The following is a 72,089-nucleotide window of genomic DNA, read 5'->3' on the forward strand; positions in this document are numbered from 1 at the left end:
GTTTAGAAAACTACACTTCCAAGCACATAGAGCAAGGGGTTTGAATGAAGTGAGTGAGAGGGAGTCTTCCCAAACCATGGAAGCACCAATTAGGGCCCCTCTTGCACAATCTTCACAAATAGGAGATAACTCTCAACAAGAGGTTTTACAAAGGCTAACTCAACAGCTTCAGATTCTCACTCTGAATCTAGTACAAGGCCTACCTCAACAACGAGAACCAAGAGAAGGGAATCGCAATCAACGAAGACAAGCTCAAGAGTTGCGATGTTGGAATTTCAATGAAATGGGCCATGGCATGTACAATTGTCCACATCCAAGGCGACTTTCGGGAGACATATATCCCCCCAGACCGCCTCCTCTCACTGTGCAGCAAGAACAAGCTCAAGGCCCACAAATCCTTGGTCGACCACCACCAGCAGCAAATATACCTCCCGTCCCACATGAGGAGGAAGAAAGAGGAGTCAACATCATCAAGCTAGAAGAGGTAATAGATGAGCATACTCTAAACTTTGATGTTATGCCGGCAAAAAAACTCACAAGAGCACATGATAAGGATGAAGACATGAGAAGTGAGGGAACAAATTCAGCCAGAAGGGACAAGAAGAAGAATTCAAAGATGGAAGAAGTTGAAAGTAGCAAGAAAAAAAGATCAAGGCGAAGGGAAATTGGTATCAACGACTCCCCATTGGGAAAGGAGCTAGAGCCCTACAACATCCTGGAGGATTTACAAACCCAAAAGCCAAACATTTCATGGCCTCAACTTCTACACCTATCAGCCAAAGTAAGAAGGCAATGGCCAAAGTTGGTAAGTACAAGAATTCCAAAAAAGAAAGCAAATCTTTCCATTAAGGTTGTGGCCTCAAAGCTACAAAAATATGTGCAACCCATTGTGGATGCTTACATAAGGGGTAAAAATGTGTCTAATGTATATGTTGATGGTGGAGCTCAAATGTGTGTGATCACGGAAAAATCAATGAACAGGTTAGGGCTTGAAATTACAAAGTCCTCTAATTGTCAAGCTAGGCTAGCCAACAACTCAAGTGTGAAGTGTTTGGGGATCATTGAAAATGTAAAAGTCTCTGTATGTAACATAGATGCACGAGTGGATATGTATGTCATGCCAGCTAAGGGGGAGGGCTATCCCATCATCCTAGGGAGGCCTTGGCTCATTGCTGTGAATGCACATCAAAAATGGGGAAGTGGTCGTTTGATTCTTAAGAAGGGTCAACCGGTGGTGTATGATTAGCGAGAAGGAAAGCAACTAGATATCAACTATGAAACCACGGCAGATGAAGAGAGCGAGGAGGAGAGTCCTTACTCAAGTGATGAGGAAGCATCAACAAGTGCATCAACCAGTGAAGAGGAGTCTTCTTTGGAGGTAATGGGAATTGTATTCAACGCCAACACTCAAGATGTTCCAGTAGAAGAAAAGCCAACAGACAATCACACACGAGGGGATGAAAGATGCCACCACCTTGAAGAAGGATTTGAGAAGATGCTTGTAAAAGATCTTACTTGTGAGGAGAAGAGGTCCTACATCAATATGTTAAGGAGGTATCCCAATTTGTTTATCACTGACTACTCACAAATAAGAGGTGTAGATGTAATAGAGCATCGAATTGAATTGAAACCAGGGACCAAACCCGTGGCTCAAAAGTTAAGGCGACTAGGATCTGTGCAACAAAAGGCTCTCCTACAAGAAGTGAATCGACTCTTGAAGGCTGTCTTCATCTATCCAGTATCCAACTCCGAATGGGTATCACCTATTGTAGTCACTCCCAAGAAGAATGGTAAGTGGAGGGTCTGCGTGGATTACAAACCCCTCAACACTGCGACAAAGAGGGACCACTTTCCTCTCCCTTTCCAAGATGAAATTTTGAATGAAGTAGCAGGTCACGAATGCTACACTGTGTGTGATGGGTATTCAGGATATTTTCAAATTAGAATAGCAGAAGAGGACCAACCAAAAACCACCTTCATCACACCTTAGGGATGTTTTGCATTCAGAGTAATGCCTTTTGGGCTCACCAATGCTCCTAGCACCTTCATGAGATTCACAATATTTGTATTTCAGCCATTCTTTGGAAAATCCATAAGAGTCTTTATGGATGATTTCTGTATTTATAGTTGTAGATCACTTCATTGCCAAAAGGTTGAAGAGGGGCTCCATCAATTTGGGGGACAACTCAACCCAGAGAAGTGTCATATCGGTGAATCTCAGGTGGTTTTGCTAGGCCATGTGGTTTCTTCACAAGGAATTCAAGTGGATTCCTCTAAAGTAGAGTCCCTTTTGTCATTATCTCCACCAACAACAACTAAGGAGCTAATGACCTTCAACCACAAAGTGAGGTACATGTCTCGCTTCATCCATCTCCTAGCAGAAGCCATCGCCCCTTTGCATAGGTTGGCAAGCCAATCTACATTTGAATGGGGGAGGGAACATGCAAAATGTTTTGAGGAAGTGAAGGGCATTCTTAGCTCTCTCCCAATCCTAATGCCACCAGATCCAAAGGAGACCTACTATGTCACTCCAAGTGTAGGTTTCGAAGCAATTGGTGTTGTTTTGATGCAAAAAGATCCTAAAACATCATACATGAGGCCGATTTATTTTGCAAGCAAGGTGATGACTCCAGCCGAGAAGGGATACACTGAAATGGAGAAAGTGGTCTTTGCAATCTTGTTTGCGGTAAGGAAGTTTCGATCGTATCTTCTCCCTGTGCCATTTGTTTTTCTCACCTTAGAGCACAATCTACCATATGTAGTACAACACATGAGCCTCTCATCTAGAATAGCAAAGTGGGTGCTTGAACTCCAAGAATTTGAATACACTTTCCTTGTAGAAGATAGCACAAGATCAGGACTTGCAGACATTCTCACCTACAAAGTGAGAGAAAGGGAAGGATCACGACTACAAAGAGAGGAAGGCTCAAAACAGTTCAAAGTAAAGGAGATTGATAATGCCCATACTTTATGCTTTGACGGAGCTTATCAACGCCCACAAGACAAAGCAGCAGGGGGAATCATCATTTTGAACCCACAAAAGGAGGTAATGGTTAGAAAAGGTATCACTCTACCCAGTGTTCACTCTAACAATGAGGCTGAGTATGCTGCTCTAACCCTTGGGTTAGAAGAATGCAAAGAATTAGGCATACAAAGACTTATTATAAAAGGTGATTCTTTACTAGTGGTCAGGCAAATCCAAGGGACTTGGAGGTGCAAGAATCGTACATTGTTTGAGTGGCTTAGTAGTGTAAGAGATTTGATGAAGGGTTTTAAAGCAACACAGGTACAACACATTGTGAGAACTCATAACAAGGAAGCAGACTTACTCGCAAATGAAAAGCTTCAAATGGAGGTAGGAGGTGTGAAACTATATGAACCCAAATATCAAGGTCAAGAGGAGCTAAAAGACATTATCTTCTTTCTACAAGCAGGTGAGTGTCCCAAACACTTAGACAAGGTGCAAAGACATAGACTAGTTAAGAAGGCCACACCTTACCAGTTGATCGGGGATGATTTATATCACAAAGGGAAAGATTTGGTCTTGAGGAGAGTACCAGGTGTGCAAGAGATAGAGAAAATTCTTCTTTCATGTCATGATGATGTCTGTGGTGGTCACTTTTCTCAAGATATTACAAGTAGGAAGATTTTACAAGCAGGGTTTATTTAGCCAAGCTTACATCGTGATGTCCAATATTGGTGTAAGGCATATAAGCCATGCCAAATTGCTGGGGATAGACGACTAACATATGAGTCTCGAGTCCCAATAATATCTTATGGCCCTTTTGAAAAGTGGGGTGTGGATGCAATAGGTCCCCTACCTCGTACTTCTACAGGGAAGGTTTTCATCATCATGGGTGTTGACTACATGACACGATGAGCGGAAGCAACAAGCACAACCCGAATCACAGCTGAAGAGGTATCAAAGTTTATTTTTGATCATATTTGTAGTAGGTTTGGAACACCCCTAGAAATCTTATCAGATCGAGGCCCAGGTTTTAGGGCTGACCTTCTGAATGATCTCTTGAGGAGGTTAAAAGTGAAACACCTGCATTCCACATTCCAAAAGAGGTTCTACATGAAAGGATCTTAGATCTCCAATGACTTGAGCTAGATAGAGAAGAGTCCATTGATCACTACATCACCAAAGCGACAAGCCAAAGGGATAAAATCAACAAGAAGCTCAAGGGGAAAGGATTGAAGGAAGGTATGTTGGTTCTTCGCTATGATAACCGACTTGATACTCGACTTGACAAAAAGTTTTTTCAAAGATGGGAGGGACCTTTCATGATAAAAACAAAGTTTGGGAATGGTAGTTACAGATTAGCAGATTTATCAGGAAAACTCCACAAGACCAGAGTCAATGGATGGAGATTAAAGCCCTACTCTCAACGTATCAATCCGTTGATAGGCAGTCATTTGCCTACATCGTCTAAGCTCCAAATTGACATGGCTCCCTTCGGCTTGGTAAATGCTCCACCTATTTTTAAAGCTTTGATGTGCAAAGAAGAACCAGCCTTGGAATCTAAACATACCCAAGGCAACCCTCCCATCTCCGATTTATGGGATTGAGGTAATGAAAAGCAGGTCTAATGGAGTAAAAGAGTGCATGACACTCCTCCTATTGAAAATAAAAAAGTGGAAAAGGAAAAATGACAAAAAAAAGAGAAGAAAAAGAAGCAATACCGTCCTCCTAAAGATATGAATATCTCTAGGCTTGGGGGAGGGCTAATATGAGTGGCATAAAATGGTAACCATCTTTTTGCAACATTTGTCAGCCTACTCAACGTCCTCTTCCTCATATGTGTATATATTTTTCTACGCTATTAAGTTATCTAGAGTAAATTCCCCCTCTTCGTTTAACCTTTGTGGCGACACATACATTATACTCTTCCCAAAAATGTCACCTTAGTCATATATTTATATTACCACCCTTTTCGTTTTTGCTTTGTAAATAGAATAAGCATACAATAACCAACTATATACCCCCAAACTTTCTTACCTCTTGTGAATTAGTAGTAGAAAAATAATATATCCATCTTCCACCCCATATAGATAAATTCCCATGGAAATCAACTCTCCACTTGTCTTTACCAAAGATTATGGTCCCTCTCTACAAGTCTTCTATGCCCCCTACATAGGTGGCCCAATATCTCTTAAGAATATACATATAGTTTCTCTCCTTTCAAAAAGACTCCAATTGTATATTCTTTTCACAAGAAAATAATATTGGGCCCTCCTCTATTTGTTTAAGCATCATAGCCTTTTGAAAAAGCATGATTCCCCTTGGATGCATACAAGCAAAGGGCCCATACAAGAAGACTTGGCAGCAAAAGGTTCCCTAGCCTAGTGTGGACCTTCCAAACAGAATTCCTTGGTGCATGGGCGTGAAGAATAGTCCAAATTCATATCAAACATGTTGAGAAGGTCAATTTTACCTTTTGAAGCATGTCATTCCGAGCTACAGGTAAAAAGTTATGGTCAAAATAGTGTAAATCTGTCAGATTCGCAGCAAAAGGGAATTGTAAATCAAGTAAATCAAGAGGGTGAGATCTTATTTTTCCCCTACTCATCTTCTAGAAGAGCAATGAGTGTTCAAGGTCACTTGCATGTGATGGGACCAACCTAAAGATGCTTTCTAAATGCCAAGACAGACAAGTTGAGATACCCCGCAGGAGCCACCCGTAGGGCCTCATGGTGGGGCCCACCTACATTATGCACCCCTATGGAGCCTTCACGGTCTAAAATGATATTTTTGGTGAATAAATAGTCCCTTTTATGTCCAATATTCAATGAGTGGTCAAAGGACACTTAATTAGGTCTAATCACTTACTCTAATTAAGTGTAGCATAATCCCACTCCTACACAACTATAAATAGCCCCCCTTGGAGAGACTCAAGGACACACACCTTAAAAGGTGTGCGAGAAATCAAGTAAGTGTTCTATTCTCAATTTACCATTGGTTTGTTTCTCCACACTTATTCAATTGGTCTAAAGAAATTTCTCACTCCAACTCTCTTTTGCTTCATTACATATGCATGTGGCTACCTCTCATGGTGATTTTATTTGTGTCACGGCATTGCATAGATGGAGATGAGCTCTCTATGCAAAGTGTGTTAGTTTGATGTAAGTGATTCTCTTGTGTGTTTGAGAGGCAAGTCTTGTGCGCATGATTTTTTGATGAGTGCTTGAGAGAGGAAGAGTTTGGATGTATTATGGGTATTCTTATGGGGAGAAGGTGAATGCTATTCCACAAATTGCATATTTCATTTTGATGCACGGAATTGGGTTGCATAATCGTTGATGGTGTTTAAGTGTCCAAAGTGTATATAGAGTAAGGGGGTTTTCAAAGTGTGTTGCTTGAGTGGGTGAGTGAAAGTGTTATTTTGATTGGTTTCCTTCTCCACTCCTAAAAGAAGGTGGTGCCCCAAGTAGTGTGCGTACCTCTTTACGAACATTTTGTGAGGGTAGGCCCATTGGTTTGGGTTTAGAGGCCCCATTTCAAAAAGCTCACCCTCAGCAGTTAGAGGATGAATACAAGACCAAGTAAAGGAGACTGATGCATGTATTAAGAGTTGTTTTATGAGGTCGATTACTTTTCTTTTTTATGAGCTCAATGAAAGAGATATTCAAAAGATCTCTTTTCCAGGTGAAATGGTAGTCATAGACGCCATTATAGGGGTTATGTAACATAATAGTAAAGTTTAGGAATGGAGCATAGGTGGAAAAGAAACCAGAGGATGTAGTGAAGCCTTTACCATGAGTTGGTTGAATTTTAAGGCACTTAGTGTAAAGAAGGTTAATCTCCTATGAAAAAGATCTACCTTCTAGGCTTAGAATGTCGTCTATGTACCTATAAGTATGCTTAAATAGGGAGATTTTATGACAATTTGCGTCACCTTTCATGGTTTTGAGAAACCATTTGTATTCAAAGAAGGCTAAATATAAATTTTACAAAAGGGGTGAGCATGAAAAACCCATAGGGATTCCTAGGAGGTGGTTAAACATTGGCCTCCGAAGATGATACAACAATTGTCAAGAATCCAGGTAATGCAATACACCAGCTTTTCTTCATTTTAGTGGAAGAGGTGAGATGAGTGGGACTTCTTAATCCATATTGTTTTATGTGCGCTCCTTGCCGCACTGTCGAAGCAAGGGACTTGCCAATACACCGTATGCGAGCCACAAACGGCTCCAAGCACACAACAAGCCTAAACTAGCAAGCTCAAGAAAACAAAGGGTGTGTCACTCACCGCTCTACGCTCGCCTTCGTGGTGGATTCCTCGCCGCGATGAAGAAGAAGCTGCAGTCGTGCCGCGCTCAACCGCTTCGCCGCCGTCGTGCCTTCGCAATGCTCGATCGCACACACACTCTCCCTCTCTCTCTCTCTCTCACACACACACACAAGGAGGTGAAGAAGAAGAAGATGGAGATGGAGCAAGAGCACTCTTCAATTGCACAAATGAGAGAATGAGTAAAAATTAGGTTTAGTTGGCTTTTATAGGAGCTCACCCCATTCACACTTGGGCGCCCATGCTTAACCAACTAATCCCTTGAATGTCCAAGTTAAAGTGCGCCTCTCATTGGCGATCACTCTACCTTTCCCTATTGGTCCGACAAGCCCGGTACCTGACTCTATCGAATACATAATACGCGTCCATCGTAGGTGATGGGTGTCCGTGTGCCGTGAGGGTTAACATGCCCCCCTTCCTGATGTAGATTCCGTCCTCGGAAGCTATTGAGTTGAAGCTGGTTCGTCGAGGTGGAAGAGCATTTGAGATGAATGTCCTTAGCCTTCTTCAGTCACTGCAAAATCAAACAACATTGGCACAGTAATTGCATTCTCTTAAAAAGCATATGCAGTTTTAGGTAGACACATTGATTGGTAAAAGAATTTCAAACAATTTGTTAGCAATGAACATTAAATTGCAATGTAATCAAATGCATAAACAGATGTAAAGGTAGAAAATTAAACAAGTCTGGGGTCGCTAATTTGACGGTCGAAAAGCACTAGAGATCGAATATTAATACCATGGGTAAGCTTCTTAATTTTCAGTGGTCAATTAAGTTGTTTAATCGCGAGAGCCAAGTATTCATGTTCAAGGGCTGACTAGAGGCTATATCTAGAAAACCTTGTAGTTAAGCTACCATAAAAGGAATTTCTCATGAAATCATCGCCTGGCTGATTACTTTTTCTTTGACCCCCCAAGGTCTTTTCACAGTGATTCAATTATGATGTGTGTGCTTATTTTGTATGCCTTGGGTTTTTTGCTTTTCAAGGAAAAGCGCCCACACTGGGAACCTCTAGGGCTCTAGTACCATAGGCAATACATGTGAGTGAAGTACCAATTCAAGCCAGGATTTCTCTTCCAGCTTAAAATTTACATTGTGGCACTTTGATTTTTTTCTTGTTCATTTTCAGCATTTTAATTTTGTAACTTTGGGGGGTCATATAACACTGTTACCCTCCCCAGGCTCATCACATTAGTAAACTCCCTTTATAATACTTAAGCTAAAGGTCAATAGGGTCAAGCCCACTAGAAAGCCCTAGTACATTTCATACAATGCTGCCTAAATCGGATTAAGAACCTAAGTAACCATTGCTTATTAGGAAGGCATTCCCCATGGTATTAAGAGAAGATTTCTAATACCTAGCTTGGTCAAACTAGCTTAGTCGGACTGCTTGATTTTTACCTCTAAACAAGTGATTATGACAAAACATTACATTGAATTAAATGTTTGATACTAAGCCAATGCGCTGAATAGTATGCTACCAATCACAATCAAAGCAGACAAACATGGATGCAAAAAAGATAAGGGCAATGCTAATGGACAAGAAACACCTGTTTGTGTTGATGGTCGCGCTTGATTTGAAGGTTCCATGAAGGTCCAAATCCTATCAATAGCAACACGCTCCTGTACACACTATGAAACACAAACAATACCTCTAGGAGGCACATCAGTGGGAAAAGAGAACTTTGCTAATCACTCAACTCTAAAACAGAAACACTCCTATCGTACTAATCTTACCTACCCTCCATCACTCAAGTGATGAGGATCAAAGGTGTTTTATGGCATAGGTTTCTGTTTCACTGTACCAGATGTGACATGTGTAGGTCTGAGTCAATGTTTTGACTTTAATGTGCATACTCGTTTGCTAATTGCTCTTGCTCTTTTTTTCTTTTTTTGTGAGTATAAGGCTATATATATATACATTCCCTAAGATTGGAATTGAGAGGTCAGGGAAAAAGGTTGAGAGGGAAACAAGTGAATGATGACTGTCAGCAAACACTCCCCCCTTCCTTGGGTAGATCATACCGTTTGAAATGAGCTTGTCACCCTTTGAAACCAATTGTTCCAGTTGGTAATAGGTGAGGATTTTTGCCAGTAATTTTCTATTACCCTAGGTACCTTGTTGAGTTGCAACGGTGGTAAGGTACTCTCCCAGGATCGAACTTGAAGTGGTTCATCAGGTGATTCTTGAACACTGGGAGGTGTGGATTCTTTTGTAGCTTCATGGAGGTCCACTACTGTAGATGGAGGCTGTGTAGAAGCTTTTACCTCTATGGATGTATTGCATGATGAGCTAGAATCTTCATGGGACTCCCCCCTTCTTGAGCTAGGTGGAACAAATCGTTCTTTCTTTGGTACCCAAACTAGCTCGGGAGCGGGTGTGTAGCATTCTGTGATTTTTTCCTTTCCGCGATCATTGATTCGTTTTGGAACTACGGGATTGGGCTCACTTGGGTCAGGTGATAGGTAAGAGCACAATCTACGTTTTGGCACCCAGATTTGATCATTTCCTTGATAGTAGCCTTGGGCTTCCAATAGTCGTTTAGGGATCCATCGCAACATTTTCTTACTTTTCTTGGAGCGAGTGGTACATTTCTTACAAGGCTTCTGTTTTTTAGCACTAGCTATGGTCACTAAAGAAGCTTTAGGGACCCACTTGTATGTTTTCTTTGTTACCTTAGGATGAGTCTTGTCGGAAGCGATATGCATTGCTTGTAGCATATTTAAGGGTATAGGCATTTCATCCCCCTCAGGTGTTACCCAGGTCGTCCCCCTATTTCCCCAAGTGTCTATGGTTGATGCTAGGTGGACCCAATCCACATTGTCTGATTCAGTCATCCCAGGTAGGATATCCATATAAGGAGAATCTTGGCCAATGTCTGTATCCTTCTTACAAGTGTAACAATATTGTAGTGGGGCCGAGTGAACTGTGGTGTCAGAGCGATGATCAATAATGGTTTTACTCCCTAAGGGGTGTACCTTACCAGTCACCAAATCCACTCTAAGGTCAGAGTCTTGGAATTGCAAATAGACATGATTTTTAGACCAATCGTGAACCATTTGTGCTTCCCTCATGAATGGTCGTCCTAAAATCATTTCATATGACATAAGGTGTTTAGAGAAATCCATTACAATGAACGTATGTCGCACCTTGTATCCTAGAACTTTGATCTTAAGATCCTTGAGCATCCCCATAGGTTTGGCTATGGTACCATTTGCCATCTTTACCACAATGTTAGTAACACTGAGGCGGGGTTTTCCCATGGATTACCAACAATCTTTTGTAACGATGCTAACTCCCGCACCACCATCAAGAATTCCCTTTATAGTTAATCCCTTGGTAGTGATGGGTAGGGTCGCATTAGACTCGTCGCCTTCAAAATACTGCCCTAATTCGTTAATGGGTACCTCAATCACAGACTCGTGTCCATCTAAGTCAAGTGATTGCACATGATTTTCCTCATCAATCATAATCGAGTCAGGCCTATTTGGTTGCGCAAACTGCGGTAATCCCGTTCGTAGCTCTCCGTTAAGGAATGCTCGAAGTGCAAGGAATAACTCAGGATCTCCATACAGCTTTGCTATGATCGTGGTTCGGACCTCAGAAGACATGAAGTCCACTAGTTTGGCAACATTCATTGGCGTTTTGCAGGGTGTAGGTCCTTGACTAGGAACTAGTGAGGATGGAATCTCATATTCCTCAATGGGATCAGGTATTCCTTCGTTAAACATCCTTTCCAACAAGAAGGGTGTATGCTCACTTTCTGATGTCCTGTCCTCACTCCCTTCTTGGATGATACTAGATATGGCTAACGGTCTATGGTTCATGTGGGGTGGATGAACTTGCGTGGGAAACACTGTGTCATGAAGTTTGACCTGCATGGGTTCTGGTTCTAGTTTCCTTTGAGTCTCCTCCACTAAACCTCTTAGATGTTTCACCTGCTCAATCTCGTCTACTGGGTTTGGATACGTCCCAATCTTCTTTTTATGATTTTTTCCTTTTTGCCCCTGCGGTTTATCTTGGGGGTCTTGGATTGGATTTGGAAACACTTGTGGTGTTTTCAGAGGCTCTTTATGGTTTTCTCTCATTCGGTTTTCATTTGGTTCCATGTTACGGTTTTCTTTGTCGGTCTTTCCCTTTGTGGTATTGGTTCTAGTCTCCATTGTCTCGACTGAATCTGAATCATCCTCGAGGTCATTCATATACACGGGGTCATCTCCTGTTCCTATGTTTGTTTTGGAACTTGGCTTTGAATTTTCCGTATTCTGCGACTTCTTCCTTCGTGTCTTCTTTTTCTTTGCTTGGATAATTGACGCGGTATCTCTCTCTTCGAGGATATGTCCTGGCCCTTGAAGCATGGACCGTGTAATCGCATAAGCGGGTGCGACGGGTGGTATTGGCGATGTCACACTAGCAATTTCGACCAAATTCAGGGGTGTGATTTTAGGCGCATTTGGGTTATAGGGGCATTGGGCAATCAAGTGATCTATGCCACAACGATTACATGTGAGTATTGGCATTGCAGACGTGCTCCCTTGATTCACTTGCATCTGTGCAGCATTCTTTTGCAGCCTAATAGGGCACTCCGCTACTCGATGTGATCCACCACACTCGTAGCATTGAAGAGGTGGCCTCCTAGCCTGGGTGTTGATATTTTGACCTCTGGATGCGAGAGCAGCAGCTTGATAAACCGGTTGACTTGTCCCCAACAATCTTCCATGTAGTATATAGGACACTCTTCCAATGTATCAAGTCCGTAGGCAATACTAGTGTCTATTTCCTCCTCACAACCATCTGCATAAGCATTTGATGGCTCGCAACCCACTTGGTTCATAGGGGCGACTCTTGGATGTGGGGGCTGCGGTCCTAGCACAGGAGGTGGTAACGGTGTAGCTTGTACAACATTTTGAGATCTAGGGACCATGTGTTGCGGTAGTTGCTCAACAGGTGGAGCAGGCATCAATACAGGAGCTCGAGGCGCATCCGTGTAGGCTACAGGTGGTCTATTTGCCATCATACGTTTGATCATTAAACAATCCTTAGCTTGGTGACCATACCTACCACATGCGTTGCAAGTTCCATTAAATTTTACTCTAAACGTAGGGCACTCACTAGTGCTATGTGGACCTAAGCAAATGGAACACCATTGTTGCTCCCTTCTTGGATACATGTGACTATTTTGAGGGGGTCGATTATCCTTAAGAGACTCTTGGATTGCCTTGGTGAGGTCTGTCAAGAATGTCTCAAATACCTTTGGCTCATTGGCAATGGGCTTTGCAGTCATGGGTTCATACTCAATGGCTTGTGAGCTAGTGGATCTCGTGTCAGTAGACACCCTCATGCCTGCTATCATCAAGTTGTCCTCTAATTGGATTGCATTGGCAGTGACATCTTCCCAGGTTGTGATACCTCTAATCACTAGTCCATTATAGATTCCTTCATTCCTCAACCCTCGAATGAATCAATCAAGCAGTTGGTTATTGTTGAAGCGCTCATTTACAGGGCAGCGAGAGTTTAAGTGCTTTAGACGACTAATGAAGTCCCTTGCTGACTCTCCTTCCTTACGTTCGGCCTTCTGTAGCTGAGATGCTACACCCCAAAGCACACCTTCTCGTATGTACTCCTTTAGAAACAACCTTCGAAGGGTAGGGTAGATTGTTTTCTCGTCCACCCTTAGGGTCCTATACCAATCTCCAGCCTTCCCACTTAATGTCAAGCTTAAGGCATTGCACTTATGTAGTTCGTTGCGTTCCCCTAAGGAATCACATACTTGTTCAAACACTTCAATGTGTTTTCTAGCATCTTCGTCCCCATTGAATTTTTGCGTGAGTTTGGCAATTTGTACTGCCTTACTTCTAGGCTCTCTATCAGATGCATGATGCATATTTTCCGCAATAGATCGACCTATGGTTTGAGCAAACGCTGCCAAGTCACCTATGTGAGGAGGCAGGGCCGGTGGAGGTACTCTTGGAATCATATGTGGGAGAGGAACGGGTACCGGTCTTGGCATATGTGTGGATGATGCAGGATATGGAACATAACCGGGCATAGGTCCACTCGGATAAGAGCTAGGGAGCGGCACTCGAGGAGCGTAAGCAAGTGGTACAATTGGAGGTGTGGGGGCCATGTGTGCATAAGGGGCTAAAGGCACATATGGTCGAGGCCCCATATTAGGTACTACAACACTAGGTAGTGGCACTGCGCTAACCGTAGATGTCATCGGTACATTCTCTGTTAGGCTTATCCCTGGAGTGAGCACTGTGTTTTCCTTGATAGAGGGTTGAGCCAAGTTAGGGAAGCTAAAGTTTTCTCTCGGAGGCTCAGATTGCATAGAGACCCCAGGTGAAATGACGTAAGATGGGTCCATGGGGCTCATTAGAGGAGTCTCCATTTGAGATAGAGTAGGCTGTTGAGCCTTGCTCGTATCCAGAAATCTCATGGGGCCAGTTGAGAGTATATTTACCCCTCGATTTTGCCTTTCTGATTGAATAATGCCATGGATAACATTACAGATCATTTTCTGTTGATCTTCGATGCTCGTGGCACTAGAGGTGGATTGTACAATCTCTATCCATCCTACATGGTAGGCGTGGCCAGAGTGTAGATCCGTCAACACCTCAGTGTGGAGGTCGTATGTCCAATGATCATTAATGAACAATCCTTCTAGAGTCGACGTGTTAACGGTTTCTTGTGAGGTAGAAGCAATGTTGCTCCCCGTGGTTTTACTTGCCACCAACGGTACTCTAGAGGGAACTTCTGAAGGAGGCAGCTCAACAGGGCCTTCTTGGTAAGAAGTTGGTAGGATATCCACATGGACACTCTTTGGGGGTGTGGGGTCCACGTGCGATGTGAAAGGAGAGTCCACTTCCCCACCCCCTTCGTGTGCTTCATTTGCATCAGGTTCCGAGCGAGTACCTCTACCTAATGTTTCCATGAAACGGCTAAACATACTAGTACTAGGCTGTGGAGCTTCGGGAGGTGCATGGCCTTCTCTCTCAGTGTTTTGGTTAGGGTATGCTTCCATGATTTCTGAGTCGGAGGAGGAATCACTAGCGGCTATTTTAGGGTCTTGGGTGGTGCTACCTTGTGTCCCCGCTGAGGGTCTAGAGCTTATCGTGGATGGGTAATGGGTGTCCGTATGAACAGAGGCACTCTCAATATGCTCGTGTTCTAGCACCCGCCCAGAGCGTAAGTGCATGTGCTTTTGATACCCTAAGGTGTCAAAAAACTGCTCTAGGAGGCCTTGTGACTAGTTTTTAGCGTGTTTTTTGTTTGTTTTTTTGCTAGATTTTTTAGAGCGTGTCGTGGAATGGGCCGTGTGATGGCTCGAAACGAGCGTATCGGTCAGAGGGTCGTGCCGTGATTTACAGCCCTCCGTTTGGTCACTCTATGCCCTCGGAATCCCTAAAACTGTCAATTTTCAGTAGGGAACTAGGCCCAAACTAGAAAGTCTAAGGGTGCAAGTGGGAAGAGAAAGGAGGAGAGTGGAGGACTTGTCCCACATGCCCTCATTCTCTCTTGAGGGAGTAGGGTATATATATAAGAGTGAGTCTAGTATATATCATAAGACTGAGGACTGAGGCCTGGGCCTGGGCTTGGGCTTGGGCTTGGGCTTGGGCTTGGGCTTGGGCTTGGGAAAACGCAGAAATAGAAAAAAACGCAGAAATTGCAGCGAGTTGACAGAAATGCAGAAAATTGCAGAATTGACAGAAAATGCAGAAAAAACGCAGAAATTGCAGCAAATTGACAGAAATGCAGAAAATTGCATAATTTGAAAACGCCGAACTTGAAAATGCAGAAATTGCGGAAATTGAAAAACGCAGACAATAGCAGAAATTGGAACTTGACAGCAATTGCAGAAAACGCAAAAAACAGAAATCTCCACACACTCCTTCCCTGCTTTTCCTATGATAGAAATTGCACCACAAGGAAGCGTAAAGTGCTAACCGAGCTTAGTGTAAGGCATATCCCCGGCAGCGGCGCCAAAAATGTGCGCTCCTTGCCGCACTGTCGAAGCAAGGGACTTGCCAATACACCGTATGCGAGCCACAAACGGCTCCAAGCACACAACAAGCCTAAACTAGCAAGCTCAAGAAAACAAAGGGTGTGTCACTCACCGCTCTACGCTCGCCTTCGTGGTGGATTCCTCGCCGCGATGAAGAAGAAGCTGCAGTCGTGCCGCGCTCAACCGCTTCGCCGCCGTCGTGCCTTCGCAATGCTCGATCGCACACACACTCTCCCTCTCTCTCTCTCTCACACACACACACACAAGGAGGTGAAGAAGAAGAAGATGGAGATGGAGCAAGAGCACTCTTCAATTGCACAAATGAGAGAATGAGTAAAAATTAGGTTTAGTTGGCTTTTATAGGAGCTCACCCCATTCACACTTGGGCGCCCATGCTTAACCAACTAATCCCTTGAATGTCCAAGTTAAAGTGCGCCTCTCATCGGCGATCACTCTACCTTTCCCTATTGGTCCGACAAGCCCGGTACCTGACTCTATCGAATACATAATACGCGTCCATCGTAGGTGATGGGTGTCCGTGTGTCGTGAGGGTTAACAGTTTATTGGTGAGGGAGATGTAAAAAAATTCTTTTTACCCCGTATGCTTAAAAGCTATCTCGATCATCTTAATTAAATTATTCTTCAGCCTCGATTCACCATTCAGGGGTATATTCTCAAAGCATTGAGTAATATCTGCAGTAAAGAGATGAAATATTTGTCTAGGTAAGTTGAGAGAGACTGCAGTGAAGTTTTTTGCTAGCCAAAAAGGGGTTATAATGTATCTTGAGGAGGTTTGAACAAATTTTTTGCTTAGTTGCACACACAGATTCAAACTCAGAAAGTATAAGGTCAAGGCAAAAGGTGATATCTTTAGTAATGTCAATGAATATTCCATTTGAGGCATCAGATATCCATCTAAATTTATGTTTATGATGTTTATATGTGGAAAATAGCACAGGAAGCTTGACTATCTTAACAGAATATACAATATTATTAAGATTGTTAGTGATCTTATCAGTAATCATACTAGGGGTATGGCTAAGCAACGTGCCCTTCCAAAAATACTAAAGTGTGCTGCTTTCCAAGCCAAGTTTTTACACATAAGAGTAGGCACTTGGTGCTTTTATCAAGCCCTATGACGAACCAATTATGTGTGAGTTTTTGAAATTGAAGTCCCAAGGTGTGGTGTGATCCAAGTACTGTTAGTGGACAACCATTTGTATGGTAGAAAAGAGATCTTTTGAAAAAAACATTGTTGAACTAATGTAGTTAAGTCGAGTCAAAGAGAAATGACAAGGTTAGTTAAGTTGCTAAGTAAAGCTGATAAGGCAAGATATGAGTTTTTTTAGAAAGCAAGGGATGTGATGTAGTCCTTTAGCAAGGATTTTTAGGACCGTGGTGTCATCAACAATGGTAAGATCACAAGTGCAGACATGTTTTCCCAAATCACCAAAATCTTTGCAAAAAGAGGTATATTTATACAAGCGCATTCTGGAATAGTGTTGTGACGTGAAAAATCATTACTATAGACAAGATTCTTGATAGGTTGCTGATACCTCCAGGTAATAAGGACATTATCAAGCATCTTATGGTTTCCAAAAAGTAAGTCAAATCACTCACAGAATATTGTTTTGGGGGGAAACCAATCCAGAAGTCCATTTTGGAAAAGACAATGTAAATAGATAGACTCCAAATCTCGGGGAGTCTGCTGTGTAAAAATTGCATATAGCACGTGCAAACAAGAGATTTAAATAATCCCTTACTTGTATATTTTTAAATATTATATGTACCATTATGTATGCATTTTTTTAAAAAAAAGATAGCCCTTATATATTGAAATTTTCACTTTCTCAATTTAAAAACCCTTTATGTAAGTACATTTTTTTATAAATGTACTTAATTATAAATCCCTTATTTTGTGCGCATGTACTATCTTACATATTTCCTAGTGGATGCCCCAGGCTCCAAAGTAGTAGTATTTTTTGTAAGATGCATCCTTCTACAAGGGCCAAAAGCAACCTAATAAATCACACTTTATCCATTGAGCATGAAAGTATTGTGAAAGTAGGCTCCTAGTAGGATCTTTCAAGCTTTGATTGTTTAGGGTCATGACGTTTAGTGTTTGGGACACAATAGCATGTTTCAAGTTCTTTCATAGCAAGGTTGGAATTATCCCCTCCATATGAGTTAGGCTTTGCCATGGGGTGTACTTTGGCATAGGTTTTGTGTCGCTTTCATGATACTAACCGCATTTCTTCTTGAAACAAGGTGAAAGTTCACTATGGTTTACAGAAGGCTATGAGAAGAATTTAATGATAAAAGGTTTCTTTGTGAGAGAAGATAAAAAAGTGACACTAATTTTTTAAAACATTTGTTATCACAATAAAATATTATGTTTCTTGAAAAAAAAAACGATTTAAACTATTCTATATTTCAAAAACATAAAAAGTAATGTTTGAAAAATCACTTGGAAGCACAAATATGAGAGGAAAAAAGAGAGAGGTGCACAAATGTCAACACCTCTCTAAAAAATATTAAGAAAGAAAGTTTTTTGTCATGTAGCACAAATATGCAAGCTTTATCCAATGGTCTACAATTGCACCGAGAATCCAATGCTTTAATAAACACACCTTATGTAGTCCAAAACATGGTGAAAGCTCACTATGGCTTACATGAGGCTACGAGGAGAGTAAACAAGAAAGTGATAGTAATTTTTTAAACATTTGTTATCATAATGTTTCTTGAAAAGAGTGTAGCAATAAACTATTTAGGATATAGTATAATTTAAAACATAAAAACATAATGTCTGAAAAACCACTTGGAAGTATTATAGTAAATTGAGAAAAAAAAAAAAGGAAAGAGGACAAGAAAGATTGTGGGTGACCCAATATTCAATGGCCCTCTTTAAAGATGGCACAAATGTCAAGACATCTCACAAAGACCTAAAAGAAATATTTATAAAAAAAGATTCTTACCATGTGGCACTAATCTGTAAGCTTTATCCAATGGTCCACAATTGTACCAAAAATCTAATGCATTACCAAGGACTCCTTATGTAGTCTAAAAACAAGGTGAGAAGTCATGAAGGCTTGTTAAAGTTAAGGGGGGATGAGAGTTATGGAGAGTAGGTTTGAATGATACTTATAATCATATGCCATTTTTGTTATGTTTTAATATAAAATTATATTATCTATTATACACATAATCACAAATGCTTTATATATTGGGAAGGACTCCACTTAAACAACAAGGTGGAAGGCTATATCAGCATTCTAAAACAAATTAAAATGAAAAGTAAAAAAAAGAAAAACAATCAAACAAAAGGATCCATCGACAAACTAAAGCAAAATAATATTTTATTTCTTTATAAGAAAAGATAGGTCTAATAAGCATAGGCTCACTATAGCTTACATAAGGCTATTAAGAGGAATTTAATAATAAGAAGATTCTTTGTGATAATAGAAAAGGAGAAAGTGATAGTAGCATTTTGAAACCTTTGTTGTATCGTATATTTCAAAAGCATAAAAAATAATGATTGAAAAAAATGAAGAAATTGAGAAAAAAACAAAGTAAAACAAGGTGAAAGTTCACTATGGCTTGCATAAGGCTATTGAGACAAACTTAATGATAGAAGGCTTCTTTGTGAGAGAGAGAGAGAGAGAGAGAGAGAGAGAGTCACTAATATTTAACATTTTTTATCACAATAAAATAATATGTTTTTTGAAAACAAGTGTAACAATGCACTATTTAGATTACAACATATTTCAAAAGCATATAAATGGAAATAGAGAGTAAAAATAAGGGAAGAAGGAAAAATTCACAAATTGATTAAAGAGATTGCATTCAACATGGCAACTCATTTTGAGTGACCAAGTTGAGGTTTTGAGCTAGCTTTTGGAGGGAGCTTCAAAGAGAGATGTTTCTAGATATTGAACTTGTTGCTAAACTACTCAAAAAATCTCTCTCCAAAAAGCTCTTTCAAACAATTATCCACCAAAGCTCTCTTGAGTAGCTCTCCCCATAACAAAGCCATGCTTGTGTTCCATACCTCTTTCAAAATCAAACATACTCAAATAAAGTAGTAAAACTATCTATATGTACCTATCATATGTAGCACGATTTTTATCTATCCATCTTTCTCTCTCACCCTAACTTTTTTAGTAGGTAGCCTCTCTCTCTCTCTCTCTCTCTCTCTCTCTCTCTCTCTCTCACACACACACACACACACACACACACACACGATTGTGCACATTATGCTCACTACAAGTTTGAGAGTCTGAGTACTACACACTACTAGAGTGCTCATCTTTTGGTCACATCCGAACTTGCACATTTTCAGCCATGACTTAGACCTACACACTTTCCTCTCCCATGCAGAGTGTGGGCTCTCCATTGCGACTCTCATCACCACAATTTTGGAGCATCAAGAGTAATTTATCATCCATACGCATACTACATAACATGTAACTTTGATCCCATAGGTCATATTTGACCTCCTAGGACAATAATAAAATCTATCTATATATCTATGTGTGTGTATGTGTGTGTGTGTGTGTGTGTGTATTGAGAACCATCTCTATTTATACATCTCCATATCTCTCCATGATTTCTCATCTAACCTCCCCCCCCCCCGTATCTCTCCCTCTCTCTCTCTCTCTCTCTCTCTCTCTCTCTCTCTCTCTCTTCTTTTCCTACTTCTCTCCCCCTTCTCTCTCTCTCTCTCTCTCTCTCTGGGTGATAGCATAAAAAGGTGGTCAGTTTTTGAGGAAAATTTGGTGGATCAATTTGGTACTTTCACGTTGGGTGAGGGTCTAGATTAACTTGATTAAGTGTACCAAGATTTGGGAGGTTCATTTCAAGAATTCATCATTTTTTGAAATGCAAGCATACTAGCACTTGGGAAGTCTAGTGACCGTCGAGGAGCCTTCCATGTAAAGAGGCCCATGAGCTTCGTACGACTTGTTGGAGAAAATTCAGTGCTACTCTCTGCTGTGCGACATTGCCACGATCTCCTTCATCCAGCAGGCAAGTCATTTACTACTCAAGGCTGGTTAGAAGTGTGTGTGTGTGTGTGTGTGTGAGAGAGAGAGAGAGAGAGAGATGTTGCTTGATGGCTGCCCAAGTTTATTTGTGCATGCCTCTCTCCCTAGTCCTTGTGTGTGTGTGTGTGTGTGTGAGATAGAGAGAGAGAGAGAGAGAGAGAGAGAGAGAGAGAGAGAGAGAAATGTTGCTTATCCACTGCCCAGGTTTCTTTGTGCATGCCTCTTTCCCTAGTCCTTGTGTGTGTGTGTGTGTGTGTGTGTGTGTGTGTGTAAGATAGAGAGAGAGAGAGAGAAATGTTGCTTATCCACTGCCCAATGCTGGGCCATATTTCTCTGTGTGTGTGTGTGAAATGTTGCTTGATGGTGGCTGCCCACGTTTCTATGCGCATGCCTCTCTCCCTCCTTGTGTGTGTGTGTGTGTGTTTGAGAGAGAGAGAGAGAGAGAGAGAGAGAGAGAGAGAGAGAGAGAGAGAGAGAGAGAGAGAGCAACAATGCTGCGTCATGTCTTTGCAAATTATGCTCTCTCTCTCTCTCTCTCTCTCTCTCTCTCTCTCTCATGGTGTTGCATACATTTTTGAAGATTTGATGTTTTTTAATGGGTACACCAAAAATGAAGACGCCCCCACGAAAGTGCACCTTACCAAACAAATCGCCCGCTGAGGTGTCATCCGCCAGCTTGCATTCTAGCATCAGCAAGCCCAAGAGTGGGGCAAGTATGTCGTCAAAGGACGCCTTTCTTGGTAATCACCCGTTTCCTTCTCATAAATGGCTCACCCTGTCATGATAGTACTTTGTGGTAAAATTTGTGCCTGGTTGTTTTACAAGCACGTTTGCTGTTTTTCTAATCCAATGGTAGCATCTCGGAAGGTGCAATATCCCAAGCAGACCAAATTCTGCTTTACACGACATGACCTACATGAGGAGTATTGTTTGAGCTTGGAAGGCAAGCTATACAAGCATTTTTCTGATGAGGATGTGACAGATGAGGATTGGCTGTCAGTCTTCACAAAGAAAAGGGAAAAAGGTGGCAGACTCTTCTTGCATCAAGTGCGGCCAGAATATGCAAAAGAATGCAGGTTATTGTTTCACAAAGTGTATCAAGCCATGCCAACCAACAAAGAAATCACGCTTAAGTTTTCAACCCTTTTTGTATATGAGAGATGTCCAGCTTCCATGCAAAGTCCAAAGGGTCAGCGGAAGCCTTTGCATGGGCTGTTTTTGGTGAGCATGTCCTAGACCATTGCAAGAAGCTCCCGGGTGGGATGGAAAAAAAGCTCAAGAATTGGGCTGATTGCAATGAGGGTAGTGAGCAGGTGACTCATACCACACAGTTAACGCCAAAGTCTTGCATTGACCATGGGAGGATGATAGGGAAAGGCTCTATTTCTTGCAGTTTGGGCGCTCAGTCTAATCTGAATTGCAGCTTTGTTAACCTCCAGATTTTGGCAGAAGTGGAGCAGATGTTGGCTGCAAGAAAGACAGAACTAGAGTGTGTGAAAAGCACACTAGGTGCCGCCCAAGTCCAACTACAAGAGAAAAGCCAAAGCATGTAGAAGATAGAGGGAACATCATCAACTGCAATCGTGCTTCAAGGGCAATTGAGTGAGCTGCAAACACTACAAGCCAGCATGAAGGGAGCAGGTGGTGCCTCTGATTCTGAAGTTTTGGTGATTGATGCAAAGATCGTTGCTCTCGCAAGTGCGTTGACTGCCCTTGGGGCTGATGCAAACCACTCCCAGATTAGAGCCGATGTTGATCGTATAGAGATACGCGTCAAGACTGATACATTGTGTATTAAAAGTAAACCTTGTATTTAGGTTTTACATTATGTCTAAGCACCATAGGTATTTTAAAGGATAGTGTAAGTGCCATGTTGACAAGATCAACTCTCAATATCCACCACTTGACTAGGATTGTGTTTCACATGGTACTTTCTACAAGTGCCAATGGAGTCTTATCGGTACTTAACAAGGCACTGTAAGTAGATAGAACTACTTAAACTCCACCATTTCACAAGGGTTAAATATGACATGGTACTTTATATAAGTACCAATGGATCCTTATAGGTGTTTCACTCAAGCTCAGGGATGGTAGAAACGAGGTAGAACTATCAAATTTCACCACGTGAATGCGATAATATACACCATGGTGCTTTTTGTAGTACCCAATGAGACATTATTGGTGCTTTGTAGAGCTTAGGTGCAGTAGCAAATAGGTCATGCTCTGAAAATTTACCATTTGACAATGATTGAATAGATCATGGTACTTTTTGTAAGCACCAATGGAAGTTTAATGTCCACTGCTTCACAAAGCTGAGGGATACTGGTGGAAATCACAAAGTCCATGTATGTGACTATGATTTAAGGTACTTTTTGGAGCTAATTAATACAGAAGCTTTTTGTATGGTAGTTCAAATTGAAGGTGCAACCATGAGTAACACATAGGCACTTGTACATATTGTTGTATTACTTGGTGGAATTTACAGTACCTGTCATAGGTTTATTTAAGAAATCATATGCATTTATCTTTCGAAGTACATATTTCTTGGGCCCAAAGTACATATGCCTCTTTTTCAAAGTACCATGCATGTGTTTGTACATTGTGAAATTACATATGCCTTTTTTCAAAGTACCATCCATGTGTCTGTACATTGTGAAAGTACATATATGCCTTTTTGCAAAGCACCATGCATGTGTTTGTACACTGTCAAAGTACCTATTCCTTTTTTTCAAGTTCCATGAGTTCCACATAGGTTCTATGTACATAATGTTGTATTACTTGGTAGATTTTAAATTACTTGTCATAGTTTTATTGATAAATCATATGCATTTATCTTTCAAAGTACATAATTTTGTTTCCAAAGTACCATGCATGTGGTTGTACATTGTGAAAGTACATATGCCTTTTTCCAAAGTACCATGCATGTTTTTGTACATTGTGAAAGTATATTCCTTTTTTCCAAAGTACCATGGATGTGTTTGTACATTGTAAAAGTACCTATTTGCCTTTTTTGCAAAGCACCATGCATGTGTTTGTACATTGTGAAAGTACCTATTCCTTTTTTGCAAAGTACCTTCAATAGTAAGTTCTTTTGATTGGTACTCTGAGCCTATCCTTGGTACTGTCATAAGTCCCTACAGTGTATCCTTGCTACTTTTTTGACAATACTTGCAATTGGTGGTTTCAACATACCCTTGTTATCCCTTGGTACTATATGTATAAGTAATCATGATAGTTCATTTAATCTTGGACAAATGGACTAATATTTACTTCCCCTTTGTGGTGCAGAAAAAACTGCTTGACCTGGTAGCATCAGAAGCTACATGTGCTGCTCAAGTCAAATTTTGTGAGAGCTTGCTAGTGCAAGTGAAGAGAGGTGATTCAATGTTGCTATGTCCCACAGTTGGCGTGCATGGGAGTCAACTGCGAGCCAAAGTGATTGTTCCAGGAGCTTGTACTGCATGTGGTTTAGGTTTTGTGGGTTACGACGTCGTGTGTGTGTGTGTATACACTAGCATGTGGTGATACATACCATGCTTTGTGTTTTGCTGGATGGACTGCGTCAGAGAAAGTATGTGACAACCCCTCCTGTAAGCAGAGTGTTCCGGAATCGGCAAAGTCAATGCTTGTGCATAATGGTTGGTTTTTTATTCTCCATGTCTGCCTTGATTACTAGAGTTTGTTAAGAATGCTTTTAACTTATTTTGCACACTTTTGTGGTGTAGTGGTAGGTTCCAGTCATATGCCTTATGCAACAACATTACGAGCTGAGGTGCCAATACAGAATGTTGATGCAACTCCCGATGCCCCCACTGTGGACGTAGACATGCAGTCTGTTGATCAGTCAACTCCAGCTGGTAGGGAAGGCTCATCCTTGGCACGTGACAAAACTCTGGCTGTCGAGGAAGGCTCGCATGTGCCAGGTGAGAAGACGCCAGTTTTGGATCCCTGTAGGCATTGAATAATTTTTTATTGTCCCCTCTTTATGGTTCAGCTGGACAGTCCAAAAAGGCGCGAGCAGCAGGTATCACCCGTTCATAGCAGGAATCTAACAAACCAGAGGATGAGAGTGATGGTGAGACCTCCTTTACGCTTGAATTGTTCAGGAAAAGAATCTTAGCACATAGAGGAAGTTTGTAGGCTCAAGCTCATTGATAGTGTCATTTCTGTAATTTATGTTCATGCTCAACTGCGTGTAAGTCGAGTGGGTCTTGGTTTAAGGTGGAGATGGAAAAGCGACGAGCAAGGAAGTTCTGGAGTCACTGCCTCCCCCAAAGAATTCGCCCATGAAAAGTACTCCCCTCCGACATCCCAGTAATATTTCCCACCCCCCAAAGCCTCGTGTTTGCAAGAAACTGTGACATTTGTCACTTAGTGTCTTCACTCTCTTGTAATGTCAAGAATCTTTGATTCTTGCTTTTGGAATACAAATGAGAATGTTATGTTGGCCTCCATTTGTCTTTTTTGCTTTATTGCAACGGTCACGTTAGTACAGTGTTCGAAAGGTGCTTAGTCTATTCCTTTTCAATTTGCAACCATGTCTTTTACAGAGATATCAAAAGAAAAGGGGACTCTCAAACTGCCTGTCGAGGAAATAACAATCATCAGAGTTCCACCGCCCTATGTTCCAAGCACAATCACATCGTTGCCATTCGATAACCCTACATGACCAGCATTAGTGTTTGATCTTAATGGTGTTCTCTGTGCTTCATGGTTTAAATCTAACCCTCCTGATCTGGAAACTACTGCATTCGACCTCCTCCAAGAGGCGAGGGACAGGCTGATTGAGCCTTTTTCAGAATTTTTGCTATATGTATGATTTATGCATGCCCACCGAGTGGGAATTGTTGTAGTTTTCAGGTACCTCTTCGTTCCCAAGGATGCAAAACAATTCTTAGCTTGGGCTGTGGGCTGGGAAAATATTTACATCTGAAGCTCAGCAATGCTGGAAAGAGTGGACAGACTAGCCTCTACAAGTTTTAAGGGGATTTGTGACTACTTCAACGGATGGTCAAGACAACAGCTATGTGATGTAGCCACATTCTCCGTGGCAGGTGAAAAACCAGTTTTTTTCAAGAATTTGAAAAATTTTCTGAAGGTGGTTCGACGATACGATGCGAGCAATGTGCTATTGATTGACAACAGTTTTTATAAATGCCATTATAATCCTCCCGGTTCCTACATCATTGTAGCTAGTGATAGCCGTTTTTCGGCTTTCCATAATTGCCATAGTAAACTACCTCACCCTATCAAATCACTCAAACATTTTGGTTATCCCTACCATTTCACTATACATAGGCGTGTCTGAGTTAGGGGACTTTCTCCATATTTTCTTAAAAACCCTCAATTAGCTAGTCACTGGGCTAGTTGAGCCAAAAAACTAAATAAAATCAAAAAAATAAAATATATTATGGTCCATTTGTGTGTAAATATTTCATTGTATATAAGGCCTAAATAAAAGGATTTTTCATAATTATTTTGGTATTTATTTAAATATTTCTACCTATGGTGTGTTATTTATGCTATGTACATTGACTCACCATTACCATATTTTTTCTTACCATTTTGCATACTCTTTATTCCATATAAAAATAATTTCATGCAAGCTTCTCTTATTTTTGGTGTAACTCCATCCCAATAAAAATCCAAAAAAACTAGTTTTATTTATGTGTATATTTTTTCACTATTGTGATTTTTTCCTTCCTACATCTATTCTCTATTACTCTCATAAATTAGCCACCAAAAATATTCATCTTTTTATGGTAAACTTATAATGAGAGATATTTATTTTGACCCCTTTATATTTTTTCCACCTATATTATTTATATTTGACATGTACATATTTTTTTTAGACCCCTCAATATTTGATTTTCTTAGTTGTACTATTCACTTATACCTTGTGCAGTGGAAAAAACAGTCGGTTTTGCTGAATTTTTAAAGATCACATGCTCCTAGAATTTGAAAAGGTGATACAAGCAAAAGTTGTAGCTCGTGAGCTGAACTTTCACCTCAAATTTTTTCATATTTTTTTGAGCTATGAGCTGTGAGCTATGATTTTATTGGTGGATCCCAGTTTGCCCATGCTATGCAGCCACACTCCCTCTTCCACTTTATCATTTTCCTCTTTCACACACACTCCTCCCTCTCCTTCCCACTCCCAAACCTACAACTCCCATGTCCTAATTCACCCTCTTCACCATTGCCACATCTCTCACACCTCCATAGCCTTCATCCTCCATTTCTACACCCTATGTGTCCCCCTTTCTCTCTACATATATGTCAATATTACCATACTCTCTTCAACTTTGTAAAGAACTTCAAAAAAATCAGCAAAAATCCAAAGATAACCTCTGCAAATGAAGGGCTTTATCATGAATTTTCCAAGGTTTGAAATAACATAGCTTCATCGACACGCGCTGCTTCGCCATGCTGACCGCTTCTTCTTCCGGTGCTGTAAAGAGGTGAATGTCAACTTCTCCGAAGCTTCAACCTCTCTTTACAAGCTCATCCCTTCTCTAACTTTTCTCATCATATATCTCACCATTTGGTGAATGATTTTATAAATATTTTGTAGTGATAATTACTAACTACTAACCACTAACCTTATTGTAAAATGCACCCTCTACTAGAGTAGGCACTCCCAAATTATTCACTCAATCCTCTCTCCTTTCATCCTCAATAATTCTCTTCCCTTGAGCCCACATCCATGTGAGTCAAAGGATAAGAGAGACCCACCCTCATTCAAAAAATAAAATATGCATAATATTTGATTCCTTCAAATAAACTTGATTAGACATAATCCAAATCGGGGCTTCTAAACCTATAAATAGAGCCCTTCTCTCCCTTGAAAATCATCACATGATCACACTACACCACACCATTCTCAACATATAACACACCACTCTTCAAGCCTAGTTGTGTAGAGTGTGTGCATCGTGAGTGCTCTATTCCATCATTACACATAGGTGCATGGAGAAGCTTGAAGTTAGTTATGCCATCTAGAGGAGTGGAGTGTATGCCATACTCTTCACCACACTTGTAGCCTACTCTTGTGCATAAATAAGATTTATAGTTTTGGGTGCAATTGTATGCTGCAACTACGACTCTTCTCTCCAAATTGACTTGATAAGTTGGCTCATCAGGTGGTTGAAGGTATATTGTCCTTGAAGTTTGTTGTGCCATTTCATGCTTGGTGGTTTGAGGGCTTGTTGAATTGTTTGCCTAAAAGGTCAATTGTAAGAGGGTGCTCGGTGAGAGGGCTCCCGTGACCCTAAGACAATTTGTGTATTGGCAACAAGGTCAAGTTTTGTGTTGTCTCTCTATTTCTCATCAAGCTTTGTGTGCATCTAGTCTTTAAGGCTAAGACTGAGTTGCTCAAGTTGATTTGTGCTCTTTACCTCTCTCTGGCGTGGTGAATGTTTGTGTTTGGTGTGTGTGGATATCTTGCATTCCCCTCTCTTTGTGTGTTTGAGTACAAGGAGATATCACGTGCGTCCTAGTTCGCATCTACAACTAGGTGGTGCCCCTTTTCTTGTTTGGTTTCTGGCTGTGGGTTGTTTTTATCTCTGATTGTGCTTGCTCCAGCCCCAATTGAGCTGCATGGGAGCCTCGAAGGGTGTTTAGTGGCCTCTCTTCTTGTTGCCCGCCCCGGACCGCCTCACTAGCCTAGAGGAGCGGCGTAGTGACTTCTTGTCCAGGGTCATGAAGGAGGTCTTGTGAAATGGAGTGATACTACAGATCAGTCAGCCAAAGCTGTCACCTTCAATAATGCGAAGCCTACATTGGAGGACGACTATGTTAAAGCTACACTTTGGCATGGTGGAAAGATGACCAGTTATGAATAATACTTGAAAGGGCCACAATTGATGCCAATGCTCTTTAAGCGCTAGTGTCTCTACATTCTCATGTAGTGGTGTATTTGTAAAGAACGTATGTAGTTTTGTAAAGCCATGTTTTGTAGCAACCCCTTGTATAACAAGACTTGTCATTACAGGTACCTATTTGTAAGCTAACACTCTCCACAAAGCCATGTATATGCCTACTTCCCATGAGGATTTTTTTTATGGCAACATTTAGAATGCCTTTGTACTGACTGCCTAACGTGTAACTAGTCGGCAACACGAAAATTGAATTTATTATTATTCCATTATATCACCATTGTCGTTTTGGACTCAATTTATTTTGTGGGTAGTGTGTGCTTGGTTGTGGCTGTGGATGGTGTGTGAGACAGGAAAATGAAGGCTTCTACTACCTTGCTATGTTTCAAGATCGGAGGCCTCTTGTCATTACAATCATGCTCTTTTAGCATTTTACCACTGGAAAGTAGCACTACAAGTACCAACCATGGTACTTGGTGTACCCAATGTGCAAACAGGTATTTTAAAAAGGGACTGTGTAACCACCCACAATGGTACACTATCTTCAGACAAATACTTGTGATAATGTTGGGAGACTACAACCAATGGTACTTAGAGTACCAAATTTACAGATATGGTGCATTCATGATACTTAAAGTACCTAATCTGCACACTTCTACAATGAAGAACATGCACTTAGAACCTGTGATTGGTACTTTAAGACTACCTAGATTACCCCTATAAGTACCTGAACAAGCAGTAAAGTGCTTGAAGCCTGAACTATAGTACTTAAAGTACCAAATGTAATGATATGTTGCAAAAAGATAAAAGTAAGAATCAGGAGGCTACATTTGTGATTATGTGTTTTTGGAGGACTCCAATACAATGAACAGTAATTGCAGCAAAACAATTGTTTATCAGGCTCCAATATAGAAAGACCTACAAGACCATTGGCATGCTGTTGTACACATTTTCATAAACTTCTGCAGATAATCTGAACTTATGTGGCTCACCATGTAAGGGTTCCAAGGGTATCTTGATGGATCGAACCACGTGCAATGCTAACAACACTTTTGGCTGTTCAGGAGGGATGTAATAAACATCCTCGGTACCATCAACAAGCTCATAGTAGTATCCCTCAACCAGATATGAATTAGGAAAAATGCAATTGTCCCAAGAATCTCTTAGCGCTCGTGTTGTTTTGTATTTCTCCTTTGAGCACCTCAAGAGGTAGAAGTCTGCTCCATCTTCGTTCGCATTTGTGGCAAAGTTGTCACCTACACGCAGAGCGTCGCTAATTGCATCGTGATGTCCACCATACATAGGCAAATCTGATCCTTCATCCTCACTTGATTGATCGCTTTCTCGATCACTGCCATCCAAGGGTTCGATGATGATGTACTTCCAGTTCTCGACGTGTGTGTTGTTAAGGCATCGCCTCCAGCGTTGTGACATACAAAACAAACAAAAACATGAGAGAGCTTTGTAGTGCAGTGCATACTTGTCATTCCTAGAGTGTCCATTCACACAATGCAATGAGTGTGACCCTTCCACTCGCTTGCAATTCCATTTCCTCTCCCTAGGTACATCAGCCGCATCCCAAAAAATTCGAGTCACCTCTAACTGGGTGTTTTCATCATGAAATTTATGTTTCAAGAAATTGACCACATCCTTGGCACACTTCATGTGCCAAGCATCAGGTTTCAATTTCTCATGTGTCAGAGCCCTTTTGACAATAGCACCAGCCCCATCATGCTCTCCTTTGCCATGGCCCGATGCAAAGAAACTCCATAGCATCTCAATGCCAGTCAAAGAATAGTACCTAGATCAATCCCACGTCTCAAAGACTAGGCAAGAACACAAAACTTGCACACTTGTTTAAGAGTCAAAGGAAGCTAGCATACCTTGACACAAAGAAAAATGGTCTAGATGCCTTGAATTGAGCAGCACATCCGTCTGACCAGACCCAGTGCCGCTTCAAGAAGTTGAAACCTTGCTCCTATAGCCACACACTATGAACTTGCATACAATGTTGTACAAACAATGTGTCATGCTTTGTCATCAGATATGTAAAAATGTATAGTTTTTAAGACCCTGTCAGCCTCGTCCTGAACATAAGTGATGTGCACCAAGATGGTGACTTGTGAAGAGTACCAATGCATTAATTGGATTTCATTTTGCTCCTTGAAAGAGTAATTTTCAGCAAAGTCTATAACAGAGACTACCACGTCTCTAGGAAACCTTTGAATGTAGTCTTTGAATTGTTGAGATTGCCACCTAGTAATAAAATTGTGTTTGATGTAGATGGTTAGATGATTTTCAAGGAAGGATGTAAAGTCCTTGCATCCCATCTCCTTGACCAGTAGATCCTTGCGCTTCTTGCATTCTTGATGGGCTGACGCAACGTCTTCAAACACCTTTACTGAAATCTGGAATGCATTTTCAGATTTTTCTCTTGGATAGAGCACTAACCGCTTTGATCCACATTGATCACATTCTCCCTTCAAGCAAGACGGTTTATGAAACGTAGACTCATCTGGCTTTGGACATAATACCATCTCAGCCAAGCTGTTGATGCTACTGTGCATGTACGCAGCAGCTCCACACTTTCCTAGGACCTCTTCTGTGAAGCATATATCACAATTGCAGCCACACCCTTCACTGTGCACTCCTATCTTGTTTTGTCTCATCTGGTTGAATGCTTTCTTGATGTATATCATCTGTATGTGAGCAATACAGCAGCAAGTGTACCTATCCTTCAACTTGCGAACAAACCAAGGCTTCAATCCTTCAAAACATCTGAGAGAGATCTTGATGTGTGAATACTGCATATGGAATCTCCTATAGAGATCCACCTGTCCAATGAAAAGTAAATCTCATCAAAACCTGTAGTCAAAACAAAGTCAAAGTCATTGTAACTTGAATTTGCTACCTAACATGGTACTTTCCTAGACCTTTCATTAGGTACTAAAGTACCTAAGACACTGTAAATGGTACTTTAAGAAGTATCAATTTCTGCAAAGTACTTAAGCCTCTACAATTGGTACTTTAATAAGCACCACAAAGACTACCTCTAAAGTACCTATATACCTAGATTTGGTATTTTGGGAGTACATGTTTGGTCTCATGCTAGCTTTAAGAAGTATCAATTTCTGCAAAGTACATAAGTCCCTGCAATTGGTACTTTAATAATCACCACAAAGATTACCTCTAAAGTACCTATACCTAGATTTGGTATCTTGGAAGTACATGTTTGGTCTCATGGTAGCTTCTACCTAATCTCAAGGTACCTTTCAAGCTTCCAAGTACCCTAAGAGGACCTAATAGTATACATTCATGGTTATAAAGGACCTATGAGTTCACAAAGGTTGTTTTAAACTGCCATTGAATGGACATTGGTCATCCAAAAGTACCCAAATAGGACTTATGAGTTTACACATGGTGCTTTTGAGCACCAACCCCTGTGGACAGGAAAGTATTACTACCATCTACATGTAGGTACTCAAGGTAATCTTCAAGCTAATATACACCTACAAAGTAACATATAGAAAATATGGTAGTATTGAAGAGTCTATGCAGCTTGCCACAAAGCACCTTTGATTGCTTTTATGTATACTTGAGGTACTTGAATCCCCTCATGAATGGTAGTCCTCCAAAAGTACCAAAGGATTACCTTTTGGAGCCTACACACCTCTCGGGCTTGATAGACAGCATTATACTTGATGTAATACTACCTATATGTAGTTACTACCTATGTACGCATGGTACCTATACTATTGCATACAAGAGAACAAAATAATTCAAGAATTTTTAGAGCATACCTGTGACTCGTCAAGAAAATGTATTGGATGCTTAATGTAAGATTTTCGTCCGAGACGTTTCTGGCACACATCCTTTTTGTTTGGCGACACTTGCGTCTCCGTTTGCCAAAAAGCAAAAACATTGTCTCTTGTCTCCTGTGTGATGCAACGGTTTGAGGCTGTTGGCGTCGGCATAATTGCAATGGAAATGCTTCCGCCTCAGCCTATTTTAATCGTTCATTAGCTGCTGCAAAATTTCATCGATGCAGCCCTGTGAACCTCGCCATCTCCGAATTGCTTATAGACCTTGATGGATCCCCTTCGCTATTCACCAGCTTCATGCATAAAGCCCTATTAAGTTTCAGCTCCTCTTCAAACAATGATGCTTTGACTTTGGTGACTGTACCCTGTATGTTGGAGAGTATAGATTTCTCTACTCCATGGTGCAACCATCAAAAAGTTGGCTTCTCTAAAAGCAATCGAAAGGTGGCTTTCTTAGCTTCACAATTCATGCCTTTTGTAGCTTCTTGCTAGCAAAGCACCATTGTTGTGCAAACTGTACTCATATCTTTTGGCGTTGACAAGCATGATGCATCACGTTCTCTTTTCCTTTGACGGCTCTCTCGTTTTGTCATGGCCCAATACCGTCGCATCCTGCATGTGTCTTCTTGGAAAATTGAAGTTGAGTACTCGGTGCGGCCATGAGGGGGTAGCCCATCATGTATTGGATTATCTTCTACATGATCTTCAGATGAGTGAGACCACTCCATTGGATTTGAAGCTTGCTCATTGCAACCAAACTCATTGTCTGCAATCATGGGCTGCCACCCAATGTGATCCATGTTGTTGGTGTCCAATTGTTTCCTCTGTAGATGTGGGATGCATTGCAAGTTGCAAATTGTGTAGATAATGATTCTGGTGCACACTCCCTCTTCCAAACTGTTCACACCTACACACATGGGCTGGTGCTGGATTTCTTCTCCCAACCTATCGGTGCGTGTATTCATGTGGGGTTGCCAATGCCTATGGTGCAACATCCCCTCCTCTTCCAAGCTATTCTCACCCTCACAAACATGCTGGTGCTGAATTTCCTCTCCCAACCTGCTGATGCATCTATTCATGGGCTGCCATCCACATTGAGAGTAGAGAGAAAGCTGCTGTTGTTCAAATTCTTGCTGCCACATCTGATCAGCCACACCAATACCCTGCTGTAGATTCTCTCCAGCCATGATTCTCTCCAGCCACACCAATACCTATCAACTGTAATATGGCTTACATCAAGCCAAGTAGACATTAATGAGGCAGAGGGCTACACAAGCCATGCTTGCTTGCTTCAAGAGAAGGCTCCTGAGAGATGGAGGCAGATTGTTGTAGATTGTTGCATGGCATGTAAGCAGAGATAGAGAAAGAGATCTCAGACTCTAGGGAGAGGGAAAGAGAGCTCAGACTCGAGAGAGAGGCGCTCAGCTACAGCAGCATGCGTGAAAGGCAGACGGACAAACAAAAGCCAAGAAATCGTTAAAGTCGTTGGCGACAAAGTTTTAAAAAACTTAAAATTATTAGTCTTCACAAGAACCTAAAAAAAGTGTGCTAAAGCACCATCCATAAGTGCCACACAAGAAGTGTCACAAGGACACTACTTTTTGCATCACCTTTTCATGCTATCACCTCTCTCTCTCTCTCTCTCTCTCTCTCTCTCTCTCTCTCTCTCTCTCTCTCTCTCTCTCTCTCTCTCTCTCTCTCTCTCTCTCTCTCTTTGCACACTTAATACCAGATGTCCAAGCCAGAAATAAGAAATGGTAAGGAAAGTAAGTTGAAAAAAATCTATGGCACGTATATTGTGTGGACCGCTTTCTTTCGAACCTGCTATGTCACTCCCTTTTGCCTCCCTCCTAATCTACCAAGGGGTGGTTCCTTGAGCTATTTTGTTCTTGATAATAATGTGCACAGTAGCCAACAAAGGTTTAAAGATGTACCAAGAATATGCCATGCGCCCCATTGGGGGTAGGTTAAAAAACAACCTACACGTAGTTTTTACCAAAAGCGATCAAGCTCTCTACTGAAGGGATTTATCCCACGGAGAATAAGTGGATGCCCTAAGGGGAATACTTTCTAATTTTTTTGTAAGGGATTTTGGATTGCTATGTATATAGAGTATTTACTAAATTTATATTGTGTCCCCATTCCAAGGTCTCTTTTTGTGGATTGAAATCCCCAACTCTATAGGGCGGTGAGATCTTTTTTGTTAGCAGATGAGAGCTATAATTGTGTCAATAGTCAAATGTGTGTGTGTGTGTGTGTGTGTGTGTGTGTGTGTGTGTGTGTGTGTGTGTGTGTGTGTGTGTGTGTGTGCATTCTTGCCTTCTCCCAGGCACCATACACAATGGGTCGACAATAGGCCCATTGTGCATGGGCATACTGCTGTATTAAAGAGATGAGATTAGAGCAGCTAAATTGCAAGCTAGGCAAGTCATTCTTGGAAATATTCTTGGTGATTGTAGCAATTAGGTCATTCCTTCTAAAACCATTAAGATAAAATTTGTGTATAAGAAGCCGGATGTCTTCCCAAGCTAAGAAGCAGTTAGAGGATGAATACAAGACCAAGTAAAGAAGACTGATGCATGTATTAAGAGCTGTTTTATGAGGTCGGTTGCTTTTCTTTTTTATGAGCTCAATGGAAGAGATATTCAAAAGATCTTTTTTCTAGGTGAAATGGTAGTCATAGACGCCATTACAGGTGTTATGTAGCATAATAGTAAAGTTTAGGAATTGAGCATAGGTGGAAAAGAAACCAGAAGATGTAGTGAAGCCTTTACCGTAAGTTGGTTCAATTTTAAGGCACTTAGTGTAAAGAAGGTTAATCTCCTATGAAAAAGATCTACCTTCTAGGATTAGAATGTCATCTATGTACCTATAAGTACGCTTAAATAGGGAGAGTTTATGACAATTTGCGTCACCTTTCATGGTTTTGAGAAACCATTTGTATTCAAAGAAGGCTAAATATAAATTTTACAAAAGGGGTGAGCATGAAAAACCCATAGGGATTCCTAGGAGTTGGTTAAACATTGGCCTCCGAAGATGATACAACAATTGTCAAGAATCCAGGTAATGCAATACACCAGCTTTTCTTCATTTTAGTGGAAGAGGTGAGATGAGTGGGACTTCTTAATCCATATTGGTTTATTGGTGAGGGAGATGTAAAAATTTTCTTTTTACCTCATATGCTCAAAAGCTATCCCGATCATCTTGATTAAATTATTCTTCAACCTCGATTCACCATTCACGGGTATTTTCTCATAGCATTGAGTAATATCTGCAGTAAAGAGATGAAATATTTGTCTAGGTAAGTTGAGATTGACTACAGTGAAGTTTTTTACTAGCCAAAAGGGGTTATAGTGTATCTTGAGGAGGTTTGAACAAATTTTTTGCTTAGTTGCACACACAAATTCAAACTCAAAAAGTATAAGGTCAAGGCAAAGGGTGATATCTTTAGTAATGTCAATGAATATTCCATTTGAGGCATCAGATATCCATCTAAATTTATGTTTATGATGTTTATATGTGGAAAATAGCTTAGGAAGCTTGACTATCTTAAGAGAATATACAATATTATTAAGATGCTTAGTGATCTTATCAGTAATCATACTAGGGGTATGGCTAAGCAACGTGCCCTTCCAAAAATACAAGAGTGTGCTGCTTTCCAAGCCAAGTTTTTACACATAAGAGTAGGAAGTTGGTGCTTTTATCAAGCCCTATGACAAACCAATTATGTGTCAGTTTTTGAAATTGAAGTTCAAGATGTGGTGTGATCCAAGTATTGTTAGTGGATAGCCGTTTGTATGGTAGGAAAGAGGTCTTTTGAGTCAAAGAGAAATGACAAGGTCAATTAAGAAGCCAAGTAAAGCTTATAAGGCAAGATATGAGTTTTTTGGAAATCAAGGGATGTGATTCGGTCCTTTAGCAAGGATTTTCAAGACCGTGGTGTCATCAATAATATTAAGATCACAAGTGCAGACATCTTTGCCCAAATCACCAAAATCTTTGCAAAAAGTGGTATATTTATACAAGCGCATTCTGGGATAGTGTTGTGACAAAAAAAATCATTACTATAGACAAGATTCTTGATAGGTTGTTGATACCTCCAGCCAATAAGGACATTATGAAGCATCTTATGGTTTCCAAAAAGTAATTCAAATCACTCACAAAATATTGTTTTGGGGGGAAACCAATCCAGAAGTCCATTTTGAAAAAGACAATGTAAATAGATAGACTCCAAATCCCAGGGAGTCCACTGTGTAAAAATTGCATATAGCACATGCAAACAAGAGGTATTTAAATAATCCCTTACTTGTAGATTTTTAAGTATTATATGTACCATTATGTATGCATTTTATAAAAAAAAGATTGCACTTATGTATTGAAATTTTCACTTTCTCAATTAAAAAACCTTTTATGTAAGTACTTTTTTCTATAAATGTACCTAATTATAAATCTCTTATTTTGTGCGCACGTACTATCTTACATATTTCCTAGTGGATGCCCAGGCTCCAAAGTAGCAGTCTTTTTTGTAAGATGCATCCTTCTACAAGGACCAAAAGCAACCTGCACAATATAGATGATCATAAGTCAAGGAGGTGTCGAATGGGAGTAGTTCTACCTCTTTCTCTAGTAAAGCTACAAGATTTTCCCCTATTAAAGTTGGAGGAAATACTTGGGGTTAAAAAAGATTTGAAAGAGTTATTAGGGGTGGTTAAAGAGTTCGGTCTTTTAAGTGAGGGAGAATCATCTTCCTCAATACAAGGCTTGAGTAAACTAGTGATGAGTATATTTTATAGTTGGCATAAGTAGTCAGATAAGTCCTTGGTTCATCATATTTGAGCTCTTTAAGGATATCAAGAATTAGCCCATGAAAAATGTTAAAATTAATTTGAGCAACCACTAGCTGTTTATCATGTTCCCCTAACCAAGAGCAAATGAGGGGTAAATGAAAGTCCACCAATTTTTCAGGTAAGAGTTGATCAAGGTGGTTGAGGATATACCAGATAGCATGGTCAAACCACATGATGTTGGACTCACAAGAGGCTTTGGAGTCAAGAAATTTGCAAGCACATTTTAGATAGGGCTAGAAAACATTCCATATAGATTCATTGTAGAAGTCAGGATTTCTTTTAACAAACTCCACGTTGCCTTTTGTATGAATGTATAACCCTGCATTAGAGGAGCACTTAGAATGGTCAACAAAGTTAAGGTTGAAGGGGGCTTTGATGAGTTCTCCTTTGTCTAAAAATTGTCCTCCTTTCAATATTTTGAGTCTGCAATATTCAACCGTGGATGCTAGTAGATTAGCCAAATAAACCCAAGTTTCGCTAAGGATTGGTTCCAAAAAGGCTTTGTTGGGGAGGACCCAAAGCTGATGGTCCACATTAAAGGACTCAACTTCAACTTTTCTAATTGGTAAAAAAGGAAAAACTTTGGAAACTTTGGTTACCATTTCTAAAAGGTTAGAGTTGTTGAGGGAGAAGAAATTGTTTTGAACTTCCTTGACGACTTCCAAAGCAGCGTTGTCTCTGCAAAAGATGCCCCCCGTTTGAGGGATAGCTAGAGTAGTGGGGGCACTGATAAAAGCTGGGTTGAGACCACATAACTTCTTGAGAAAGTTAAATAATTCAGCCCTTGATGAAGAGAACTGAGCTAGCTCTTGTTGGTTTTGTAACAAAAGTATCGGTAGTTGGGCAGTATACTGGGCAATCCTAGCAACCCCGTCTTTGGTGTCTTTGTCTAAAGTAGCCAAGATTTTGACCCAATCTTTAAAAGAAATTATGTGCAAGATAGAAGAATTTTTATCCGTAGCTAATTTCAATTCATAAATAAGTTGAAAAGCATCCAAGCTGCTTATATATCTGAGGACAGGGAGGTTGCTACATAGAGGGATTCAGAAGTTAATTCCAGGCCTTGTGAGAGAGCAAGGGTCTGCAATAGAAAAAATTCTCAATTAGTAAGAGATTACTTAGGTTAAGAGGTTACAATGCTCTTAGCCTTTCTAGAAAGAAAAGGTCTGGATCTAGTAGCGAGGGCTTTTTTAGGGGGATTGTCCTTTAAGTAAAATCTAATCTGTTCTAAAATTTTTGTATGCTTCTTTGGGTCATGGATTATCCTCATGTGAGCAGTCAATTTATAGTGTTTGTGATCCTGAAAGATAATACAAAGTGTAGGTTAGTATTGTAGGTTGGATTCGCAACCCTTAAATCGGCAAAGTCGAAACGACTATGATAGCCGTGAGCAGGTATCCAAAATTATAGTCTAAGAAGGACCACCAACCTAAATAAGAATTATAGACAGTGGATCCATCTTAGCACTATAATTTAAGCAAAATCCTAAAGACAACGTCCTGGTTCCCCAGAGAGCAAGGAAAGCCTTATGTATAGGACGTGTGTGTAGTTGTTTTACTTAAATAATGCGACAGAAATGAACATTTCAGTTCAAAAAGACAGATGGATTTAAACAAGTGACAATGATTAGTACAAAAATAACTCAATCACTAGGAAGAGGATGGGGTCTAGGAGGGCCATGAAGAAGCAGTAAAGATTGGAGTTACATATTTTCCACATTTTTCCAAAATGGTCATGTATTATAAATTCTCGATTTATTTCAAGCCATTGTGATATTTTAATGTGTTACGGGATCAATGGGAGTTCCAAGCTATAAAGAACAGGTCAGTTAGTGTTCCTAGGTAGCAGATTCAGTAAGTGGTGGAGCCCTAAAGGCCTGGGTGCCCAGACATTGCATATTTTTACCTTGGGTATATAAGGCAGTGTGTAAAGGAAATTAGGGTTCTCAAGCTCATTTGTTGAGAGCACTCTTTGATGATAGCTGTTGAGGTGTGTGGCTATGGAGTCCTTGAGCTTCTCCTTGCTCATGTGACTTGATTAACACTAATCAATGCTTAATTCTCTTTCACTATGCCTCTCATATGCTTCTTGTGATTGCCTATGATGCTTAGATTAGCTAGATCTTAACTAATTAGTGGTTAATCCAGCTCTAATATTGTGTGATTTCCCTCTTTTGCTTGTGTGTGCATGTAGGTTTGTTTGGCAAGGGAGATCCTGGAGTGTATGGCTAAAGTGCTTGAATTGTGGAGTGTGTCAGTCTTTACAGATTGACCATCGTAGTCCTGGGTTATAGCGGTCTGAAGTTGGTGGTATGTAGAAGGGACAGTGGATCTAGTGATTTTTTCCCATTTTGGTACGCATTGTTTGAGGTCATCCAAAAGTCAGAATGCAGAGCAAGCAGATGAAGTTGAAGTCTGATATGCAATATTTGATGTAGGATTGACGGCTTGGTCATCAAGGAAATAGGATTTTCTTGAAGCAGTGCAAAAAAAGAAAGGTTTTTGGGGGAGTTGATGGTTTTTTTCCACACCCATGAGGGTGCATTGCCTTTAGAGCCTCGACGTGTCATGGGGAAATCCCACATGCAATAATTGGAGTACCAAACATGGAATATAATGGGTGGAATGCGGCCTTTAATGGGCATCAAGTTGAGTGGGAGGAGATCCTTGGCAGTTTGGCGATGGCCTTGGCCCCTAGCGTTGTGGTTGGTGGCGTGCCTTGCTGCCCGTTGTTGTGGTGGTTTTGACAGTCAGGCATTTTGTTGGATGGTGCTATAGTACATGTGCTGACATGGAAATCCTCCAGTGGGAGGTCTTCTCGCGGCACCTCCAAGAGGCCACACATTTTGTTGAGGAAGGGGGGGGCTCCCATGAGCCCTTGTCACGGTGCCATGACATCAAAGTTGGAGGGGTGCTTCACATGCAATGAAATGTGTGAGAGAGGGAGATAACTAGTCGACTTGTCACACCATACAGGGCATACTAGAAATGACATGAGCAATTGTGTGGAATGTAATCAAATACTAAAAGGACCTCACAAGAGGGCTACACGAACAGAGTAGGACACAAAATTTTATTTTTTGGGGTTTATCATCTCATATAAGAGGAGTTTTGGAGTATTGTAAAGGGCTTTTTGCCATTGGGGATTTTGGCCATGGTTTCCTATACAATGCCAAAGGAGGGCTTGCCCGAGAAAGTGTGCATCGTGTGTTGGCCTTGAGGAATTGGTATGGTGGAATCGAATTGCCGCCCTTGTAGTGCATTGAATTTTGATGTGTTGGTCCCCTTCTCCCTTCTTTTTTTAATTTTTTGTGCGTGGTTTTGGGTGTGTGTCGACAGGTGTGCCTCCCTAGGTTTTGTGTTGTGCACACAGAGAGAGAGAGAGAGAGAGAGAGAGAGAGAGAGAGAGAGAGGTGCAATTTTGAGTGTTTTATTGGGAGAAGTGTGTGTGTGTGTGTGTGTGTAGGTAATTTCTAGTGGATAGGGATGTTGTGGAAACCATGGGCTATAGAGAGGCATTTTTTGTGTGTACGAGGTGTGTTCCCTATTCCCCTCTCCATCTTTTGGTGCCCCCACGGAGGATCACACTGATTCCTCCATGATGATGAGTTCGTGATCAAAGATGTGGTAGAATTTGGGTCCGATCTTCAATGGTGATGAAGAATTTGGGTCCCATCTTCAATGGTGATGAAGATGCGGACGAATGGTTGGCAAATTTTGAGTTGTTTATGCTCTCATTATGGATGCAAAGTGATGAAGAAAAAGTGCAGACGGTGCCATTGGTGTTGCGGGATAAAGCAAAGGCGTGGTTTGAAAGTTGCAAGAAAGCACAATTAGATAGATAGGTTACAAGAGCAGTTTGTGTGTAGGTTTTAAAAGAGGGTGTCGGTTGGTGAAGCGAATGCGAAATTAAAAGTCTACGACAAGAAGTGAAGATTTCAGCTTTTTTGTTAATAATTTTGAATCATGCTAGAGGGATTTGGTTGTTGTTACCCAAGTGGTCAATGCATATTATTTCTAGCTGGATAAATTCTTAGCTTGCCTGCACCCTTATGTTTGAGAGAAGGTCGATGATGAAGAGACAAGAAGCTATGATAAAATTGTGAAGGTTGCTAAGGTAAAGATCTGCAAAGTGAAGAAGAAATTGGAGTTGGGCTTGTTGAATCCTGCAAAGTATATGCATGTTGTGGTAGCAGGGTGTTCTATGGGCCAGTCAAAGGTGGTTCCAATTGTGTGGAGTGCAAAGCCTACTAGGGTAAGGCCTATGATCGATTATGTTCTTTGGAGTTTCCTCTTTGTAAGATGCCTATGCCGATTGTGGAGGAGCTCTCAACAAAGATGAGCCTTTTGTTAAGAGGAATTGTATGCGGAGGAAGTAGCCAATGCCAAAGTTCAAGTGAAGCCTAAAGAGGTAAAGCCTATTCCTTTATAGATAGTGCATTCGGAGATGTATCTAGTTTGTAGGTGCCAAAGGCCTAGAGTTGAATGAAGAAAGTGTACAAAGGTAGGTTAGTGGTCAAGTTTTTGTGAAGCAACTAGTGGATAAGGATGCACGATGATGATGATGAGAGAGCAAGCTTGAGCTTTTGGGAAATGAGTAAAGAGGATAGCTTTGAGGATGAGTCCACATCCTATGGTGAGTAGATGGGTCCTGACAAGCTTGAGTTGATGAAGGTAGAGCTACCTTGTTATGTGGATGAGGATCTATTTATTGGCCATGTAATTGAAGAGCATGTCAAAGTGTCTGAGCCCGTGGAGGAAGGTATGCAATTGAAGGTGCTATGCGGCACCATGTTCATGAATTTACTGATGAAAGTAGCTATGGAATGTTCTCTAGTGGTGCAACAAGTACAGGGCTTGTTCAAGAAGGAGGAAGCTGATATGGTTGTGGAAGAGGAGTAGGTAGAAGAATAGGGTATGCAAGAGGTGTTGGTGGAGCCGTGTGGCTCTATTTGCTTGGATGGTTTTGAGGATGTTGTAGGTATGGAGTGGGATGGAGAGTTGATACAAGTAGAGGATCCTTTGGCAAGGGAACGGGTGTTTTTTAATGTCCATGGAGAGGAAGAGCAAGCTATGGATGTGACAAATCTCTCAAGAGAGTTATGTGCTACACTGTTGATGGGTATGCTTGTGGATGCTACTATGCATTAGGCTATCCGCCAATTGCAAGGGTCCTGGGAGGAGGCATCTACTTTACGTGGTTGGGAGGGAGGGTCAAGTATGTGCATTGATATGTGACAAAGCTCTCAAGAGAGTTATGTGCTACACTGTTGATGGGTATGCTTGTGGATGCTACTATGCATTAGGCTATCTGCCAATTGCAAGGGTCCTGGGAGGAGGCATCCACTTTACATGGTTGGTAGGGAGGGTCAAGTATGTGCATTGATATGCATGTTGAGCAAGATGGTGAGCATGGTAGTGCTCTATTTGAAATAGGTTGGGTGCAATTCTACTTAAAATTGCTGCAAATGGATGGCTATGGTCTCGGTTACATCTTTGATCCAGGTAGAAGCAATGTTATGATGCAAGGGGTTGGGCAATATGCTTGAGGAGGAGAAGCAAGAAGAGGAATAAGACTTTGTATATATATTTTCTTTTTTGGTTCATAGCCTTGGCTAGTTTTGCAGTTTTTAGGCTAAAGGTTGTTTTTGGTTGAGCACGAATGTTCAACAAGGGGGTTGGACAATGATGGTGCAGCTAGAGTGTGTTGACCATAGCATCAGGCACAAGCATGGATATGTATACTAACAAGTGCAGGCATGGGTAATGAAGCAAGTATGAAGTGCAAGTTTGGCAAGGGAGATCCTAAATTGTATGGCTGAAGTGCTTGAGTTGTGGAGCGTGTCGATCTTTACAGATCGACAATTGGAGTCATGGACGCAAAGTTATAGTTTTGAAGCTGGTGGTATGTAGAAGGGACAGTGGATTTGGTGATTTTTTCCCGTTTTGGTACGCATCATTTGGGGTTTGCAAGAGAGCAATCCACTGGCGAGCTATCACTCTGCATGTTTTGAAGCACCAATGGCCCCAAAAGATAGACGAGGCTCCTTATATACAGCCACTAGCCCAATGAGAAGATGGTGTTGTCTATAGCATTAGCTATGATGCAAACTACAACCTGGCAACATGTACGTATTATGATCTATTGGTCCAGACCCATTTCCATAAGTCACCCAAGAGAGGAGCATTTTTTTGTGTGGACAAGCTCACTGGTTCTGACAATGTTAAATGTTGTGGAGCATTTGATTTTGTTCACGTTGGTATGACTCTAACCGATTACAAGAAACCTGTCTCACTTCAATGGTTACTCTACCTTGGCCGCTTCTCCTTATAAGGTGTTAGTGGCAATTGTTTCTTTGACAAACCTTACTACCTTTTCTTTCAAATATTGAAAAGCAATAACTTAGGCATGCCACACTTTGCAAGGTAGGCTCGGCCATGCGAAAGTGGTGGCAAACTGTTTGTTGCAGATGCAAAAGAGACATTAGCCTCCAGCCCTTTGTCAGAGGGACAATCATGCACGCTCGGTCAACATATTCAATAAGCCGCCATCGACAAAAAGTGCATGCAAGAAAGGGTTTCACAGGCAATGATCTACCATGTGGGGTATTTCAATTCGTGGTAGAGAAGGGCTAGTTTTTGTTTGGAACTCTAGTGTGATAGCAACGTGGCTCGCCACATCCAAAGGGAGGGTGGGGTGGGCACCCTAGTGTGACAAGGGTCTAAGGCCTTTGTCACTGGTGATTCGAAGACGACTAAAGGAAATGATGTTCATGAGATTGGGACCTTGGGGAGGTGCTCAATGTTTCTCATCAACAATTGACAAGCAGTAGCATGGAGCTCATGATTGGTAAGGCTACGCTTAACTACAACATGCGGCATGGAGCTCGCGATTGGTAAGGCTATTCTTAACTACAACACGCGGCATGGAGCTCGCGATTTGTAAGGCTATGCTTAACTACGGATCGTGAGCTCGATAGAAATACATATCAGTGGGTCTCCAAGGTAACGTTTCTCAAAGCCTTTGAACACCCAATTTTCCCCCACATAGCCAGATATCGACTCATCTACATGACCTACTCATGAGCCACATTAAATGCAATGAGGATCCCTTGTTGATAACCAATATCCTCACATGTTTGCAAGAGAGCAATTCACGAGCGAGCCATCCCTCTGCCTATTTTTGAGGCCCTCAAGTCTTGGACCCTCCTAAGTCGTGCCTCTCTCTCTCTCTCTCTCTCTCTCTCTCTCTCTATATATATATATATATATATATATATATATATATATATATATATATATATATATATATATATATATATATATATATATATATATACATATACATATGTCTATATATATACAGTTTTCAAAGAAAGCAAAAGGAACACTTGTCAGTTTCCTCTTCATGTTGCCCCCATGGTGTGCCTAAATCCTGTCGGTTGGCCTCCCAAGGGGTCCAAAGATAAATTAGTTAGTTTAATTAAATTTTTTTTCATTTATCAAGTCCACTCTCTCAAAGGGAAAAGGGGGACACTTGTCCCAAGACTAGCATGCTTGCTTGATATGCCTCTTTCTTTTGATTGGCTAGGCTTGGAGGAGTCCAATGAGCTTGAAGCATGAGCTACAAGGGGGGTCAAAGCATTCTAGGGGGTTGCTTGAGGGGTATATTCTCCCTCACATACTCATTGTGTATTGTGCAAAGTGCAAGAGCTCCCTCTCCTTCTCCAAGCAAGTAGAGAGGTTGAGAGCCTACACCAATACTCTTGGCTATGGAATGCAAATCCAACCAAGAGCCATGCTTTAATGCTTAAGCTTGCCATCTTCTCCATCTTTATTACTATGCTAATATATGCTAGCAAGAAGAGTGATGATAGTGAGGAACTAGTTCTTTCTCCTATGAAATGTTTCTTCTTCCTCTCTACCCTCATTCCCTGCTAGCTCTCTCCACCTTCGAAGGTGTTTGAGGTCTTAGGACTGAGGCTTGGGATAGTTAATGCTTTCCACAAAGTTTATGTTATGCATGAAGCTTTCCATCTTCATTGCATCACCTAGGTCACAAGGAACACAAAGATTGTATTGTAGCAAGTCTCTCTTGATGTGAGAAACTATAATACAAATGCCTATTGGAGGGGGGACCAGCTCCACATAAATCCGGCCTCAACTATTGCCATGCTCTCTAAACTCTCTCTCTTGCAAAAGTATTGTTCATGCCAAGTTAACTAAATGCTATGTGTATGTTGCTACCATCAATTAAGTTCACCCGCTATGCTCTCAAAGTAATTTCTCAAAAGTACCTTCTCTAATTTTCGCTACTCTCAAAGTTAATAGTCCATTTTCATTACAGTGTGTGTGTGTGTGTATATGTGTGTGTGTGTGTGTATATATGTATATGTATATATATATATATATATGTATGTATATATATATATGTGTGTGTGTGTGTCTCTCTCTCTCTCTCTCTCTCTCTCTCTCTCTCTCTCTCTCTCTCTCACACACACACACACACGATATACCATTGTGATAGAGAAGAAGTACAATGTCAAATTTCAATTGAGGAAACACAAAGGACCCAAAAGATAGATGAGGCTCCTTATATACAACCACAAGCCCATTGGGAAGATGGTGTTGTCTATAGCATTAGCTACGATGCAATCTACAACCTGGCAACATCTTTGTATGCTTCTCTGTTGATCAAGACCCATTTCCATAAGTTACCCAGATAAGGAAGCAATTTTTTGTGTGGACGATAAACGAGGGTCCTTATATACAGCCACCAACCCAGTGGGAAGATGGTGTTGACGATCCCACTGTTGATATGGATGAAGAGACACAGGTGTTTGTTAATAGAGCTCTGACTAGGATATGTGAGGGCTAGTTCCTCCAAAAGGTATATGTGGATGAGTGTTTGGTCATGGGCGGCTTATGAGCATGATGGGCTATATATTTGGGTGCATCATTATGGGAAGTTGTTACAGGTGGATGGACAGAATCAATGCCAAGTATTTGATCCAGTGGAAGCTATAATGTGATGCAAGGGGTGTGGCAACCCACTTGAGTTTTGGTAGTAGGGAAACAAGAATAAGACATTGTATATGGGGTTTTTTGGTTGCTCATGGTGTTGGCTACTTTTGCAATTTGTAGGTAAAATAAAGGCTTTTTGTGGTTGTCTATAACATTAACTACAATGCAATCTACAACCTGGCAACATCTTCATATGCTGCTCTATTGGTCAGGACCCATTTCCACAAGTTACCCAGGTTAGGAAGCAGTTTTTTTGTGTGGACAAGCCCACTAGTACGAGAACCCCGTCTCACTTGAATGCTTACTCTGCCTTGGCCACTTTTCCAATCAGCGCTGCAAAAAATGCATGCAAGAAAGGGTTTCATAGGCTTTGTGAGCTATCTGGCTCGCCACAAGCCGAGAGAGCACCTTAAATTTAAAAGCGCAATGATAGAAATAAAACGATTGAGCGGAATTTGCATGGAGTTGACGGGCATCGATCCCGCTACCTATCGCATGCAAAGCGATCGCTCTACCATTTGAGCTACAACCCCAGTTGTTCAAGGCAAGCAGCTTTTTTATATTAGATACAATACACTGCATAGGCCTTCACAAGAAAAGAAAAATGCAATGACACAAACGCAGGCAGATATTGGCTCGTCCAGTCCTTCGCAATTTCTTCTATCTAACCACCTCACACCATTGTAATTGTGCTTAACTTGGTGTATGTCTGTTGCAGACATAACACATCTCAAACCACTTTTATTGCAAAAAATAAATGCAGTGTCATTCAAGAGCATCACTCAGACCCTGGCTTCCTATATACGTGTGATTTTGTTGTCTGTCTTTGACACAGCTATACCGCTACTTCACCGTCACATCCCACTCCGTTTTTACGAATCGCCGAATGCTGTCAGCCTCCCAAGCCTCAGCAACCCACGTTTTGGGACTTTAGGGGCTAGCCGTTTTGCTATTACACATCTTGTGATAGACAGGTGAAAAAAATTGGTCTTGAGCAACAACCCATTGACATAGTTTACACATAGTTCACATGCTCACACAATGTCTGCGATAGGAATTGACGCCCATATGCCCTTCTTAAGGCAGTTTTTCTGTTGTATTAAAGTCAAAGAATCTATCATTAGAGGGACTTCTATGAAAATTGCCCCTCAAGGGAAGGGAAGGAAAATAATGTATCCACCAATTCACAAGGAGTTTTGGACAAATTCTCACAATAATTCCCACATTGTGACTTACCTCAACATCATAAGTTTCTGTGAGGGAGGCGCCGCATACCTAGCTAGGTACGATTGAGGCCGGTGGTCCCCTGCCCCAATCGTACCTAGCTAGGTATGCGGTGCCTCTCGAGCAGAAGCTCATGATGTTATTCATTGTATGAAAAACAGTGGAAAAGACTCCGTTTCCTACATGAGGAAATTTCTAAATGTTCTTGTGCAATGGAGGGGGAGGATATTGAGATGCCCATCTAATTTAGAGAACACGACATGCTGAAGCATTGAAAGAGGGGAAGAATTATGTAAAATAGGAGTGTCTTCTAAAATTCATGTACTTCCAAAACTGTATTGGAGAATGTTTTAACCTACACAAGAGATTGTAAATAGAAATTCTACCAATATTCCTCACCAAACACACTGCCTTCATATAATGTTCACCAACGTGTTGCTTAATTATTTAGGGTTATCATAAGGTGATACATGATACCAAAACACTTCCATAGCATAACAAAAGAGACCAGATTACAAATTGAATAGCAAGACAAGAAACAAGCAGTCGTGACGAATGGTATTACATAAACTAGCAGTTTATTCCAATGGAAGAGGTATTTCCAATTCAAGAGGGTCTCTTGAGAGTTGCCAATACATACAAGAACATAGATATGGGTGTTGTTTTACAGAAGCCACCCCCTTGAGCTACTAACGGGCAACGCAATCGGTACGCTAATGACTTTATATGGTAAAACAGGTCTTGTAGCTATGCCTACATGTTACCAAGGCATTTATATGAATTAATTCTGAAAATTACTTGCACCTCTTGAGTAGGGCTCCCTCAATGGTGACTCCAGGTCCGAATGCAACTGCAATGCCCCACTCACAACCACTCTGTTTGTCAGCAGGTGAGTCCGCCCGACGGAGCTCGTCGAGAACAAAGAGTACCGTAGATGCGGAAATGTTCCCATAGTGCTTGAGGATGTGGCGGCTAGCAGCAAGCTTCTCCGGATTGAGCTGCAATGCCTCCTCCACTGCATTCAAAATTGCCGGACCTCCTGAGTGCACTGCCCAAAAGATATCATTGAAGTCGGGCTTCGCGGGTGCATTGTCAAGAGCCGTCCTACAGAAGCCGCCCACATGCTTAGATACCAGGCTGGGAAGAGTCCTGTCCAGATAGAATTGCAAGCCTTCCAACTTCAATGTGCCCTCAATGATTTTCTCCGAGTCGGGTGCCAGAACCTCGCCGACCCACTCGATTTCATAAAGCGGACGCTCGATCTGAGGCTGCGGCTTCGCACCCACGATTACCGCTGATGCTCCATCACCAAAGAGGGCAGTGCCGACTAGATCATAGGGGAACTTTGCATTTGGTGCTCGGAATGTAGGCGCAGCTAATTCACTGCAGCAGATGAGGATGCGGGAAGATGGGTTATTCTCAGCAAGATCTTTGGCAACCCGAAGAGCAGTGATCCCAGCATAACAACCCAGCATGTAGAGCATCACACGGTTCACGTCCGGACGAAGTCCCAGAGATTTGGTAAGCATGACATCTGCTCCCGGGATTGCTACCCCCGTGAGAGTAGCTACAACGAGGTGGGTAATTTCCGAGGCAGGGCGGCCCCATTCTGCAATGGCTTCCAGGGCTGCTTCATGGGCAAGCTTAGGCACTTCCTGAGCAAAGATGGCGTTGCGCTGCTCAAGGCTAGGTTCGCCAGGGGTGTAAAATTCTGGATGCTCCTTGAGAAATTCCTCGGTGAGGATGGAATATCTGTTTTGGATGCCGGAGCGATCACCTGCAAGGTAATAATGGTGATAAGCATGCAACAAATGGCAAGCAAAGGACACAAAATGAAAACTGTAGAGAATGGAACACTTGTGAATGCATCATGGCATGACATGGACATGGTGGAGCACCATAGATCAATGACAGAAATTTTTGAAATCCACATTCACATCAAATCCATCTCTCTAAACTCTAAAACATAAACCCTAAAAACCCAATGTCAAAGCAATTATCTACGGCAGGAAATAGAGGCATACACATCCACACCAGACCATAGTACCTACTCCAATGTCCAAGCAATTAAGAAAGAGAAAATGGGGAGCAGATCTTAGAACTCACAGATGCGCTGCATCTTCTGCTTGAGCTCGACTTTGTCAGAGCAGTTGGTGATGTTGAAGTACCAATCGGTGTAGGTGGCCTGGTCGATCTGGTTAGGGGGTGTGGCGCGGCCCATGGCAAGGACACAGGCATGGGACTTTTCAGGAGGAGGGTAGACATGAGTTGGGGGATGGGCAGAGGCGGTGGTGAGGCGGGGGGAATGGGGTTCAACCCATGTGGGCGCCTCGGGGAGGGGGACGCGGGGCGATGGCTGCTCGATCCAGGTGGGGCAAGAAGGGGGTGGAGTGCCGGGCACGGACTCCGCAGCGACCCATTCACGCCTGCCCTGTGCAGCGACCTCTACCTCAAGAAACATGGTGATAATATCTCTTCAAGATATTCTCTCTGCGTGTAGTCGAGGCTGGGAAGTCTTGAAAAATGAGGGACTGGTGAGAGATGTTGCACTCTGCGTGTAGTCGAGGCTGAGAAGTAAGGGGCTGATGAGAGGAAGAGAAGCCTGTGTAGTCGGCGATGAGAGCTCGCCTTTCTGCTGCATGTAATTGCGCAGAGCGGAATATATAGAGTTCTGGCTTGGACTTTGTCCACCACGGTCGGATTTGACTAGTCCTCGCGGAGAGGGGAGAGTCTCAAACCTCAATGTGTCATGCCGCCCAACCGGTTCACACGGGCCCCTTTTTATTCATAAAGGAACGAATACGGGACTGGGTTCACACTGCACAACCCACGGCGACTTTTTGTCTTGCCAGCCAATGAGAAGGAGCTCCAACTGTGAGGCAATTCAGACGGCACATGGACGCCGTGCTCGCCATGCCATCGTGACAGGCTGAGTCACGTCCAACCTTGGTGTTCGAACATCCGACCTAGACCATCCACCTCTAGCACAATTGTGCTTGCAGATTCTCCCGCCATCTCCTCAACCTCACACCCTCTCCCGTGCGCAAATATAAATAAGGTAGGTCGTCACCTTCTCCTTGAAACATTGTAGCTGCAATGGCATTTCTTCTCCTATAGTGTGCCAGCTTGTAGCAATATGTCGAGCTCCAGTCTCCCTTACTTTCTCCCTCCCTCTGCTTGCTTTCTCCCTATCCATCCCTCTTTTCCTCCTCCCTCTGCTTGCCTGAGGCTACAATTGGCTCTCCTTGCCAAGCAACGACTGGGGTCGAATAGCTACTGCTGCCACTGGCGAGTCCCTGCCGGCGTGGTTGTGTTGTTGTCGCTGGAGTTTTGTTGTGGAACTACACAACAGCATGTTGCCATCAACAGTCCCGAGGTGAAGGCAGAGGTTGTTGCCGTTGGTCTATGTTTCTGCTGGAGGTTCACTTGTAAACCAGATTGACGTCGAAGATGCCAAGGTGGAAAGAGCGGTCGTTGAGGTGATGGTCTAAGTTGCATTGTACGTTATACGGTGTACGTATAATACGATTTAAGCAGGTGTATTATACGACACCTATCTTTATTCGGTCGTATTATACGATGCCACATCAGCAAAAACATCGTATCATATAATTTCTTAGAATTTTGATCGAAATATAGCCTTTTATATACCATGAAAACGGACTGTTTTCTCATTCTATTGATCTCTCTTCCCCCTTATCTCATCTATAGGTGAGCTTTACAACATCACAATAATATTTAAAAAACCATTTTAAATTTAGTTATATATATTCTTTAGTAGAAACTTAAGAGCGTAGGATAGAAAGTTAAATTAGTTAAATGTAGTTTTTTTTAGGCTTTGCAGTTTTGAGTTTAAAATTAAATTTATCTGCTTTGTGTGAAGTATATCTTACATTGGGAGGTAAATTAAGTAAAGTGGTTAGTGATTACTTGCCTTCTCTAGAGGAAACTCACACTTAGAAGTGGTTTAAGATAGTTAAAGTTAGCAGTTACTTGCTTTGTGTTGAACTATGTTCATACCGAGAACTAACTTGGTTAGATTTATAAAATGAGTAATACTCACACTACAAACAATTAAGGTGGATTAAATAATATTCTCTTGCTTTGTGTAGAGGCATTCTCACACCTAGAAGAGATTTAGATAAGTAGTGAATTTTGATTGCTTGCCATGTATGGAGTTACACTCACACTTGGAGGTAATTTAGGTAGGTTTTTTTAAAGATATATTGCTTTATGTAGAGGTTATTCACACTTGGAAGTTATTGAGATAGATTAAGCGATTTATTTATCATGATTCATGTATAGAGTGAAAGCTCACACTTGAAAAAAGAAATTGGTATTTATAATTTAAAGACATTAAAAATTTATGTTTTTTTTTTTAACAATGGCAAATAAAGTAATGTAAATGGTATGAGAGTTTGATTTTAGATGTGTATTTAGTAATTAGTCCTTCTTAAAGTTTGCAGATCCTAAGAAGATGGTGAAAGGATATGAGTGAAACTACGTAGATGAATTGGTCAGTGAAAAAACTACATCAAAGTTGAGGTGTAAGACCTGCAGCCATAATTTTAGCGGAAATGCTCACAGGATTAAAGAACATGTGTTCAAAATTCTCGGAAACGTGACAGCTTGCAAAAACCCCCCAAGAGGTATTGAAGAAAAATTTCCTAAGTGGGCGCTCCATCTATGGTTAGGGACGTGGGGATGACACTCGAGAATGAACAAAACCCTCCCTCGACCCCTAAACAAGGTCAAGGAGGGTGTCATTCATCCTTTGTTGGGGCTTGTAGCTCTAATCCTACCGCAAGGTCTGCTAACATAAGCCGAAGTGAAGCATGGACTAGAGGAGAACCTGCACCAAGTGGTTCTACTTTACATCAGGCATTTGATAAACAATGGTTGTTTGAACTCCATCTTAAGTGGACGCAAGCATTTGTTACATGTGGAATTCCTTTTAATGTTATTCAAAATCTTATCTTCAAAGATGCTTTAATAAGCACAGCGAAGAAGGGCTTTGTGGTACCTGATTATAATAAGATGCGTATAGAATATTTAGATAAACTGAAAAATACATCAGAGAATGTTTTAAAGCACACAACTCTTTATTATGTGCCACAGTTTGGATGCACAATTGCTCTAGATGGTTGGACAGATTGTCAAAAGAAACCATTGATTAATGTGATGTTGATTTGTCCAAGAGGTTCCATCTTTCTTGAAGCAATCGATACATCCCTGAAAGAGAAAACTAGTGGATATCTTGCTAGTGTATATGAGCGTTTGATTAGAAGAGCAGGGAGACCTAAAAATGTGGCAGCCATTATCACAGATAATACATCTAACTACAAAGCAGCTGGAAAAGCAATTGAAGCAAAGTATCCAGAGATTACATGGGTTTCATGTGCTGCTCACACTTTGAATTTGCTCTTAAAGGACTTTGAAAAAGTTCCTTCTATTAAGAAAACTCTTCTAGATGCAAACCACTTGGTGAAGTTTATAAGAGAGCATTCATTTTCTTACGCTTTATTCAGAACAAAGTCCCCAACAAAAAATTTACAGATTTTTTGTGTGACCTGTTTTGCGACAACGTATTACGTTCTCTCTACACTACAGTAGGTTAAAGAAGCCCTTGTTGAAACATTGGCAGATAGAAGATGGGACATTTGGCTTTATAAATATCCCAATATGAAGTGTCGCTTCCAAATGACATCAGCTTATAAACTCTCCTATTTTTTGGAGAAATGTAGACAAAATTGTAATCGTCACAGAACCCTTCACTCATCTAATACGATTAATGGACAAAGAAGCCTCTATCCTTGGATGGGTTTATTGGTACATCCATGAATCCTCTCGCAAGTTAAAAGACTGTACATCTTATGTAGGAAAAGAGAAAGCCATGATGATGTCATTTGTCAAAAGACTTTGGGAGCAGTTGCATACTCCTTTACATGGAGCAAGGTTCGTATTATTCCCAAGTTCCACATGCACAATCAATCTTCAAACGATGAAGTGATCGGTGATTTCAAGAAAGTGTGTGCCCAACTATTATGCAATGTGGATGGACAAGTGCCATACACACAGAAGACGGCATATACTAGCAGAGAAGGAATGTCTGGGGATCCTTGGCATATAGATGCTATCAAGACGATGAGCGCACCAGTTTGGTGGAAAGAGTACAGTGGAGAAAAAGTGGAACTTCAACATGTGTTTGTGAGAAAATATTTTCTATTGCCGCCTCAAGTGGTAGCTGTGAAAGAAATTGGTCTTCGTTTGCTTTCGTGTATACTAAAAAACGAGTTGCGGACTTGATCTATGTATTTTGTAACATGCAACTTATGCATAAGCCAGCAAAGTTAGCCACACATGCTACGAAAGAAAGCTTCGAACGCTTTCAAACACATGCAACGAGTCGATTAAGTCCTAAACGAGTTGCGGACTTGATCTATGTATTTTGTAACATGCAACTTATGCATAAGCCAGCAAAGTTAGCCACACGTGCTACAGAAGAAAGCTTCTGACTCTTTCAAACACACGAAGCAATTGCAAATGAGCTCAACTCCAATGATGAAATGGAATGGAACCCAAAAGATATTGATCCGGAATGTTGAGATGTCGAAGAAATTGATGACATGGTGCCTGTGATTGAGGGGACAAATGAGCTATAAAGTTTGTACTATATTCTCAATCAATTTTGTAATGAAAAAGTTGTGTGGAGTTTAGCTTCACAATATCTCTCTCTTCTTCTTCTTCTTCTCTCTCTCTCTCTCTCTCTCTCTCTCTCTCTCTCTCTCTCTCTCTCTCTCTCTCTCTCTCTCTCTCTTCAGCCTTCAGCCTTCAGCCTCCCGCTTACACAGTCCCCCCTGGGCGAGGGCAGCCCTGTGGGGGGGCGTCAATCACAAGCTTCGCCTTCCCCTCCCTAGCCCATGACCTTCAGTCACTACCTGGCCGACCTGCTCTACCCCACTGCCGATCAACTTTGTCGTCGTTCTGCTTCACCCTGCCGATCTCGACCTCGATCCAGCTGCGTGCAGATGCTCTACCAACCTCGCCCTCGACCCAAGGGTGTGTTGGTGATCTGCTGACCTCAACCCAACTGCCTTTGTGTCGATTCTCTGTGAATCAGAGATTCCCACACAAGGCCTCTTAACACAGCAACCTCATTCTCAGTGAATCGGAGATTCCCACAAAAGCTTGAGCCTCATAACACAAAACACCACAATTTTTTTGTTCGACTCTCTATGAATCGGTGCCTCTAGACTTTGAGGTGCCTCTTACACAGAAGCAGACTCCCACATAAGCTTGACATTAAGGACCTTCCTAACACAGAAATAGCTTTCCATAGGAAAGATGACGACCCCAAAGACCCTTGCAAAAACATGACTGAGTTTTGCCGCCATTTTAGCAGCCCCGAACAAATCCAATCGAATTGAGCGCCTCCAAGCAGCCCTTGATCAGGTCATGGAAGAGAATCGCGACCTCAAAGCTTGCCTTAGCAAGCTCGAGGCAGGATTCGATTGGATGGTCGATCTCGCCACCAACAAAGTGAAAGAAGTCAAAGCCAAGGCCATTGAAACCCACTCGGCAACAATCGCAAAGGAGAAGACGTTTGTGACAGCAGAGATTTGAGAACAACGACTCCAAGAAGCAAATGTCCTCAAGGTCCGCATTGGTGGGCTACCTCAAGCATGGGATACGACCAAGAAAGACTTCTCCGCGCGCATCAATTTCCTCAACAAAACTCTCCAACCGATCAAGATCGAGTACAATGCAATAGATTGTATCACTTCGGGAGGCCCTGACAAGCCCATACCAAGTGGACACGTCATCGTTGAATTCGAAAGTCAAGAAGGTCGGCTCAAACTTCTTCAAAAATCACGTCTTCTCAAAGATACCAAGTTTTGGATTGCAGAAGAACTCACTCCGCTACAACTCAAGCACAAAAGTGAAGAGCTCAAGAAGGTACATGAAGCCCGCAAACAAGGCAAATGGGCAGTCTATCAAGGCGGTAAAGCTATCATCCAGGAGTTTCAAAATCCCAAATTGGCTCCCCCTACAGTTGACCCCCTAGGTACCTATTTTCTTTTCTCATTGTCCTAATGGACCCTTGGACCCTCAGCCCTTAACTGATATGTATCATCATCTTTTCGCTTAATGCGCAACCGTTGTAATGTCTGTTTTTGGTCCCATAGGTAATATCTGACCTCCGTGGACGATAATTAAATCTATCTATCTATCTATCTCTCTCTCATTGTCTCTCTTTCTCTCCATCTTCTTTCTATCATTTTCAGAAAGAGGGAGGGAGAGAGAATAAAACTTACAGAATTGAAACAATATGTGACATGTTCATTTGTTCCAACAAATAGAGATTTACATATCAAAAAGAGGTTTTAGTTACAATCTTGAGATTTAAGATACAAAAAGAGCTCATTATTGTTTGGGAGATTTAATTTAAATCATGGGATGGATCCCCTAAAAGATCAGATACGTAAAATTTTGAAATGCCGAATGAATCATTTGGACCCGCATTGCCTATCTCTTCTTCGATTACAGGCCCATATCTTGCCTCGTACCATGCCAACTTTCTTTCTAGCTCTGCTATACGAGCGCGTAGCATGGTTGGGGTCTCTCCTTGACTTGCCAAATCCATGCCTTGGGTTGCGAGTTGCTCAATGATTGCGGTTTCTTTGGGAAAATATGTGTAACCTCTCTTGCAAGGAGATTCTTCTTGATTGGCTTCCCGTGCATGAATGTTCTCGATTGGACGTCCTTTGTCGACGCCTCCCGTAGTGGGACGATCGTTCTGATCTACTTTGAGCCGCAATACATAATAACAATAGCATTGTTGCACAAAGTAAATTGCCACTTGATTATTATTTGGTGGGGATCTGTATACTTGGATAAATCTTGAAAGGATATTTCTCGCGAGGGTAGTGTGTTGCAAATCTGAAACTTTCAAGGAAATGGAAGCCTTAGCATTTCCACTAACTTGAAATAATATATTGCGTACAAAATGATTTGGGCATAGGTGTCTGCATTGCCTGTAATTCAGTGGCTCCCCTTGAAGTTCAGATTCTTCCCCTTGGAACGCAGCCAAAGCGCTAAGATCTCCTTGAGCCACCCGAATCTCTTCCTCTTTGAAAATTTGTTGTGCCAATGCGTGATTAAGCAAAGGATCATTAGGTTGTTGTGCATTCTGATCGGGAGCAATATCTTCCATACTTGAAATGCAAAACAATAAACTTTAATGAGGGAAGCCTTAGCACTTAGAAAAGAGAGATGGTTTAGAGGATTTCGACGATCCAACTTGAAATACTTTAAAACCCTAAACTTGAAGAAATTTAAAGACATAAATGAAAATACGATTAAAGATCTAGTTTGAAATATCACCACACATTGCACACCATTCATGACAAAAAATATTGTTACTGGTCTACTCATCAACATGCCTCAAGCCAGATTCCGTTACAACATGATAGCCAACATTATGGGCTCCATTCAAACAAAGGCTTAAATCCCATAGTTTAGGCCTATCTAAGGGTTTGGAGAATTTTCCATTGGCAAGATGTTTGTTTATAGGGCTGTGAAATACACGCAACCAAGCGTTTAAGAATATATGAGAAACCATATATATCAAATGCTTTGGTGAAAGGAGGAGGATTGGTGCTGATATTTTCAGGGACAGTCCATGGATAATCTCGCTTAAATTGAGCTCTAGTTTGATATATTTTGCAGCTTGGGAAATGTTGCCTAAGTGTTTGATGGTGTACTTTGTCCCCAGTTCACGATCCCATCTTACACTCCTCGCTCGCCAAAATGTAGTAGAATAGTTCTAGTGTGTAGATCGTTGTGAATAAAGTCATGACTATGCACAAATTTCATCGTCTGCAAAAGAGCACTACAGCGCGGCAAAATGTTGTCTATGAATTGTTGTACAGTTCCAGATGTGTGTCGAAACTCTCTGATTGCATGCTTGCTTCTATCATGATGACATGCCTGAATCCACTGCTCAAGGTGATCTCCATTCCAAAGCTTGAAGATCAACATAGGCCTTTTGCTATAACGCACAAGAGAACAGGGCAATATCATGCCACTATATTGAACAATAGTAGCAGTTGCTTCCTCTATCATTGTTTGTAATTTTGGCTTGCTTCCTATCTGGTTCTTGTAGATCTTTACCGCATAGATAGGATCTTTGAAGAGAGGATGGGTCACTGAAAATTGTTTCATGTTTGCAAAACGTCCTTCACGTAATTGGGGTGCTTGCAAGTGAAATGTAGAATGATCCCCAAGTAAGTGTAAGACAGGAGTACATGTGGTATCATCTAGGTGTATAGATAAGGGCTTGGCACCTGAAGGAGGAGGCACATCCTCTTCTATCCTAGGAAGTTTTGAAGACCTTCGACCTTATCCTTGCTATTCAATTCTGAATTTAGTTGTGTCCCAAGGTGCATTTGCTCTTTGATTCTAGGTCTGGCTTTGGTTTTTGGATGAGTCGACGTGGCCCAATAATTGCTTATCGTGTTATGCATTACTCCATTTGTGCGCAGAGCTGGGTCAAATGAAACAGGGAATGCAGTGCACAGTTTTAGCTAGCACTGCTCCCAAAGTTCAATCACGAAATTATCAAGCTTTTCCTATAGTGGATCAAATGCCCAACGCAAATGATCGTATGAAGCTCCATAGAGAAATAAAACTAGAGCATCACAAATGATTTTGTGACGATGATGCGTTAACTTTGTCTCTACCATGACTGAAGCCTGAAAATACGTGAAGCAAATATAAGTAAGGTAGATCTAGAATAGATATAAATTTGACATATATGAGTGTAAATAATTCTAAACAAAAATATTTCATGGACAATAATAACAACCACCAACGAAAGATCTAAACATATATAACTCCTCCCTACAATGCGACACGGTGGTCAGCAATAGCTAGAGAAAAAAAAGCGTATAATACCAAACTCCCTGCAGTGCAACGTGGTAGTCAGCAGCAGTCAGGGACGAAGGATTTAAAATACCTAGCCCCTCTCTACAGTGAAACACGATGGTCAGCACAGCTAGAGACAAGAAATTTATTGAATCCAATCAACCTTCAGTGCCACGCGATGGTCAACAACAACCAGGAGCAAAGGATGCAAGATATCTATCCCCTCCCTGCAGTGCAACACGGTGGTCAGTAACAACCAGAGGTAGAGAATTATTAAATCCAATCTTCGTACAATGCAATGTGATGGTCTGCAACAGCCAAGAACGAAGGATTTTAAAACCCTAAACCCCTCCCTGCAGTGCAACATGGTGGTCAACAACAACCAGCAATGAAGAATCTATTAAATCCAATCTTCTTGCGGTGCAACGCGATGGTCAGCAACAACCAAGAACGAAGGATTTACAACCCTAAACCCCTCCCTACAATGCGACACGATGGTCATCAACAGACAGAGATGAAGAATCTACTAAATCAAATCTTCTTGCAATGCGATGTGATGATCAGTAATATCCAAGAACGAAGGATTTAAAAATCATAAACCCCTCCTTGCAGTGCGACACGATGGTCATCAATAGATAGAGATGAAGAATCTATTAAACCCAATCTTCCTACAGTGCAACGCAATGGTCAGCAACAACCAGGAAGAAAGGATGCAAGATAGCTAATCCCTCCCTATAGTGCAACTTGGTGGTCAGCAACAACCAGAGACAAAAAATCTAATTGCACATCCTAAGCTACTCCCTGCAGTGCGACACGGAGGTCAGCAACAGTCAAGGACGAAGTGTCTAAATTCTAACCCCCTTGCAGTGTGTCACGAGGATCAACACAGCCAAGGACGGGTGTCTAAAATCTCTCTCTTTGCAGTGTGACACGGGGGTCAACACAGCCAAAGAGAGTGACAAACCTGCAAACTAACAATGAGGTGTGAGAAAAGCTCCACAACAACAACGCTACAAAATACAACCTGCAAACTAACACTGAGGTGCGAGCAAAACTCCACAACAACAGCGCTAGCAAATACATTTTCACAAAAAAAACATTAAAAAGCAGTAGAAGAGATTACCTGACTATTACGATGTCACTCTCTCTCTCTCTCTCTCTCTCTCTCTCTCTCTCTCTCTCTCTCTCTCTCTCTCTCTCTCTCTCTCTCTCTCTCTCTCTCTCTCTCTCTCTCTCTCTCTCTCTCTCTGCGATGTCAATGTTGCGACAGTTCCTTCGAACTACCGCAGTGCCTTTTTTTTATAAAGTAAACAATATTTCGATCAAAATATTGTTCAATCAAAGTAAAATTCGATGGAAATATTGATTATTCAGAGATATACGTATAATACAGGTATACATCGTCTAATACCAAATTATACGTACAATTTTTGTTATACGAACATATAAATGCAACTTAGGCAACAGTTGCTGCATTGCTTGCCTCTGCTTATCAGCTTGACGTCAATCCTTATGTGTACCTTAGGTACTTAATTCCCAACACGATTATTATTTTCAATGCTCGAATTTAAGGTTGATGATTTACAATACAACGCTTGAGCTCTATGGTGTGTTTCACTAGGCGAATAGTTCCGTGTAGATTAGAGCTACTCATTCACACTCTCTATGATTTCTTTGTGCGAGTTTGATACTTTATTGGATGCATTTAGTTTCTACCTCGCTATCATTAAAATTATGAAGTTCACAAAGACTCTTTTGATGTAGGACGCCATGGATTCCCAACAATTATCTCAAGCCGACTCTCAGCTAGACTACAACAACAACATGTTAGCTACATCACATTCTTTCTCTGCATTTACCCTGGTTAATGCTTCCCCTTTCTCTCAATAGCATGCCCCTCCACATGGTTTCACTGCAATGCTTACGTCGCCTAGCCTTGTGCCTAGTCCCTTTGATAGCTTATCACCAATGCATACAATAGAGAACAACGGTCATGTGCATGCACCGTTGGCTAGACCTATGTCCTCCTGTAAAACCCCAAGTCTGCCCATTTCATCTACTAAAAAGGGACATGTCCCCAAGGAGACAACTAATGTTGATGCAATGAAGCTAATGAAGGCCACCAAGCCACGCAAGTGTTGGGAATGGGATTGTGCTAGCTAGGGTGGATGAAAGATAAACATCGTGCACACAAGTGGGTGTGTGTTGGCTAGATTATCACTAAAGCAAATTAGGTTCCAAGATCAATTAACTTGGACTCATAAACACGGTCTTGAGTATTTGCTAAGATATCACAAGCTCACCATAAACAAGGGAGATGTAATGCAAAATAGAGTTGTGTTTATTTATTCATAAAATGAGCTTTAAGTAGCTCTACAGCTTGACTCCATTACATGTGGGATAATTCCTCCTCCTCCTCCCTCATTCACTCAAACTTTAGGACAAAACCCACACTTTACAATCCTCCCCTTGGGACTTGGAACAAAATACTGAAGATACAATATCCACACAGGATGATAAGTTGGTATCCACACAGAAAATAGTACAATCCACACAGGTTGAAAAAATCCACACAGAATGATAATATCCACACAGGAAAATAAAAGTCCTCCCCTACAAGTAGAGAGGCTGTATCTTCAAAGTATGTCATCATAGAAGACAACATTGTTCTCTCCTTTGTCTTCTTCTTCATCCTCTACCATGTGAGTTGATCCTTTAATATGTCTCTTCCCTTCCTAGCTACTACTGTTGCTTCTACTACTGTTGCTTTCTCCACTGCTACTGCCTCCATTTGAGTTGCATCGAGAAGGAGGATGTGCCTTTTTATCGCATTTCTTGCAAGGTTTGTTTTTGTAGCAATCTTTTGCTACATGTCCAATTCTTCCACATTCATAACACTTTCTCCCAATTGATGATGTCGATGGTGAATATCTTCCCCTTGAGGATGTCGTAACAAAAGCGCCTCTTGATGATGTTAATGAATTTTTTTTCTTTCTTTCTTTTGCTTGAATTGAGTTGATGACATCTTGGAAAGGTGGAGTTGTCATCTTCTGGTACTTTGACTTGGATATAAGTGAGCTGTGTGACAGTGCTCTTAAGCCTATTTACTAGGCTAGCAATATCATCCCCTGCAGCCATCGTGATCTTGTAAAGTTGTCTTTTGAGACTAACTTTACTTCTTTTGGCCTTGGCTCCAACATTACTTTCTAGGACATGCAAAGCTTCATGTGCATGTTTGCATTCGTCTATGAAATTCACATTGTTGTCATGCAAGGAAGTGATGATAGTTCCTAATTCTTGTTCGTCCTTGGCCAAATTCTATGCACTTGCCATGAGTGTAGATGCCCTAGTGTGCACTCCATCGGTGTGGGCTTGTTGTTCTAAGGCAGTGCTGATAACAAACCATAAACATTTTTTCATTAGGTATCCCCTTAACTTTGTTTGCTAGGTGGTGTGAAACCCCTCCCCATTGTACTTTTTAATTCCCTTTTCCCCCATTATGCTAATAGAGGGGTCTTAGCTTAGGAGACTATCCTAGCCAATGTCTACCTCTTTACACGGGCACAAGTATCCCAAAATTGAAGATTATTTATTGTGCCTGGATGGAATTATTTTATTGCAAGTTGAGAGAGAGAGAGAGAGAGAGAGACAGAGAGAGATAGAGAGAGAGATGCTTTTCTGTGAAGCCCCTTTTCACCCTCATGAAGCTCCGCTTCACAAAATAGTGCCCCTTTGAAGCTCGAGGTAATTTTGAGTCCTTTGTGAAGCCTTGGTAGCTTGATTTTCTTTTTGAATGCTCGATGAAATTTATAATTAAAAAAAGATCTTTGAGTGGCTTGATGAAGCTTTGGAGAGCTTCTTGCCTTGAGTGCTTGGAAGAATTCCTTTTGAAGAAGAAGCTTGAAAGCCTTTTTGTAAACTTGTGGGACTTGCTTCTTGGGACAACACCCCTACGAGAGTTGAGTCCTTTCATGAGCTTGGCGGGTAGTAGCCGATCATGGGAAGGCTCTCCTAGTCAAAAAACGGGGAGCCGTGGTCAAGTCGGGCAAGCCAGGGTCAGGGTGGGCAGCGGGCAGCCTTCGGGCAAGCACGGGAAGGCGGTCAGGCGATTGAGTAGGTGGGGGCAAGGTGTCGGGCAGCGGCCAACTTTTGAGTTGAAATCCGCCCAGTGGCCTTGTATGGATGCCCTTTTGAGGGTTGACCTCCTTAAATAGGGCAGTCCCACCACAATTGAAGGAGGGAAAAGGGTGGTGTTGTGGAATAAAATGGCAAGCATTAAGTGCAAAAGAAAAATCTCTCTCTCTCTCTCTCTCTCTCTCTCTCTCTCTCTCACACACACACACACACACACACACACACACAATTGGAAGCTCAGTTTTGCAAGAAAACAGAGATTAGGAGCAAAAATTTCCAATCTTAATTGAGCAATTCGAATGGCAATCCTTGGTTGATTGAGCTTAGAGAAGTGCTACGAAAAACTCTTGATGAGAGTTATGCCCACACACAAATTTCACAATGCAATGATGTCTTGAACGAGAGCCTCAATACGACAAAGTAGGCTAAAATGAACTCAATGAAAGGGATGCAAGATTTCTAAAAAAGCTTAATTGTGAAGCTAATGCTAATCTTCTTTCATTAGCTTAACAATGTGGATAGTGGCACATCCTCAATGAGGGTATGTATCCCATCATTATTAAACCTCCAAAAGAGATTTGTGCAGCCTAATATGTGGATTAGGGATTGCTAATTATACAAATGCATAACGGGAAATCTAGCTAGCATATCATGGTGCTCTGATACCACTTGTTGGGAATGGGATCGTGCTAGCTAGGGTGGATGAAAGATAAATATCGTGCACTCAAGCGATTAGGTTCCAAGATCAATTAACTTGGACTCATAAACATGGTCTGAGTATTTGCTAAGCCATCAAAAGCTCACCATAAACAAGGGAGATGTAATGCAAAATAGAGTTGTGTTTATTCATTCATGAAATGAGCTTTAAGTAGCTCTACAACAGCTTGACTCCATTACATGTGGGATAATTCCTCCTCTTCCTTCCTTCACTCATACTTTAGGAAAAAACCCACACTTTAAAGCAAGAAAGGAGGTGATCAGTGTGCTCTCGTTGACCCTCCCAAGCAAAGCAAAGCATTGAAAATCAAATTTCCATAGGTAAACCTAGAAGAGGATGGAAGGGAAAATCACTATGGAAAGACTATTGGGTAGAACAACTTGTACACATTAAACGAGGGTTAAATGATGAATTTAATAAGCCACAAAAACAAGGGTATGATCTGTGGAGCAAGATTGTAGGCCGCCTAGCATCACTGTACACTGATTTGGATAAAGATGGTGAATGCTGTCGCGAGTCTACACCCAAATAAAGAAGATAAAGCATACAATGCAACCTCGAGCAATGATAAAAAAATACACATGTAAATGGTTTGATATTGTAGATGATTACATGCATAGTAGAGCTCATGTGTTGTGCATTAGCCATGCTAGCTCCACAACACCTTAGAGAAAGAGGCTCGAGAAAGTAGGAAGAAAGTTATTACAAGTGAGGCCATGGAGGATATGCAACAAAGTGCATCTACTGCCAAATCCATCGTAAACATGTAGCATCCCGAGGTAAGGCCGCCCTAGATGAAGCCATAGCAAAGCTTGCGGATACGGGTGCTCAAATGTTACCACATCTAAAGGTGAGTGCAGCCAAGAAGGAAGCCTTGGAAGAGGACTTGCAGTGTTCGACCGTATGGCAGAAAATATGTCAGGTTGGATGAGGAAAGAGAAAGAGTGATTCATTGGTGTGTAGATTCCCTTCATTCATTATGCTAGGCAAGCAACCCTAAACCAATCGGTTAATCGTTTTATTGTTTTGAGCAAAAAAAAAATGTAGTGTATCTCCTTTTTACATGTAATGAAATTGGCTTATTAACTTAAGATTAGAGGAAATTAAAATGAGTACTTTTGTGAAATTAGTTTGTGAGCATAGCGCGTGAACATAATTGATGGTAGCAACATAAACATAGCATTTAGTTAACTTGGCATGAATAATACTTTTGCAAGAGAGAAAGTTTAGAGAACATGACATTTGTTGACGACCGGATTTATGTGGAGCCAGTCCCCCCTCCAATAGGCATTTGTATTATGGTTTCTCCCATCAAGAGAGACTTGTTACAATACAATCTTTGTGTATCTTGTGACCTAGGTAATGCAATGAATATGGAAAAATTCATGCATCACGAGCATAACATAAGATTTGTGGAAAGCATTAATTATCCCAAGCCTCAGTCCCAAGACCTCAAACACCTTCGAAGGTGGAGAGAGCTAGCAGGGAATGAGGGTAGGGAAGAGGAAGAAGAAACATTTCATAGGAGAAAGAACTAGTTCCCCACTTATCATCACTCTTCTTGCTAGCATACATAATAGCATAGTAATGAAGATGGAGAAGATGATAAGCTTAAGCAATGAAGCATGGCTCTTGGTTGGATTTTCATTCCATAGCCAAGGGTGTTGGTGTAGGCTCTCAACCTCTCTACTTGCTTGGAGAAGGAGAGGGAGCTCTTGCACTTTGCACATCACACAGTGAGAGATAAAGCCTTAGTCATTAGTCAATTTTACTTAGCGGGTAGAGGATCCCATTTTACCCTATGACATCTTTCCTAGATCATGATGACTAATCCATTTGGTGCTTGGGAGACATAGTTGCCGCAAGCATGTCTACTCTTTAGTCCATTTCATTCTCCCAAGTAGAGTGACAAATTCTACTTGGTGTTTGAGTGACATTGTCATGACAAACCTGATTCTAAACATGCATACTATTTAAATTTGTGCACAATAAAGAGAGAACTAGTCTTATAAGACAAAAACATTGGTCATTCAAAACAAATTTGTACACGTGCTTACTCTAATGTAGCATTGTAAGCATTGACAAGGTTCATACTATCCTTAAGCTGTATTCCTGGCATCCATCTAGCATCTTCAAAAGGATAATTTTAATAAGATACCGTCAGATAATCTTACCATGTCGTAGTACCTTGTCTTCATGCCAAAGAATAGCTTCGGGTTGTAGCACCTCTTTTTGGTCTTCAACTTCGGGAGGGTCTTCAATAATTGGTTCACTTGGTGGCTCTCCTTTGCAGTAGGCTCACATGAAAAGCGTTGTCTATGAGCCAATGGTTGGGCAACTTGAGTTGGTAAGCCGTCTCACTGATAGACTTCAAGGTTTGGAAAGGACCATAGTATCTTTTTGCTAGCTTAGCATAATACTTTTGATGGCCCGTAGGATTTTTGCTCGTCGTTTGCCTTAATCAAGCCTTAGGAAACTTAAGTAAGACCCAATCATTTTGTTCGAACGTTAAGGCCCTTCTGTGCTTGTCAGCAGCAGCTTTTTGCCTTTGTTGAGAGATGGATATAGCCTCCTTAATCTTTTGAAAAGATTCTTGTAGGTCACGGCTATACTCATTGGCAACGAAGATCTTCCCATGTACTTTGAGTAGCAAGGGAGTTTTAGGTCTTACCTCCATGATCTCAAAAGGTGCTTTTCCATAGAAATATGTACAGTATTATTGTAGGCATACTCTACAAGAGGTAAGTACTTTTCTGATTGTGAGTGTTGACCTACTTCTGTAACATAAGTCTTTAGCAGATCAAGTATCGTAAGATTGGCTATCTCACTTTGGCCATCTGTTATGGGTGATAGGCCGGGGTGATAGGCCGAAGAGAAATTCAATCTTGTTCTTAGATTTTCAAAGAGACCTTTCCAAAAATTACTGGTTATTCTAGGATCTCTACCTGATACGATGGATGTTGGTAATCCACGATGTTTGAAAATTTGTGATATGAAGAGATTTGCCATTTGGTGTGCCTTAATAGTCTTTTTGACAAAAATAAAGTGTGCTTGCTTACTAAAACTGTCGACTATTGTCCATATTTCCGTATTCCCATGGATAGACTTGGGTAATCCAAAGATGAAATCCATGGACATACTCTCCCATGGTGAATTTTGGATAGGCAATGCCTGAAGTAATCCAGGTTGCTTCCCTCTATTATACTTAGTCTTTTGGCATACTACATATTTTGAAACATACTCTTGTATGTCCACTTTCATGGTAGGCCAATAGAAATGTGTCTCTATTCCCTTGGAGAGTAGGTTGAATGCCTCTATGCCCCGCATAAGGAGGAGCATGGGATTCATACATAACTTTCTCCCGAAGGAAATAGGTAACACATAGCCTATTTCCATGGAGAAGATAACCATACTGCAAGGTGAATGGTTCCTCTTTCTTCCCCAAAGCAAGGGCTGACAATATGTCTCTAAAGTCAGGGTCAGTAGAATACTCATCTATCATAGAAGATAGATCATTAGGAGTAGCTATAGACACCACATTAACTTGGTCATCGTGAAAGTGCAATGGCCACTTGATTGTGCTTACCAGTCATGTGAGCAATATAGAAATTAAATTACGAAAGAAAATTTACCCACCTCATTTGTTTGTTGGAAAGCTTGGTTTGGGTCATGAAATACTTGAGACTTTGGTAGTCAGTTTGTAGAATAAATGGAGTCCCCAATAAGTAGTGCTTCCATGTGTCTAGGGCATGTAGAACAGCTAAAATCTCTTTCTCATAAATTCCCAAGACTCGTTCATCCGTATTGAACCTTCGACTCTCATATGCTATAGCATGCCCTTCTTGAAGCAAAACTGCTCCAAGGAAATCACCACAAGCATCACATTGGACCTCAAATGGCGTTCATACATACTTAGCATTCTTCTGAGTTAAGTCATGTAGTGGTCCTACTATTTGAGAGAATTTTGCTATGAAGCGTATATAGTATGCGCACATACCAATAAAGCTTCTTAGCTCATGTAGATTCCTTGGATTAGACCATGCTTTTATTACCTCTAACTTTGATGGATCCATACGGATACCATCTTGAAAGATAATATGACTTAGATATTGAATCTCTTGAAGGAAAAATTTGCTTTTCTGTTGGTTGAGAAAAAGCTTGTTCTCCCTCAATGCTTGAAAAATCATTTGGAGATGTTGCTTATGTTCCTTCAAAGACTTGGAGTAGATGATGATGATATCATCAAAGAACACTCCAATGAATTTGCCGTAGGGTCTAAAATTTTTCTCCATTAGACAATTGAACGTGGCCGGTGCATTAGTCAAGCCAAAAGGCATGACTAGATATTCATAAAGACCAAATGTTGTGCAAAACACGGTCTTTAGAATATCTTCATCCACTATCCTTATTTGATGATAGCCCGGGGGATTCACCATGGAAAACTTACCGCACCACGTAAGTGCAAGGGAGGGGGTTTTTTTACAAGTTACATAAGTGTATAAGTTAGGGGCAGGTCCCCAATACTTTATCTCCCAAGCTTAAAAATAAGGAAGGGGGGTATCATATTTTGGGGGGGGGAGTGAGAAAAGGGAAAAATGAGAGGAAGTTTTTGTGTTTTAAAATCATGGCTTCCCAAAAGAGTTTGCCCTCGAACTTGTGAGTCAATAGCTACAAAGATACATGTAAGAACTAACACTGCTTTGTATCAATTGCTTGTTTCGTGATTATAGTTTATTTGTTGAGGGATGAAAGCTATAAAGAGTTTTTATAGATGCAAGTTTACATGGAGAACCTAACACAACTTTATAACCATATTTTTTGAGTAATTTAGATGGGTCAAAATTGGACAAGTAGCCAGAGTGCATGCTAATTGGGCACGTAGTTTGAAAGTCAAACTAAAACACATTGAAGGTATATCTAGTTGTCAGCAGAAGTGGTTCCTTAGTATGTTGTCAGTCGCTATGCTACACACGTTTTGACTAGTTTTACTCTGTTAGATCATGCGAGACATAAATTTTATATGTAAGATAGGGGTATGCTAGTTTTCTTCATTGATTGTTGTATAAGCATAGAAAGGGGGGTCATATTCCCTAATATGAGTCATATATTGAAGGGGATCGGGGAGCACCACAGACGGAGAGTGAGAGAGAGAAGGAGACACACGACACACAGATATGGGTGGGGAGACTCAAAGAGTGAGCAGCCCCCTATACACTTATGAAGGGGATCGGGGAGCACCACAGACGGAGAGTGAGAGAGAGAAGGAGACACACGACACACATATATGGGTGGGGAGACTCAAAGAGTGAGCAGCCCCCTATACACTTATGCTATGTATAAGGTATACAAGTCAGTGGGCGCCCAGACTCTGGGCGGCTGGGCAAGGCACAGGCGCCTATATCCCAACAACCTCCCACTTAAAGGCGACTGTGCCTTTAAGCAAGGGAACCTAGTCTAAAGACTACAAAAGGTGAGAGAAAACCGCTCTCAACCGATGCCCACTGGCTGGCTGTGATCGTGTGCATCCGGCTGTCCTGCTCCCGTGTAAGTCCATACACCACCAGACGTACCACACACGTACTGCAAGTATGTACGCAATACCTGCATATCTCCCTCGTGCACTATGCCATCATCAGTCAACAAACGACTGACAACCCCAACTGCAAATGCTCCCACTGCAGCTGCGATATCTGGTCTCAAGATCAACATCTCATACATGAGACCACCGAATGCCGATGCAATGCTATAGGGCCCTGCTAGCTCTACAGAGCATGCATCAACATATATATCCCTGGCAATAGGCATCTCTGATTGACAAGGCGTGTCAGCCACATGCATCTCCTGACTGTCCACAAAAGACGCATCAACCTGTCGTGCAACCTCAGAGCAAACCAGCTGCTCTAGGTGTCTGCTGGAAGATATATCTTGCACAACTATATCCCCATGCTCACTGTCGAGCATAGAAAGGAATGATTTCATAATCGCTGACGTCTCAGCCTCCTCTGCAATCATCCACTGCAAACATGACCACTCAATCTGTTGTGACTCACTAGAGCTCTCATGCTCTAACTCCGTATGCATAGACTCTTGCACAACGTCCTCCTGTTGTGACTCACTAGAGCAAGACCGCTCTACCTGTCTATCCTCCATAGAAGTATCTCGCACAACTAACTCTCTACTTTGCTCAGTCACTAGCAAAGCATGCATGTTTGACTCTGTCACCTCTCTGTGTGACTGCTCAAGTCGTGCCCCAACTGTGTGCACAACGAGCTCACTACTCTGCACTCCATGCAAAGCATCCTGCAACCCATGAGCAAAAGAGACTCGCCTGCTCTCTCGCTCTCTACCTGGCTGCGTGATCACAGAGACAACACCGTCTCTCCCGTGATCCACATGCAATTGGTAACCTGTATCACTCCTGGCACCTCTCGCAATCACTAGCAAATCCAAATGCATCACAAAATCTCGCTCTCGTAGCGAAATCTGGCATCCACAATCTCTAAGCTGACCAATCGAGATCAAACTCACTGTCAAATCTGGTACATAGCGCACATGTCGTAACAAGTAAGATGCACCACTCGGTAATGACAGTCTCACATCTCCTGCACCTGCTATCGCATGCACCGATCCATCGGTCAAACGTACACTGCCAAGCATCCCGCTAGAATAGCTACAAAACCATGCACGATGCGGCGTGACATGAAACATAGCATCTACGCCTAGCAACCACTGCGAAGGGAGTGCACTATCCACATGTATAGCATCTCGTGCATAGCTTGAGGTAAACGTGACATCCCCATCACTAGTATACTTTGACACTACATCTGCCTCAACTGTCAAAGCAACTGAGTCCATGGTATCACTACATACATCTCTGAGACTGCCATGTCTCCTACGACGTCGCATACGACGAAAACAACGCCGTCTAACGTGTCCAGAATGACCACAATACCAACATATCACCTGTCGGCATACTCGTGAATGTACATGTCTCACACGAGTCCTTGATGACTCAGATCTATCATACATATCATGTAATCTGCGCCAAAGTGCTCTCGAAGTAGCCTCATACATAACAAGAGCATATACAGATTCCACAAGGTGCAAAGAGAGCGTAGATAGTGCCATCTTTTCTAGCTCCTGCCACTGATCGTCAGACATATTTGAAGGTCTACCTGCATCACCACTCAATGGTCGATGCAACCCTCGCTGTGTCAATGCATCAAGCATACACTCTCTCCATGCCGCAAAGTCTGACCCATCAAACACGCGCATCTGTGAGAGGTCACAATCTGATCGATCACCTGTCTCTGCCATGAGCACAAGTAGCAAGCTAGATAGCAAAACCACCTCACCAACAACACCTTGAAACTGTCTACAAATATGGCCAGAAACACAATGTAAAACCTGTGAGACACACTCCAAAATAGAGCTCCCGCAATGTCAACCAAATCAGCCCTAAACTGGATCGAATCGCATCAAACAAAAGTCTGCAAATATGGCTGTAAAATATGGCTGCAAAACAGCCCCAAAATTCAGCTCTTAAACAGCTGCATAAACAAGTCACAAACGTGTCCTAGATCAGCCTACAACTGATCCATACATGGACACCTGCAAAGAGGAAACAATGGCTGAAAATTCAGCACCCAAATAAGCCCTCAAACCTGCCTGTAAACTTGTAAACCTGTAGCTGAAACCTGCTGAAAAACCTCAAGCCATTAGTGCTCGAATTTGGCTACCTAGCTCGTAGCCACACAAGCATACATCACAATATTCACTCCTGTGAGTGTGCCAAGATAACTGTACGCCTGTCAAACCGTGAGCGAATCACCAAGCCCACACTGTGCGGTATCGATGCATACACACGCACAAATCTCGCACCTACAGAGAATACCACACGCAAATGCTGAGTGCAACCCGCAATCTCTACCTAGATCGCATAAATGATACGCATAAAACTCCTGGGAAAATTTCGCCAGAGTTTCGTCAGTAAAACGGCCACAAAACCAGTAACCAAACTGACTGCACGCTCAAAACCATGAGCAACCAAAGCGCATCAAACTGCACTCCAAATGCATGCACCAATCTCCACACTTTGCATACATCATTGCAAACACCTGCAAATCTAGTACACAAATATCTGTTCTACCTGTGACTGCCAAAAAACATGCTCGAGACATACGTTGCCGAGCTCAAAATGCAATCACATTAGTCTCCCTGAACATCAAACCACATAACGCATACATTGTATCCTCCCACCTGTGAGGAAACTTGCAGCAAATATCACTCTCACATCTGAGAGCAAACCATGTGTGGAATCCTCGACACACAATAAACAACTGCTGTTGTAGAAAATTCAGCGTTCAGAATTTTAAAATTCTGATATGACGAGCGCATCCGGAGCGTGCCAAAACCCCAAGGTAGACTCCTGGATCACATGTATCCGAGTCCGGGTGTGAAAGCTATGCCAAAAAACCTCCGTTTCGACCCAAAAACGCAGCGTAAACTGCCAAAAGAGGGCTGAAAAATGCAGCTCCTCAACCGTAGCTCGAATGAAGTTTTTGATGGCTTGAATGGCTTCGAAAGGGGGGTAAAACGCCAAGACACCTGGTGGAAACACTCTCGGAAAGCTGAATTTTCCGATGCCGAAGTCGAAACCCTGTTTGCACTCTTGAAAGTGCGCGCGCGCGGACGCAATTTCGGGAATGAAACTGGCTCTCCGGTGTCGTCGTGACTGTGCACACACGCGCTCCCTCCGCACCTATGCTCTGATACCAATTGAAGGGGATCGGGGAGCACCACAGACGGAGAGTGAGAGAGAGAAGGAGACACACGATACACAGATATGGGTGGGGAGACTCAAAGAGTGAGCAACCCCCTATACACTTATGCTATGTATAAGGTATACAAGTCAGTGGGCGCCCAGACTCTGGGCGGCTGGGCAAGGCACAGGCGCCTATACCCCAACATATATAGGGGTTTTATCAAAGTTGTCTACTTGCAGGTGGCGTCTTGTTTTGTATATAGAGTGAATCCCCCAGGGATGATAGCCACTTTTAAGGTCAATCCTACTGAAGTAGGTAGTGTTACTGCCCTGATACATCAGTGTCAGTCTATTTAATTTTGTTTGTAACTAAGGATGGAACCATTGAACCTTAAGGGTGTTTTCACACCAATG

General features: G+C 41.6%; 2 protein-coding genes and 1 long non-coding RNA gene across 3 annotated transcripts; 1 reads left to right on the forward strand and 2 right to left on the reverse strand.

Annotated features, from left to right (window-relative positions):
- Positions 1-22,806: 22,806 nt before the first annotated feature.
- On the reverse strand, positions 22,807-30,917 carry LOC147423123 (uncharacterized). The gene is made up of 2 exons (XM_086501450.1): positions 30,556-30,917; positions 22,807-22,981 (listed from the first exon to the last, which is right to left on the reverse strand). The coding sequence occupies exons 1-2, from the start codon at positions 30,915-30,917 to the stop codon at positions 22,807-22,809; spliced, it is 537 nt and encodes a 178-aa protein (XP_086357576.1).
- Positions 23,664-24,787, forward strand: LOC147423124 (uncharacterized). The gene is made up of 4 exons (XR_015186698.1): positions 23,664-23,979; positions 24,067-24,264; positions 24,336-24,416; positions 24,563-24,787. It is a non-coding gene; the product is annotated as an uncharacterized LOC147423124 (long non-coding RNA).
- Positions 30,918-47,694: 16,777 nt separating the features above from the next.
- Positions 47,695-49,757, reverse strand: LOC147423125 (chalcone synthase-like). Its single transcript, XM_086501736.1, has 2 exons — positions 49,240-49,757; positions 47,695-48,910 (listed from the first exon to the last, which is right to left on the reverse strand). Exons 1-2 carry the CDS (start codon positions 49,592-49,594, stop codon positions 47,928-47,930), a joined length of 1,338 nt encoding a protein of 445 aa, XP_086357862.1. The 5' UTR covers positions 49,595-49,757; the 3' UTR covers positions 47,695-47,927.
- Positions 49,758-72,089: the final 22,332 nt, after the last annotated feature.

Source organism: Adiantum capillus-veneris, chromosome 26 (genome assembly GCF_014529385.1).
Source record: "Adiantum capillus-veneris isolate H3 chromosome 26, ASM1452938v2, whole genome shotgun sequence".
Lineage (NCBI taxonomy): Eukaryota > Viridiplantae > Streptophyta > Polypodiopsida > Polypodiales > Pteridaceae > Adiantum > Adiantum capillus-veneris.

Coding starts and splice junctions, on each gene's coding strand:
- LOC147423123 (XM_086501450.1), bottom strand. CDS start 30,917: ATGATATACATCAAGAAAGCATTCAACCAGATGAGACAAAACAAGATA. Junction 22,982..30,555: donor AAGCGCAAGGATCTACTGGT/CAAGGAGATGGG, acceptor AATGTACAGACA/CATGGATGGTACTTTGAAAA.
- LOC147423125 (XM_086501736.1), bottom strand. CDS start 49,594: ATGTTTCTTGAGGTAGAGGTCGCTGCACAGGGCAGGCGTGAATGGGTC. Junction 48,911..49,239: donor GCAGAAGATGCAGCGCATCT/GTGAGTTCTAAG, acceptor ATTACCTTGCAG/GTGATCGCTCCGGCATCCAA.